Source organism: Bufo bufo, chromosome 6 (assembly GCF_905171765.1).
Source record: "Bufo bufo chromosome 6, aBufBuf1.1, whole genome shotgun sequence".
Classification (NCBI taxonomy): Eukaryota; Metazoa; Chordata; class Amphibia; order Anura; family Bufonidae; genus Bufo; species Bufo bufo.
The window spans coordinates 174,297,557-174,369,645 of NC_053394.1; the positions used below are offsets into that span (position 1 = coordinate 174,297,557).

At 45.7% G+C, this 72,089-nt stretch overlaps 2 protein-coding genes across 3 annotated transcripts; one reads left to right on the forward strand and one right to left on the reverse strand.

Annotated features, from left to right (window-relative positions):
* Window positions 1-5,559: 5,559 nt before the first annotated feature.
* On the reverse strand, window positions 5,560-26,431 carry LOC121006088. 2 transcript variants are annotated; one of them, XM_040439003.1, is made up of 8 exons: window positions 26,259-26,431; window positions 21,708-21,805; window positions 21,557-21,617; window positions 21,124-21,221; window positions 18,790-18,898; window positions 9,620-9,708; window positions 7,618-8,031; window positions 5,560-6,442 (listed from the first exon to the last, which is right to left on the reverse strand). In XM_040439003.1, exons 2-8 carry the CDS (start codon window positions 21,762-21,764, stop codon window positions 6,104-6,106), a joined length of 1,167 nt encoding a protein of 388 aa, XP_040294937.1. In that variant the 5' UTR covers window positions 21,765-21,805; window positions 26,259-26,431; the 3' UTR covers window positions 5,560-6,103. The 2 variants fall into 2 exon arrangements, with proteins under 2 accessions (XP_040294937.1, XP_040294936.1); XM_040439002.1 differs by having other exon boundaries at window positions 7,618-8,082.
* A 286-nt stretch (window positions 26,432-26,717) lies between these two features.
* On the forward strand, window positions 26,718-52,882 carry LOC121006083 (zinc finger protein OZF-like). The gene is made up of 7 exons (XM_040438987.1): window positions 26,718-26,851; window positions 42,358-42,499; window positions 42,987-43,136; window positions 43,224-43,347; window positions 43,432-43,526; window positions 45,388-45,490; window positions 50,460-52,882. Exons 2-7 carry the CDS (start codon window positions 42,428-42,430, stop codon window positions 51,344-51,346), a joined length of 1,431 nt encoding a protein of 476 aa, XP_040294921.1. The 5' UTR covers window positions 26,718-26,851; window positions 42,358-42,427; the 3' UTR covers window positions 51,347-52,882.
* Window positions 52,883-72,089: the final 19,207 nt, after the last annotated feature.

Here is a 72,089-nt window from a genome sequence, read left to right on the forward strand (position 1 = left end):
CTAAAGCTAGTGAATGACTGTATTACATGAGTGTTAGTAACCACATAGGCAACCACAGATAAACATCCTTCCAAACGCTCCAGAACAAACTGAATGAAACTTCCACAAATAAATGTTTTTGTGAAAACAACTTTTTAATTTTAATATATTTTTACAACAACCTAGCAATGTTATATAACACTTGTTCAAATGTTTCCTCTTAAAATATAGACAGAGATAGCCATTCTCCTCTGAAAATAATAAGGGTTAATAGCGACAACGTCCTCTAGTTAAAACTAACGATATGAAATGTACACGGGCTCATTCATCTGCTAGACACATGGAATGCTTACATATTGCATTAGTAACACAAACACAAAAATACTGTTTTTTTTCTTCATATTTTTGCATAGTACCTTATGACCCAAGTTTCCACTGGTTGCCATGCAAAATCGAGGTCTGTCACCAACTACCGATCAAGTAATGATGGGTGTGCACTTGTCAGGGTTGTAACTTAAGGATCTTCTCTCTAGTTATTCGCTGTCCAAATGATGGCTAATCTATAGTCAGCCGCTATGCTCTTCATGCTTTCTACAACTCAAAATGCTATTGTGAAACCTTTACAAACATATATATATATATACACAGTACAGACCAAAAGTTTGAACACACCTTCTCATTCAAAGAGTTTTCTTTATTTTCATGACTATGAAGGCATCAAAACTATAAATTAACACATGTGGAATTATATACATAACAAACAAGTGTGAAACAACTGAAAATATGTCATATTCTAGGTTCTTCAAAGTAGCCACCTTTTGCTTTGATTACTGCTTTGCACACTCTTGGCATTCTCTTGATGAGCTTCATGAGGTAGACCCCTGAAATGGTCTTCCAACAGTCTTGAAGGAGTTCCCAGAGATACTTAGCACTTGTTGGACCTTTTGCCTTCACTCTGCGGTCCAGCTCACCCCAAACCATCTCGATTGGGTTCAGGTCCGGTGACTGTGGAGGCCAGGTCATCTGGCGCAGCACCCCATCACTCTCCTTCATGGTCAAATAGCCCTTACTTTCAAAGTTTTCCCAATTTTTCGGCTGACTGACTGACCTTCATTTCTTAAAGTAATGATGGCCACTCGTTTTTCTTTACTTAGCTGCTTTTTTCTTGCCATAATACAAATTCTAACAGTCTATTCAGTAGGACTATCAGCTGTGTATCCACCTGACTTCTCCTCAACGCAACTGATGGTCCCAACCCCATTTATAAGGCAAGAAATCCCACTTACTAAACATGACAGGGCACACCTGTGAAGTGAAAACCATTTCAGGGGACTGCCTCTTGAAGCTCATCAAGAGAATGCCAAGAGTGTGCAAAGCAGTAATCAAAGCAAAAGGTGGCTACTTTGAAGAACCTAGAATATGACATATTTTCAGTTGTTTCACACTTGTTTGTTATGTATATAATTCCACATGTGTTAATTCATAGTTTTGATGCCTTCAGTGTGAATCTACAATTTTCATAGTCATGAAAATAAAGAAAAGTCTTTGAATGAGAAGGTGTGTCCAAACTTTTGGTCTGTACTGTATATATATATATATATATTATATAGTTACTGATATAAACTAGTGCAGTGGAGACATGGAGCTCCAAGTAAACATCAGCTGGACATGAATGGTTTTGTCTTTCGAGACATTATCTTAATCCTTCTGTAAAACATAAACCCAATGTTCTCATAGGTCCCTTATCTTACTTATCATTCATATAGTCCACCAAAGGTCATTTCATAAACCTACTATTGGTATTGGGTGCTTGCAAGATTATGCAAGAAATTAAATTGACTTTATTGACAAGTGAGGCTTCTTTTAGACTAGGACTTTTCAGTAAACGTGAGAGAAGCACCACTAGATTTAGTGTTATTTATGAATTACATGCTTCAGAGGGATTAGGAGCATAGACCTTATATAATACAAATTAGGGAAATGAAGATAAATATTACAAAAACTCTTGTGATTTCTCACCTTCTGACCATGAAAGTCTATGTGCCAACAAGAAAGGGTGGACAAATCTCAGAAGCTAGGTAGGTTATTTTATGATCTATGAAAGTTGACCTATAGAAGTTCATAAAGCTGAACTCCTAACAACTCAAATTGGCTAGTGAAATGGTCTAATCCAGTATTTTGTCCATCCGTAGCCAATCATGTTGGCTACAGTAGAAATGTTTTAAACTGATAATTTACTGAACGTTTTCAATGTTCAAAGTAAAATGATATTGTAATAATGAATTCTAGCTGAATATTAGACCCTATGAAAAGAGAACATTAAAGGATGACTCCAGTGATAAACTAAAGGTCGGCTCTAGCCAAATAGGCCAATTCAGTGCAGTGAAGCAGAGGCTATAGTATATTACAACACTCAGGATACATTAGGAGATGGCCAGGTGTCTATTTTGCTCTGTAGAATGTAGGTTACTAAGAAAAGGATTCATATCCCAAACCATACAACAGCCATCACAATGCCAGCCTTACCTGCTGTCTAATAAAGCATGCTATCATAAAAGGAACCTGTTCCGACACATGATATAATAAGTAACACTAAGAATTCTTCTATAGAAGAACAGAAACAATACTTGCGTGCAAATGTCTGTCACCTTTATGTCTTAATTCAATAGGCATTGTCTTGTGGGAAATGTACTGCTACTACTGTGGTATACACAAACTGTATGTCTCACAGTGTACCAAAGACACTGAACCAGAAGGGCTTGTGAGTTCTTTAAGTTTAAGAGCTAAAATGAAAGCTCCAGAGGTAGGACCTCCCGGGAATCAGTAAGTTCTGGTATGTCCTTGTGATGTTCCATAACTTGCTCTTGTTGGAAAACAAGATGGTGTCAAAAGAAGGAGCTCTGCTTTGTCTGGTCTGGTGGAGTACAATTTTAACATCTAACAAATGTTAAAAAAAAACAGCAGAACACAGTTTGGATTGTGGGTTAGAATGTTGACTGTAGTGTAATGAAATTATGGAGGAACTCACAAAAGGAAAATTACACTGCCAAGTACTATCTCTAAGGAAATCAATCTGAAATTCAGGAAACAGAAGATATAAATATATGAAATCAAAACTCCACCCAAAATGCTAATTTTACATTCATGAGATCTATCCATACTGCAGAACAGCTGAGCAGAGGGGGGCTGGGAGTCAGACCCCTGCTGATTTTATACTGATGACCTATCCTAGGGATAGGTCATCAGTGCAAAAGTCCTGGAGAATCCCTTTAAGGTATCAGCCACTATGTTTTCATGGATAAATTGTCATATACCTACCGGTTACTCCCATATGTAACGGGTAACATGATGTTTTCACTTTGAAAATCAGGAAATAAATAAATGTCTAGTTCATAATTTCATTATACATTCAGTTATCTGAAAAAGCATACACCTCATGTAAAAAAAAAATGTTTTTGTTTTAACATATGTAGACATAAAACAAATATACACAAACAAAATATAAAGATAAAGGTGGTTTTGTATCAATTTCCAAAGCAAAACAGAGTGGTTTTGCCACAAAATCATGGTCAAAGTTGCAACATCACAGGACTAGGTAAGCAGAGGATCTTGGAGGAACCTATGTTATTTAAAGGGGTTGTCCATCTTTTTTTAAATGATGGCCTATTCTGAGAATAGGCTATCACTAGATGATCGGTGTGGGTCTGGTACTTAAATCGATCAGCTGTTCTGTGTGGCTCCATCACCAGATGTCGGCAACGGAACAACACTGCACGGTCAACATTGTAGAGTTCGTCACTGTAGCACTGCAGTGATGAGAGTTGCCCATTACAATGTTGATGGTGCAGTGCAATTCTGGAGCCGACTTGTGGCGATGGAGCCACACAGAACATCTGATTGGTGGGGGTACCGTACCCCGCAAATCAGTTAGTAATGACCTATCCTGAGGATAGACTATCACTTCAAAAAATGACTGGACAACCCCATTCAAAGTGCAGTTCTCTGAGGCCTTTGGAAAGGTTAAAAATGTTGTCCATTGGCCAGAGGGGCAATAGAATAAAAGAAAAATAAGTACGGTATTACTTAAAGGGAACCTGTCTCCTGCACTATACTACATATAGATTGTGGATTGACTTTTCTTTTTTGGGATGTTAATGGAAAAAAAAAATTTCCACCACTGCTTTTTGCACTTTAAATTTACAATGTAATACCAAATATGTATAGTTTTACTTGATAATTTTTTCTTTTACTAAATTTGCACAAAATGTCTCATGCAAAAAAAGTTACGTTGCCTCATTCCAAGAGCCATAGCTTATTCATTTTCCCTTTGTTTTGTTTAGTGCCAATTTGAGGTACATAGTTTTCTTCCTTAAGGCTGGGTTCACACCTGAGCGTATTCGATAAGCGCTTTTTACAGGCGTTTTTAATGGGCGGAAACAAGCAAATGCCCATTTAGGCGTGTTCCCGCTGAAGTCTATGGGCGGGAACGCGTGACAATACGCCCCAAAAAAGCTCCTGTACTTCTTGGGGCGTAGGGCATTTTTACAGTGCGTTCGTACGCGCTGTAAAACGCTCAGGTGAGAACCATGCCCATAGGGAAACATTGGTTTTTGCCTGTTGAGCGTTTTACAGCGCGTAGTGGGCTGAGCCTGTGGCACAGTCTAATTAGACATACAATCATGTCAGGCTGCCACGGCAATGAATCGCCCCCCTGCGATTGTGTTCCCAGCGGGCTGATGGGGTCAGAGGGAGTCCCTTCCTCTGTCCAACTCCCTGGATATTGTAGATGCAACAATGTGCTTAGGACAGGCAAGGCAATGATAGAGTTATCTACAAGGCTTGTTTTGTAAAAAAAAACATAAGCATTTCACTAGAAGAACCTGATACCAACTAAAGCATGGTAGTAGACATATTATGGTTTAGATCTAGTTTACTGTTTCAGGACCTTGGAAAGTTACCGTCACAGAATCCACTATGACTTTTTTTTATCAGACGAGGGTTGAGAAGAAGACTGAATCTTTGCCAACAGTGAACTCTGCAACAGAACAACGGCCATAAGTATATGAATAAATCAAGTAAAGCAAGAAATAGCTGCCAAAAAAAGAAATGGAAGGTTCTTGAATGGTCAAGTCAAAGCCCAGATCTAAACAATGAAGATTCTGTGGGAGGGCAGTGCATGCCGGATACCCCTCAAAAATAAAAAAGCAGGAAAAAAATATGGGAGAGCAGGAAAAAAATGTTTTCCCTGTTGACGTCAGAGAGTTATAAGAAAACCTACTGGAGGTTGTTTCTGCCAAGGAGGGCAAAACCAGCTATCAGAGTCGCCGTATTTGTAAAATTGCTTTTGGCACTGAATTTGCTATTGCTTTTTATCATCTTTATATTTACATACTGTTTGGATGAATATCAACTATTTGTATGTTCACATATGTTAAAAAAAAATCTAATAGTTTAAGACCATGACTTGTATAACATCATGTTATTATTCAATAACAAGAGGAAGGGCTGTCACTACTTGCTTCCTGGAAAAGTAATGGTTCTCACCCTTAGTGACAAGGTGGTGAAAATCATAGCTTCTCACCAGAAATGATAAAATCTGCAATATATAAATCTCAAGGATATTTGCCTGGGCCATTGAACAGCAGCAGTCCATGTATGCATTGAGTGAGAAAGGCAGAAATTCGTCATCCTGTGGTCCGACTGTATGGGCCACTTCAGCTTCCTCTGCCCAGCACAAATGTTTTGGATGAATGACACAATCAGTACAGTTCAGTTACCATTTCAGGAGATCCCACCCCGGACTACAAACTATGTATATTCACATCTAGAGGATTTTCAAACTGGAGACTGAAGGCTGAGGGATAACAGATGGGACACACTGGAAGCTTTCATAATGGTGTAACACTACAAACATATGCAGAGTAAACATCCAATATATCGTGTCTACAGCCATCACACAATATTTTCGTAAGGCAAATAGAAAAAAATATTCAACTAGTAAGTGGAGTTACCCTTTAAATAGGATGAGGAGCATCAACTATTTGACATTTTAACCTGGTGCAGAGTCACAGCTTCTCCTGGCCATTTGGTGAGAATAGGTATGAGAGAACCTGGAGGAAGGCGGTCAGCTCATTGCATTTGATGAGTAGTAGTGAATGGGGTAATCAGCAATGTAGGATTCTTCACTTAGTTGGTTCAGCATGCCCTTGTATAAAACATCCATGATAAGGACCTCAGCGACAAGTCTCTGTTTTTCCTCCATCCTCCGCAATTTTGATGCAACTGTTATACCAAAGGCATCATACTCGTCATTGTTTTTTGAGAGAATAGCTGCAGCTTGAGACAGCAGCTCATTGCTCAGGTCGTCATCATTGTACATTTTTCCTTTCTTCCTTTTCCTTATAAATGGAACGTCCTCCTGTGGATCATAGTCTATGTCCTCGGATTGGCTGTTACTAGTAACCTGAAAGTTGAATGTTTAAACATCAAAATCCTTCTGCATCAATTTGATAACATTTCTATCCAGTTATATTGCGGGTTCCCTCCTTCCATAAAGTGATCATAATGCTAATTAGAAAAGATCAGGTCCCTACTTCCCATAAACACTCCAAGCTGTAAGTCTCTGATCCATCAACTATAACCTGAGCCTGTGACCCCCCCCCCCCCCCCATTTTTCCCTATTGTCTTCAAAGATCTGTCCTCAGCCACAAGGCAGATCACTCCTGAAATATTGCTTGCTGCTTGAGGACTTCTTCAACGATATAACCCCAGTCTGTGTCTTCCCACTTGTCTGAAGTCCCCTCCTCGCAGTTATTATGGTTGTAAAATAGCATTTGTCCATCAAGTTAAATAAGGGGGAAAGATAAAGTGGGTGAAAAGAAGGGATGGGGATTAAATATTAAAACTGAGGCACGAGCCAATATGCCATCTCCTGAATTAATCTGGGCTGTTAGGGACCAACACCTTGACAATAGTGGACCGGTCACTTGACCTCCAAGATTGTCCTACTGCTGCCATTGTTCTGATCATGATGAGGCATGATCAGTCCATTTCCAACCTAAATACACCCCTGATACGGAGATATGATGCTTTTAGTAGCTCAACTCTGATCTAATCATGGCAAGATGTGAAAGAACTGATGTGAATGTCACCCAACAGGTTACTTCAAACTGACCATGAACTGAACGTAATGTACCTGTTTTAGTAGAAAATGGTGGGTAGTCCATTAAGGCGAGCGTATCAACAGAAATGGCCATTTTGAAAAGGGGACTTTTTATCATATTCTATGAATTTTATGAAAACTGAACTAATGGTGGGAAATGACTAATAAAAAGAAAAGACGAGTGGAAGTTGAAAGGTAAAGGGAATGTGTCATCAGAAAATAACTTATGGTTCAAATGACCTTTTTATAGTAAACATATTTTTAAAGAATTTTGTGTGATGTTAGTTTTAATTTTCCATGTTTGTATAAAAATAAATAAAAAACAACAACAATAATAATAATAATAATAATAATAATAATAATAAAATCCTGCAATTTTCACACTGGCCACTTAGCTTAATAATAGGTGCCACTTCTTGGTCTCTACAGGTGACTTTTCAGCAATTCAATTGAATTCAATGCCTAAAATGAAATACCTGAGACACATTAGTCGAGTCCTCCAGAATCTCCATGGTCTCATCAACTGGCTCATCTTCTTGGCGGCATTCCTGGGACTCTCCCGAGTTGGATGATCCCTCTTTCGGAGCATCCTGACCAATTGTGAACTTAAGCAGGTCAAAATACCATAGCCGGGGCACATACACGTCATCGGCGGAGGTAGCTGTCTTTTTGGACACCTGTACTTTGTTGAATTCTTTCTTGAAGACTGTTCTCAAATTGGCAATCTTATGTTTAACAAACTGGATGTTGGCGCTTGGGCACACAGACCGGCAGAGGTTGACCATGCTCTCATAGGCCTTCAGTCTTTTCTGTTTGTTGGAATAGTCGGAGATCTTCATGTTCCACAGGCACGGAAAGGACCGATACATGTCTATGAATTCTTTCAGGAACTGTGGATTCATGAGATATTCGGAATAAATTTTCTTTTTTGAGAGATCCATCTATTAAAAAAACATTTATCACTTCTGACATCACAATTGGCAAAGGAAAAGTTAACTGTTAAAAGTTAACTCCATCAAAATTACTTGGCTTAGGCTGTGTTCACATCACGTTTTTGTCCCATGTTTAATGTATACATATGACGTATACCAGGGCTCGACAAATCCCAGGCGCCAGGTCGCCATGGCGACCAGGAATTTAGTCCTGGCGCTTGGGTATTTGTCAGCCCGTTTTCAAAGGTGCCCGGGCGATGGGTGCGGAGCTGCCGTTCTGTCCGGAGGCAGCACCGTGTGAAACAGCTCCGTCACAGCACACAATAGCAGAGACGCTGGCAGCAGGGAGGGGAGGGACTCGGGAGGAGTGTAATCTGATCCTAGAGTGGAAGCTGCTTCTGCCAGCCCCTCCCCTCCCCGCCCACCAACCAATCAGAGCTGAGGCGAGGCAAGGCAAGCACTAGCAGCTCTGAGTCACTGACACAAGTACAGGGAATCGAATGAGTCACAGGTTAGAATCTAAAGATCCGACTCAGTTAGTGACTCATTCGATTCTTTGAGTTAAAAGAACAGTTAGTCAGACTCTAGAACAGGTTACACTGAGGCTGTGGCTGATGCTTTCGCAGCAGTGATAAGATTAAGGGACAGGAGCAGAGATATGAGAGAAGTGACAGGACACAGTTTAGATTACAGTTTGAATTAACCCTTTAGGATCAAATTGGCTTCTCAAGGAGATCTATATGTTAAAGGCATCCCCCCTTCTGTCTCATTCAGTAGCTATAGAACTAAGGCTACTTTCACACTTGCGGCAGGATGGATCCGGCAGGCTGTTCACCCTGTCGGATCCGTCCTTCCGCTGTTTCGCCGGACCGCAGCTCTGTCCCCATTGACTATAATGGGGGCAGAGCTCTGGCGCAGCACGGCAGTGCATGGTGAAAGGCCGCCGGACTAAAAGTACTGCATGTCCAACTTTAGTCCGGCGGCCTCTCACCGCGAACTGCCGTGCTGCGCCGGAGCTCCGCCCCCGTCCCCATTATAGTCAATAGGGTCCGGGGACGGAGCGGCGGTATATGTAACATGGTATACAGCATTATTGGGGGGGCTCTATGGAGAAGTGGGGGGGGGGGGCACTATGGGGGCACCTACTAGGGGCTTTATGATGCGGCTCCGCCTGGCTCCTAACTTTTTTAGCTGGCTCCTAGATTCCAAGGAAATTTGTCAAGCCCTGACGTATACATTAAACAGATGCCATATGGTTCCATTGGAAAAAAAACACATCAGTTGTTTTGCTATACTCTGCAGGATGAAAAAGTGTAGTAAACTAAAAAAATGTGATGTGAACAGCCCCTTAGCCACATATCCATTTTCCATCCGATGCTGCACCTACATTTTGAAGCGTGAAATACATTTTGAGGTTAAAAATTTTTTTAAAAAAGTTTTAAAAAAATGTGTGCTTGTCACAGCTATTGCCTTGTCTATGGCCATGATCAAGGGATACCTCCATTCAAAACTTTCTTGGGAGCATTTAATATTTAAAACTATTTACCTTATGAGCACTTGCACGGCTGCTTTTAGCAGGAGACCACCATTTCTTGTATGGATTTCTAAGGGAACTTCTCCTCGTGTTCAGATGTACTGAAACAGATAAAATAAATATAAAAGAATGGAGTGTATAAAGTCTGGTCACTCAGCAATATATATATATATATAATATATACAGTAGATCCAGTTATAGTCTTTTTTTTTAAACTCGTTTTATTGAAAGAGAGTAACAAGGCATATTCGTGGTACAGTCATGTAGACAAAATACAAAGACATATTACAAGTCAGATCACGTTGAATGGTAGTGATACATACATAAACAATTCGATGGAAAGAAGACACAGCATTTCTATTGCGTATACATTAATAATACAATAAACTGGGTAGTGCAAAGTGGAGCGTAAGACTCGGAATGTGTTAGTCCTATCAAGGGCCTATAGAAACCGCAGACCTCTCCGAAGTCGTTAAATGTGACTCGCACCATGGACCACATACCTTCTAGAATTTATCAGGACATTTTCTATTGACATATAACACTTTCTCAAAAGGAATTACTTGGTTAACCAACCTCCTCCATGTCCCCAGAGTCGGTAAATCATCTGCCATCCATTTGAGAGCAATAACTTTGCGGGCTAAAAACAGAGATTCGCTTAAAAATATCTTATTATAGTGGGTCCAACTATCATTATCCAAGACCCCTAACAGACATACCTTGGGACAAAGTGGAGTAGGACCTATGCCCAGTGATGAGAGTACCCCCAGTACCGTTTGCCAGTATGACTTGATGTATACACACTCCCACATCATATGCCAGAAGTCTGCGTTATTATGTGAGCATCTCAAGCAGTTGGATTGGGGGATTCTCCCTATTCTGTGTAACCTAGTGGGGGTTAGGTAGCTGCGATGTAACATAAATAATTGGATTAATCTATTGTTGATCGAGGGAGATACCTTAGTTACTGCTTCTAATGCCTCTGTCCAATCTTCCGCTGAGAGATGCGGAATGTTCCCTCTCCATCTGGCCTCAGCTAATATGGGTTGTGCTGACATGTGATTCTCCAAAAGATGAGTGTATAGTACAGATACTATACCTCGGGGTCCTTGTGATTTAATGACTCCAATAAGGGGATAAGAAGAGATGGCCTTATTTCCGTCTCTAAATTGTTCCTGAAAGGCGTGTCTAATCTGTAGATATTTAAAGAATTGGGTACGTACTATTCCAAATCGTTCTTGGATTTGAGAGAAGGAGCGTAGGACACCCTCGCTATACAAATCCCGCAAAGTTACAACCCCGGACGCAGCCCATGTATGTGTTCCTTCTATCCCTTGCAAATGGGGGAATAAAGGGTTATCCCATAGAGGTATGGTATCGGCCCAATCCTGATATTGTCTCAGTTTAGCGTCCCTCCAAACCTGTTGTGCTAGCCTATGCACCGGTAGCATGTGTCTCGACAAGGATCCAACCCTCTCTAGTACAGGCCACAAGTTAGATAAGCCCAGGTGTTGTTGCAAATAATATTCCATGTTCTGCAGGGGCTCCCCATTAACCCAACCGGCTAAGAATCTTAGTTGTCCTGCCAAAAAATACAAATGGAAATTTGGTAGCGACGCCCCCCCCTGCGCTTTGGACCTCTGCAATGTATTCATAGCAAGTTTGTGTATGGCCCTACCCCAAATGAACTGAATCATTAAGGAGTGCAGGCGGTCCAAGAAATTCCGTGGTATTGGGGTGCAAGCATGTTCCAGTATATACAATCCTTTAGGTAATAGGACCATTTTGATTAGATTAATCCTGCCCATGACAGACAGAGGAAGGGTCTTCCATACCTTGAACTTCTCAGTGAATATGGCTTCTAGAGGGGCAACATTTCTGGAGTAGGAATCTCCTGGTACTCTGGTGATGACCATCCCCAAGTATTTAAAGTGGTCTACCACTCTAAGGTTATGATAGACTTCAGGCCAATCGGATCGCCATAACGGCATCAAGGCAGACTTAGCCCAATTAATGTGCAATCCAGAGAAATGGCTAAATTGTCCTATGATCGTGATCGCTTGTGGTAAGGAAGTATTCATATCACTCATGTACAATATGAGGTCATCTGCATACAGACCTACTCTGTCCTCCCTCCCCTCTACCCCAACTCCTCTAAATATCGAGTCATGGCGGATACGTAGAGCTAGATGCTCTATGGCAATTGCAAATAAAAGGGGAGAGAGAGGACAACCCTGCCTCGTACCCCTCTGCAAAGGGAAGTAGGAGGAGGCAGTACCGTTAATCGAGATACTAGCTTTCGGATTTTTGTATAGTACCAGAATCCATTGTAAGAATCTAGGGCCAAAGCCAAATTTCCCCAGCACTCTCAGCAGGTATGGCCACTCTAACGAATCGAAGGCTTTGGCCGTATCTAATGAGGCCATCGCCCACTGCCTTCCTTGACAGGTTCCAATTTGGGCTATAATTTGCGCCCTGCGGATGTTACTAGAGGTTGATCTTCCTGGTATGAACCCAGTTTGATCGCAATGGATTATGCTAGGCACTATTTTGTTTAACCTATTGGCCAAGATCTTCGTCAGAATTTTGTAATCCAGGTTTAATAAAGATATTGGCCGATAGGAGGCACATTCCAACGGATCCTTGTCAGGTTTAAGAATCACTACTATGGATGCTTCATATAGGGAGTCTGGGAGCCTACCTAGACGCCATGCTCCTTTGAACATCTCTCTCAATTGGGGCCCAAGAGCGTCAACATATTTGGAGTATACCTCCAGTGGCAACCCATCGGGGCCTGGAGACTTCCCGTTCGACAATCCGGCAATTGCATTTTGTATCTCTTCCAGAGTAATATCCTCCTCCATTAGGTTGCTGTCTTCCATTGAGAGTGATGGGCAAGATATTTCCCAGTTATAGTCTTTGCTCAGTTTCTCTTGAACCAGTGCTAAATGCATTAGCCTCTGGTAAATCGGTGGCATATGTAAATTTTACAGAGATTATGCTCTTCTTGGGGGCCTAGAGGGTGTTATATGTATTAAGATGATGTACTGTTCATTTCCTGGTTACCCAGTGATAACTAGATTTATGTACTTACCGTAAAATCAGTTTCTCTTCCGTTCATTGGGGGACACAGGCTTTGACCATGGGTATAGCTGTTGCCGCTAGGAGGCGGACACTAAGCACACAAAATGAAGGGAGAATAATTTCCTCATTTAGATGGAATACCAACACCACCTTCTGCAGGAAGGACTGCACAGGGCGAAGGACCACCTTATCCTGATGGGAGGATCAGGAAGGGTGACCGACATGACAGAGCTGCGAGTTCCGACACTCTATGGATAGAAGTAATTGCAACCAAAAAAGCCTTATAATACAGGAAGCGCAGCAACACCTGCTGCAAAGGCTTAAACGGAGAAGATTGGAGAGCGTTGAGCACTAGATTAAGATCTCAAGGATCCAATGGAGGACGGAAAGGGGGCGCAGTATGTGCCACCCCCTGCAGAACCGCCAAAAGCGAAGTTAAATTCTGCTGAAAAAGAATGGAGAGAGTCGACACTTGCCATTTGAGGGAGCTGAGAGCCTGCCCCAAGTCCATGCCCATCTGCAGGAAAGCCAAAAGTCGCGGCAAAGAAAAACGAACGGGAGACAGCTGTCGCCGCTCTCACCAACTAAAGTAGGACTTCCAGGTCTGGTGGTAGATTCTGGAAGACGACGGCCACATCCGAAAAACCCAGAGCCTTCAGTACGGCGGCTTCAGCAGCCATGCCGTTAAATGTAGCAACCCTAAATTTGGGTGTAAGATCGGCCCCTGTGACAGCAGGTCCTCATGGAGAGGAAGACGCCAAGGTTCGTCGGCGAGAAGGGCAACAAGGGACGTGTGCCACACCCTGGGCAGCCAATCTGGGGCCACGAGAATGATGGGCAGTCCCTCAGACCTCATCTTCCGGATAAGACGTGGAATGAGAGGAAGAGGCGGGAACAAGTAAGGAAACGCCCTGGCATCACCAGCACATCGCATGCCAGGGCCATGGGGTCCCTGGACCGCGCAACGAAGTCCTTGACCTTGTTGTTGAACTGTGAGGCCATGAGATCCACATCCGGCCGACCCCACCTCTCGCAGATGGCCCGAAAGACCTGCTGGTGAAGAGCCCACTCACCGAGATTGAGACGCTCCTGGCTGCGGAAGTCTGCGAACCAGTATTCGACACCGGGTATGTGAACTGCCGACAGTGCCGGAACATGTTTCTCCGCCCAGCTGAGAATCAGCGCCGTCTCCCCCCCAACCCTTAAAGGCTTGCATCCGTTGTTAGCACCTTCCAATGGAGAGGGAGGAACGAGCGACCTGACGTCAACATCGGAGAGACCATCCACCATCTGAAGGCCTGGCGCACTGGGACAAGGAGACGCATTGGCCGATCCAAGGAGGTTGGGGAGTGATCCCAGCTGGACAGAATGGCTTGCTGAAGCGTTCTGGTATGGAATTGAGCATAGGGAACTGCTTTGAAGGCAGAGACCATGTGCCCCAGAGCCCGCATGCAGCGCCGAATGGGAACCGGAGCTGGCCGCAACAAGGAAAGAATCTGAAGACGGAGAGCAGATAGTTTTTCCGTATGCAAGATCATCTTGACAAGTGTCCAGTACCATGCTCAGATAAGTCAACCGCTGTGATGGATAAAGATAAGACTTCTGCCTGTTCAGGATCCATCCGAAGAGCTCCAGGGTGTCTAGAACAATGTTCAAGCTGTCTGCCGTCCCCTGGAAGGACAGACCCTTCACCAGGATGTCGTCTAAGTAAGGGATCGCCACGATCCCCCTGATTTGGAGCAGGGCCATGACTGCCGCCAGAACCTTCGTAAAGACCCTGGGAGCCGTGGCCAGGCCGAACGGGAGGGCTACAAACTGGTAGTGAAATGGACCCACTGCGAACCGGAGAAACCTCTGATGACTCATGCATATGGGCACGTGAAGATAGGCGTCCTTGATGTCTATCAATGACAGGTACTCCCCCGGTTCCATGCAGGGTTGTTTCGGGTATCGCCGCATTTTCGATACACATTCGATACTTTTGTCCGGTATCGACCTCGATACCGGGATTTGACATTTTTTGATACTAGGATGCGCTACTGCGCAGTCTAGTATCACAGATCATGGAGCGCGCTGCTATCAGCAGCACAGGGGAGAAGGAGTCACTCTCTCCCTTCCCCTGTGCCGCCGCTGCCACCAATGAGGAGAGAGAGGGGAGGGCGCACTGCGCCACCAATGAAAGTAAACGTTTAATACAAATACAGGAGGCTGGGTGCAGAATCACATAGCCGTCGCCCAGCCTCTATGAAAGGAATCTGCGACTAGCGGCAGTTAACCCCGGCTATGTGATTCTGCTGCCTGCACCCAGTCTCCTGTATTAAACATTAATTAGGGTACTTTCACACTTGCAGCAGGACGGATCCGACATGCTGTTCACAATGTTGGATCTGTCCTGCCGCTATTTCGCCGTGCCACCGCTCCGTCCCCATTGACTATAATGGGGACGGGGCGGAGCTCCGGCGCAGCACGGCGAAAGCCGTCGGACTAAAAAGTCCTGCATGTCTGACTTTTTAGTCCGGCGGCTTTCGCCGCGCACCGCCGGAGCTCTGCCCCCGTCCCCATTATAGTCAATAGGGACGGAGCGGCGGTCCGGCAGCACGGCAAAATAGCGGCAGGACGGATCCGACATGGTGAACAGCATGTCGGATCCATCCTGCCGCAAGTGTGAAAGTACCCTTATCATTGGTGGCGCAGTGCGCCCTCCCCCCACCTCCTCCCCAGTTTTAAAATCATTGGTGGCGCAGTGTGCCCCCCCTCAACCCCCCCAGTATTAAAATCATTGGTGGCAGTGGCCACAGGGTCCCCTCTCCCCTCATTGGTGGCAGTGGCAGCTTCTGATTGGAGCACCAGCTGTGTAATCCTGGGGCTCCGATCGGTTACCATGGCAGCCAGGATGCTACTAAAGCCCTGGCTGCCATGGTAAGCTCCCTGCTGCTGTGTGTACTATGCACGGGGCAGCAGGGGGAGTGTAAAGTCCTGTTCACCTTAATACAGCTCTATTAGGGTGAATAGGACAAGGGATCAAAAGATCTCAGGTTCTAGCCCCTAAGGGGTGGGGGGGGGGGAATAGTTATTAAATAAACAGTAAAAAAAAACAAAAAAAACACCCAAATATTAAGTATAGATCACCCCCTTTCCCCATTTTACATATAAAATATATAAAACTGGGAAAAAAAAACAAAAAACGCAATTCTGCCACAGTTGTATAGGCGTTCCCTAGTGCAATTCGTTGCAGATTTGCTATGTTCTTATGGAGCCCAGCCACCTGCAGGGCTCCATAGGAACTACAGCTTTAAAAGTCCTGGTTTCTTCAGAGACCAGGATTTTCATATACAACCAATGGCTTCCCCAATCGCCCCACAATTCCACAGCAATTCCACTACCTGAGGATGTAGCCTTTTGTGCCCTGGTCGGTTTGTAGTGACCCAGTGATAGATGTATTTTAAATCAGTCAATGAGTATTATATGCATTGCTCGGCTCCTGGTACCTAGTTGTGTAGACCCATTCCTCACTCTGTTAGGCCTCATGCACACGACCGTTGTGTGCATCCGTGGACGTTGTTCCGTTTTCCGTGATTTTCTGCGGACCCATTGACTTTCAATGGGTCAGTTGAAAACTCGGAAAATGCACCGTTGTTCATCCGCGGCCGTGATCCGTGTTTTCTGTCCGTCAAAAAAATATGACCTGTCCTATTTTTTTGACGGACAACGGTTCACGGACCCATTCAAGTCAATGTGGGTCCGTGAAAAAACACGGATGCACACAAGATTGGCATCCGCGTCCGTGATCCGTGGCCGTAGGCTACTTTCACACAGACGGATCGCAGATCCGTCTGCATAAAAGCTTTTTCAGAGCTGAGTTTTCACTTCGTGAAAATTCAGATCCGACAGTATATTCTAACACAGAGGCGTTCCCATAGTGATGGGGACGCTTCAAGTTAGAATATACTAAGAACTGTGTACATGACTGCCCCCTGCTGCCTGGCAGCACCCGATCTCTTACAGGGGGCTGTGATCCGCACAATTAACCCCTCAGGTGCCGCACCTGAGGGGTTAATTGTGCGTATCATAGTCCGCTGTAAGAGATCAGGTGCTGCCAGGCAGGAGGGGGCACAACCCCCTCCCTCCCCAGTTATAAATTCCCTGGTGGCCAGTGTGCCCCCCCTCCCTCCCCTGTATTACATTCATTGGTGGCCAGTGCGGCCCCCCCCCCTCCCTCCCCTGTATTACTGTACATTGATTGGTGGCCAGTGGGCCCCCCCTCCCTCCCCTGTATTACTGTACATTGATTGGTGGCCAGTGGGCCCCCCCTCCCTCCCCTGTATTACTGTACATTCATTGGTGGCCAGTGGGCCCCCCTCCCTCCCCAGTATTACTGTACATTCATTGGTGGCCAGTGCGGCCCCCCTCCCTCCCCCTCCTAATTAAAATCCCCCCCCCTATCATTGGTGGCAGCGGAGAGTTCCGATCGAAGTCCCAGTTTAATTGCTGGGGCTCCGATCGGTAACCATGGCAACCAGGACGCTACTGCAGTCCTGGTTGCCATGGTTACTTAGCAATTTTTAGAAGCATTATACTTACCTGCGATGTCTGTGACCGGCCGGGCGCTCCTCCTACTGGTAAGTAACAGGTCTGTGCTATAAGCAATGCGCCGCACAGACCTTTCACTTACCAGTAGGAGGAGCGCCCGGCCGGTCACAGACAGCGAAGGTAAGTATAATGCTTCTAAAGTTGCTAAGTAACCATGGCAACCAGGACTGCAGTAGCGTCCTGGTTGCCATGGTTACCGATCGGAGTCCAAGCGGATCTCTCCGCTGCCACCAATGATGGGGGGGATTTTAATTAGGAGGGGGAGGGGGGGCCCACTGGCCACCAATGAATGTACAGTAATACAGGGGAGGGAGGGGGGCCGCACTGGCCACCAATGAATGTAATACAGGGGAGGGGGGGCACACTGGCCACCAATGAATTTAAAACTGAGGAGGGAGGGGGGTGTGCCCCCCCCCCCCCTGCCTGGCAGCACCTAATCTCTTACAGGGGGCTATGACACGCACAATTAACCCCTCAGGTGAGGCACCTGAGGGGTTAATTGTGCGGATCACAGCCCCCTGTAAGAGATCGGGTGCTGCCAGGCAGCAGGGGGCAGTCATGTACACAGTTCGTAGTATATTCTAACTTGAAGCGTCCCGTCCCCATCACTATGGGAACGCCTCTGTGTTAGAATATACTGTCGGATATACTTTTTCATGATCTAACTCAAATCCGATGGTATATTCTAACATAGAGGCATTCCCATGGTGATGGGGACGCTTCAAGTTAAAATATACCATCGGATTGGAGAAAACTCCGATCCGATGGTATAATAGGGACTCCTGACTTTACATTGACAGTCAATGGGGGACGGATCCGTTTGCAATTGCACCATATTCTGTCAACGTCAAACGGATCCGTCCCCATTGACTTGCATTGTAAATCAGGACGGATCCGTTTGGCTCCGCACGGCCAGGCGGACACCAAAACGACTTTTTCTTTCATGTCCGTGGATCCTCCAAAAATCAAGGAAGACCCACGGAAGAAAAAACGGACACGGATCACGGACCTATGGACCCCGTTTTTGCGGACCGCAAAAAGAAACGGTTGTGTGCATGAGGCCTAATATGAACACTGATTTGTGACTCAGTGGCATATGCATTGCCCATTGCCCACTGTTCAGTGACTTGTGACCTAGTGGTGTATACAGTGATCACACATACAACCCAGTGGTATATACACTGTACACCGGTAAATGATTATCACACTGCACAGATCAGTTTCTGGAGAATGAGCAGTATATGTACTGACCACTAGAAAATCTGTGGTATATGTACTGATCTGTTTCTGGATCCTAATAACCCAGTCACACACACATAAACCACTGGGGAACTGAAGGAAAAAAACTGCTTATTTTCCACAGAAATAGAAGCCATAGTGATTGCCTACTTCCCAGTGACATATACAACATTCAACTCCTGGCTTTCCAAACATATAAAATAAAATATTGGCACCCTCATGTGATATACAGCACTGGAGTTTTGCCATATCTTAGTATTATTACTCACCAGGGCTGATGTCTGCCGGAATTTCTTCCTCCTTAATCCTCGCAGTCCTTTCATTTTGTTTTTGTATCTCTGGACCAATATCAACTATCACAATATTCAGATTTTCTTCCTAAGTAACACAAATGGAAAAAAATACATTTTATTCTTGCACATAGGAGGCAGTATACTAGCAGTTATATTCTTGTACATAGGGGGCAGCATTATAGTAGTTACAGTCTTGTACATAGAGGACAGTATTATAGTAGTTACAGTCTTGTACATAGAGGACAGTATTATAGTAGTTACAGTCTTGCACATAGAGGACAGTATTATAGTAGTTACAGTCTTGAACATAGAGGACAGTATTATAGTAGTTACAGTCTTGTACATAGAGGACAGTATTATAGTAGTTATATTCTTGTACATAGAGGACAGTATAATAGTAGTTATAGTCTTGTACATAGAGGACAGTATTATAGTAGTTATATTCTTGTACATAGAGGACAGTATTATAGTAGTTACAGTCTTGTACATAGAGGACAGTATTATAGTAATTACAGTCTTGTAAATAGAGGACAGTATTATAGTAGTTACAGTCTTGTACATAGAGGCCAGTATTATAGTAGTTATAGTCCTGTACATAGAGGACAATATTATATTAGTTATATACTTGTACATAAAGGAAGGTATTAGAGTAGTTACAGTCTTGTACATAGAGGCCAGTATTATAGTAGTTATAGTCTTGTACATAGAGGACAATATTATATTAGTTATAGTCTTGTACATAGAGGACAGTATTATAGTAGTTATATTCTTGTACATAGAGGACAGTATTATAGTAGTTATATTCTTGTACATAGAAGGAAGTAGTATATTCTTGTACATAGGGACACTATTATAGCAGTTATATTATTGAACACGTATTCTATGATTTTGTTTTTCCCCTGACCATAGTTTAGTGGAAAAACTACAGAGACATGCACTACTTTGGTCTATTTTGTGGACCAAACTCACCCATACAAGTGTATGGGTCTGTAAAAGCCATGGACATAACACGGATGCCATCCATGTTATGTCTTTAATGGTCAATTGCATAGACAAATGTTTAAAAGTTTGTAATAAAAAAAGGGTTGCCACTTTTGCACCACAATGTATCAACCACAGTGAAAAACTGTGACTAAAACTTTGACCTTAAACTAAGGATGCAACACAATCTGAGCATTTAGATTCATAAAATAGCCCTTTTAGTAGTTAAAGAGGACCTTTCACCAGAATAAAGTATCTAAACTGACTATATAGACGTGTAGAGCGGCGCCCAGGGATCTCCCTGCACTTACTGTTATCCCCGGGCGCCGCTCCGTTCTCCCGGTATAGCCTCCGGTATCTTCATAGTTAGGCTCCACCCAGGGGAACCTGCCGGCGTCTCTTTCTCCTATGCTGTAGCGCTGGCCAATCGTGCGCTCAGCTCATAGCCTGGCTATGAGCTGAGCGCTGCGATTGGCCAGCGCTACAGCATAGGAGAAGGAGACCGCGGCAGGTTCCCCTGGGTGGAGCCTAACTATGAAGATACCGGAGGCTATAACCGGAGAACGGAGCGGTGCCCGGGGATAACAGTAAGTGCAGGGCGATCCCTGGGCGCCGCTCTAAACGTCTGTATATTCAGTTTACATACTTTATTCTGGTGAAAGGTCTTCTTTAAAGTGTTGTACATGGAATGAGTTTTATAGCAGATACAGTATTGCGCATATGGGTCAGTATTCTAGTACTTACGGTATATTCTTGCACATAGGGGGCAATATTACAGTAGTTATATTGTACAGCATTAAAACAGTGCTGAGGAAATAAAGGGATTCACTTTATGTTATTTCAGCAGCATGAGCAGGAAAAGTCCCATGAAATGGAAAGAGGTCAAGAGAAAAGTTGTAAGGGCAGTTGTCATGCCCACTTCACGTGACAAGTCATACAGAGTACATTACTCAGCTGGGTGACAATGATCAACTTCTAGGGTAAAAAAAATATATAGACCTGGGCTCCATCTTGAGGCTTGATGCAAGAGACATGATTGGAATTGTTACTTAAAGGGATTATCTCACCTCCCTTATTCAGGGGTGCTGCTGATCTGCAACCCTGAACTTCCTGACTGATATGAAGGGGAGCAGTTTTGTACCTATGAAACTGGCTGACCTGTTACATGTGCGCTTGGCAGCTGAGGACATCTGTGTAAGTCCCACGTTAATATGTGCCCGCATTGCTGAGAACAATGACGTTTTAATATCTGCAACCCCTTTAACATAAATACAATAAAGAAGGAATTTTACTTGATCTTCAGTCCTATTCTCTGTCACTTATTTATACCTTAATAGGTTTGTCAGCTGGAAAAGCTTCCTCTGTGCGGTTCTGTGAATAGCGAGGAGTCGGACATGTTTCTGGTGAATTTCTGTTACTGGAGCAATCTGTAGAAAACACACATCATGACTTGACACACTGTTTATGCGAATATCCAGCTTTTGCTCAGGGTGGAGGTGCTCACTCCACTGACAGGCTCACTTACATATTCCCTGCCATTCAAGAGATCGATGAAAACACCCATTAATGCATGCCTGCCATCTCAAGCTGCAGGCAATGGCTGCCATGACCCATGAGATATTGCCAGGCCTCTTCCACCAACAAGTAAGTGAGGGAAGAATAAAACCCTGGAAACCCAGGAAAAGTTACAATGAAGGGTGTGTGGTTAAGTTAGTAATGCCCCCTGCTGGACACTATAGAGATCGGTCATGTAAAAACTCACCTGTGCTAATATCTGTAGGTTCTTCCTCCTCCTTGATCTTCACAAGCCTATGAAATTCACCCTATATATTTAATGCAACAATATTTGTAATTATCCGCAACTTTTAATAAGAAATACGTGTAGAGGTAATAGCTGCACTCGGTTCATTTACCTGTGTTTTCTGAAAAGTGAAATTCGCCTTCTGCTTCTTACATTTCTTATCGTCCATTGCCAGTCAGTACAGTAGTGGCATAAGGTAAAATGATAGGGCTAAAAATATAAGAAAAAAAAAGTTCAATTCATCACATTGGCATTACACTGACACATCGGGAATAAAATGTAAGTCATGGGTTCCTGGGCCGAATTAAGTATTTTCATCCGATTGATTACGCCGAGTATATAGCTTAAAGGGGTATTCCAGAAACATTAAAGGCTATGTACACCTTTAGGGGCAATTTGTTTTTTATTATTGCATTGTACTCAGTATGAGGTAAAAATCATATTCTATTTGAATGAGTTAGAGCTACTTACGCTCCGAAGCTCCCTCTTGCATTGCGCAGGGCAGAGGCTGTTTGTTTACATTTGGACACTGCTAGGCGGAGGCATCTGCCTAGCAGGGATCCGGGTGACATCACCGGCTCTGATGGGCTGAGCTAAAGAATGTCCATTAGCGCCGGTGACGTCACTGGGCTCACTTCTAGGTGGAAGCCTCTGCCTATATTACCCATGGAGAGCCTGGTACGGCACTGGATCTCAAGAAAATTCCCTTGCCCTGCGTTAGGGAGCATCGAGTGTGGAAAGCCCTGATGCTCCACTCATTAATGGTGAATGAGTGCAGATTAGGTTGTGTCCGGATTGAGCTCTGAACCTGGACAACCCCTTTAAATAAGTGTTTATGACCTCTTTGTAATTTAGAGATAAGGGTTATTAGATGACCTTCATAAAGTGAAAGTACCATTCACACAGCTAGAAAAACAGTTAACCCTTTGTGACAGAACAGCTCAATATTTTTAATAAAGACCAATTGAAAAAAAGATTTTTAGCCTATAATGAGTAAAATGCAATTATAAAAAAATTGCCCCCGAAGGTGTACATATCCTTTAAGTTATCCCCTATCCACATTGTCCATCCTCAGTGTAAATGAATGGAGGCCGCTGATGGACGGGATCCTCCATCACTGACCATGTTCCCAGCACAGCGCCAGCACACAGGTCAGTGGACCTGCATACAAACATGAATTATTCATCAGTGTCGATAGTTTATTAAAGGGGTTTTCCGAGATTTTTTTCCTGATTTATCTGATCGGTGGGGTTCCGATCAGCTGTTTGAGAAGGTACTGGTGTTCCTGTGAGCACCTCGATCTTCTCTCTGCTTTTCTTAGGCCAGTGACGACACGTTCATTGATCATGTGGCCTAGGAGCAGCTCAGCCCCATAGAAGTGAATGAAGCTGAGCACAATACCAAGCACAGCCGCTATGCAATGTATGATGATGTGCTTGGTGACCTGCGAGAAGGCAGCTGATGAGTGTCAGACCCCCACCAATCAGATACTGATGACCAATCCAGATGATAGGTCATCAGTAAAAAAAAATCTTGAAAAACCCTTTAATGATTATTACTAGTTGCATGTATGTGATGTTGGCAGCACATGTGCAGCCAGTAATATAAACTGGCCAACCCCTTCAATTCATTAGTAATTAACCCCTCCTTGAGGAAGCAGGGTTTTGTTTTGTTTTTTAGTTTTACCTCATTGTTTTAGGACAGTCCTAACTTTTTTTCATAACTATATGAGGTCCTTTCCCCACTTTAGGATACATAATCCGCTGTTTGCTGTACGGTACACGCAACAAGTTTATTCATCACTATTCTGCAGGCTGTTACATTTCAGACGAGCGAGTTTTCTGCGGGAAATATGTGGGAGCGTGGTTTTCCGTCCTGGACTCTGCTCTTGTAATGGGACCTCACAGCCACTCAGACAGCCTGGAAACTCACCCTGCAGGGGTCCAGAGGCTTTTCAAATACAGTGCCAGAGGATGAAATAATAATTAATAATTGTGATCATTGTATTCCACGTGATGTCGGCATCGTAGGGGGTCTAAACATCCCATCCCTGACAACCAGCATTCCCACATAACCAGTATCTCACATTAAAATGATCAGCCGGATATAATATACATTATTAAGACATGTTGGGTCCCGAATACCCATTAGTGTGGATGGGAAGCCATGTTTTAATAATATTTCATGTCTACCAGCTGAGTAAGAGAGGTGGAGCATGCACAGGTAGTGAGGGCCATCCCAAAAGGCTGGGACACAATAGGAGGGAGACTCCTCTCAGCTCCACCCTCTGCCGAATGGGGATAAAAATTTACTATTGGGAACATTTCTTTGACACAATTTGGGGATCCGATCAACATTGGGTTGTGCTCCACTTTCCTCCTGTCCCCGGAAACCAGAAGGAACTCTGACCACACAATTCGTTGAGTAAGTTATCCTTGTGCACGTTTATGTATGTCTTATATCTTTTAACTTTTTGTAACTAAGTACTGTACTTTTTTAGTACATTAAAGCACATCTTTAATGGTTTTGCCTTGTGCCCTGAACGAGCCCAGTAACCTAAATTTTTTTAAGTGTATGAGTGCGGTTTGCGGTACCGTGTATTTTCTATATGTGTGGCCTGTGCTACTGTGAGCCTGCTTGCGAGTGGGGCGCTGTGGGGTTTTCTATGAGCCCTTAATTAATTGGTGTACTGATTTACATGTTATAGATGGTGGCAGCGTGTTGGGGTGCATGAGAGACTGTGTCAGGGTGTGATTGAGGCTCAATCTGAGGCCTGTGTGTAGGGGCGCCAGAGATTGAGTGCGTGAAATAGATCGACCCTTGGCAGTCGCACCCGGGTCAAATGACAGGGCGGTTTCTGTACGTGACATAAGGAAATCCTGAAAACATGACTGGTAGGTGGGTCCTGAGGACCGGAGTTGAGAAATCCTGTTTAATTAAGGCATATGGAAGTCATATTTGGGGAAGGGAGGGGTGTCTGTTTTGGTCTATGAGCCAGAGTGACTTCAGGTTGGGTGGACTGTCCATGTATTGAATGTTGATCAGACACACAAATTTCTGTGGCCACTACAACTGACCATCAGGGTTTTCGGAAGAAGTACAAATACAGCTTGAACCCCTCATTCTCTCTTTGATTCTGTACATTCACATGACCAAGTAAAAAAATGAAAAAAGTGGTTAAGCATGGCAAAACAGACGTTTTTTTTAACAGATGCTGTTCTGAAAAACGCATCCTCCTTGCATTGTATGGGGCTGTCTGCTGAAATAGGCTGTGTGAATGTGCCGGAATATGTGGGAGAACTCCAGAAACTAGCCATAGTTTCTCCACTTCAAACCCTCTACTTTCAGAGTATCCCTCAGAAAGTTATCACTCCTGAACTTGCTTGTTGAGAGGGGTGAATACTCTACATATATGTTGTGTAAGCCAGTGAGACATTTCATTGGAACTCATAGAAGATGATCTCAGATTTGTTCTTGACCAGAACAAGTACCACAGCCTAAAAAATTAATGGTTTCTGTTTTTTAAAATGTCTCTAAACTAGTATAATTCTTCGAGCCACCAGTCTCCTTGGTCTGTGACTATAACGGACCAAAAATTGGCGCAATGCCCATATCAAGAGTGATGGTAAACGATTCCTATTCTGATTGGTCCCTGTCTATGTTACTTGGTGCACCCCAAAGTACAGTGCTGGACTTCCTATTATGTAAAGGGGTTGTCCACCTTTTTAGATACTGTTGAACCAACCTTCTGATAGGCCATAAATATCAGATCTGCAGGGTGCTGACACCCTTATCCCCACTAATCAGCTGTCGGCACTGGAAACATAACATTGGATGGAGCGCCCATTGGCAGATGAGCTGCGGTATGGCCACTACACAGGGGACAAAGCCTTCTGCTTCACCCTCAGTCCACTGATATGTTTCCAGGCTCCTGCCACAAACACCTGATCGGTGAGGGTGCCGGACCCCTACCAGCATCATACTGATTAACTATTTGGAGGTTAGGGCAACAATATCTAAAAGGTGGAAAAAACCCTAAACACATTTATCATATAGAAGATGGGGTTAATCATACTTCTTCTATTTTGTGCAGATGACAGCAAGCTATGTATTCGAATGCAGTCTACGAAAGATGGATCTGACATTGTGCATGGAGGTACTGCTGCACCCCAGATGGGAAGTTGCCAAGGCCCAGATATCATACATGCATGATACCTACCGGGTGTCTTCCAACACCTAACGTCAGATGACCCGTTTAAAGGTTTAGTTCCATCAAGACAACGTGTGTGCATATGTACATCATACATGGCCCGATGAGCCACAGCGGAGAGTCTCTCGTGTTAACATGGTTGTCTGTGATAGGGAAAGCCTCTTTAATGGAAAGATGAGGAATAAAATAATATCTATGACTTTGGAGGAGAGTTGAATAAAATGTTGATTTCTCCATATAACCTGGATGTAATAGAACACCATCACCTCCTCTCTGTATAATGTGATTTAACATGAATTACTACAGGGAAATTCTCTGTTGTCCACATCATGTGGACATTTAATGGCGTGATTTCAATTCTCTCCAGCACACTGTGAAAATAACCGGGATGACAGGAATGGCCGCCAAGTAATGTGTCCTGCAGTGAATTTCACATATAATATGTGTACTTACACAGAGAAGCTTCGCTGCTCTTGTTGATTAAATCACCGGAACTGGAAATATCGACATTGTGACGAGCCACCACTTTCACTTCCGGGTTTTGCGTTCCACCCGCTGCCTGAATTCTGCGTTCCAGTGAGCTCCCGCTAGGGATATGTAAATCAAGCTTCCGGTCTTGCGTTCTGTCGCTTACTCAGAAGTGAGTGTAGTTGTCACTTAGTGGTTTGAACAACATTTCCCTTTATGTTCTGCGTCTGCGATCATTAGCACTGCCATAGTTCTCCCGTGTAATGCTCTGTAGAGCATTTCGGCATTGGAGGTGAGGTAACATTTCTATCTACCGCCGTGGTGGCAGACATCTTCCCATACAGAACGCTGTGCTGCATCGGTCTCCGATAAAATGGCCGCAGCCATAAATTGCAGACATTTTGATGAATAAGCTATTTTTATATTCACAAGACGGTTCTCTATTGAGACTGGCATAGCACGACCATATTTCCCACTATTCTCCTCTTTCCCTCCGTCACGTGTTAGTGACATCATCAGAAAGCCGACACTGAGGGGGGTACAAAGAGAGAGCTGAAGGCTTGGAGCTGAGAAGGAAGGTGAGGAGCTGCACTGGGCTTGGTTTAATAATGCTCATATTGCATTGTCCTTAGAGTTTCTGGGGTATGAATAGTTACTAAATGTATTAATGTGACACACACAACATGACCTCTCTATGGAGGATGCTTAGAGGATGTTCACCCCTGCAGGACCAGATTAAGAGTAGTCCATTTATTGGGGGTCCACAACTAACTTCTCCACCACTCACGGGGGACATTTAGTAAGACTCGCACACTGCCTCAGAGAATGCCAGAAAGAATTTTCAGTGCAGCATGTATATTATATTATAGATATAATACCATCTACATACAGTACATACCTACCCACCAGCACTGACTAAATTACACTCATCCATTACTTATAGCCCTATATATGCATAATCATAGGCGTGGACAGCCCATTCACTTAGACTGTGCATTATGAGAACGGGGAAGAGATGTACGGTGTGCACGGCAAAGCTCACTGGGGCACATTTACTAAGGGACTTGCGACTACCGTATTTTATGTCCCCATATAAGTTCAGTACATAAATACAGACCCAGAACCACGATCACTACATACAGTAAGTACAAGGGAACTAAGTATAATGCATAAATACAGACCCAGTTTACAACATACAGTAAGTACAACAGAGATAAGCACAGTACATAAATACAGGAACTGAACCAAGATCACTACATACAGTAAGTACAACAGAGCTAAGCACAGTGCATAAATAGAGACCCAGAACCACGATCACTACATACAGTAAGTACAAGGGAACTAAGTATAATGCATAAATACAGACCCAGTTCACAACATACAGTAAGTACAACAGAGATAAGCACAGTACATAAATACAGGACCTGAACCAAGATCACTACATATAGTAAGTACAACAGAGCTAAGCACAGTGCATAAATAGAGACCCAGAACCACGATCACTACATACAGTAAGCACAACACCGAACTAAGCACAGTACATAAATACAGACCCAGAATCAAGATCACTACATACAGTAAGCACAACACCGAACTAAGCACAGTACATAACTACAGACCCAGAATCAAGATCACTACATACAGTAAGTACAAGGGAACTAAGTATAGTGCATAAATACAGACCCAGAACCACGATCACTACATACAGTAAGTACAACACCGAACTAAGCACAGTACATAAATACAGACCCAGAATCAAGATCACTACATACAGTAAGCACAACACCGAACTAAGCACAGTACATAAATACAGACCCAGAATCAAGATCACTACATACAGTAAGCACAACACCGAACTAAGCACAGTACATAAATACAGACCCAGAATCAAGATCACTACATACAGTAAGTACAAGGGAACTAAGTATAGTGCACAAATACAGACCCAGAACCACGATCACTACATACAGTAAGTACAAGGGAACTAAGCACAGTACATAAATACAGACCCAGAATCAAGATCACTACATACAGTAAGTACAAGGGAACTAAGTATAGTGCATAAATACAGACCCAGAACCACGATCACTACATACAGTAAGTACAACACCGAACTAAGCACAGTACATAAATACAGACCCAGAATCAAGATCACTACATACAGTAAGCACAACACCGAACTAAGCACAGTACATAAATACAGACCCAGAATCAAGATCACTACATACAGTAAGCACAACACCGAACTAAGCACAGTACATAAATACAGACCCAGAATCAAGATCACTACATACAGTAAGTACAAGGGAACTAAGTATAGTGCACAAATACAGACCCAGAACCACGATCACTACATACAGTAAGTACAAGGGAACTAAGCACAGTACATAAATACACACCCAGAATCAAGATCACTACATACAGTAAGCACAACACCGAACTAAGCACAGTACATAAATACAGACCCAGAATCAAGATCACTACATACAGTAAGTACAAGGGAACTAAGTATAGTGCATAAATACAGACCCAGTTCACTACATACAGTAAGTACAAGGGAACTAAGTATAGTGCATAAATACAGGACCTGAACCAAGATCACTACATACAGTAAGTACAACACCGAACTAAGCACAGTACATAAATACAGACCCAGAATCAAGATCACTACATACAGTAAGTACAACACCGAACTAAGCACAGTACATAACTACAGACCCAGAATCAAGATCACTACATACAGTAAGCACAACACCGAACTAAGCACAGTACATAAATACAGACCCAGAATCAAGATCACTACATACAGTAAGTACAAGGGAACTAAGCACAGTGCATAAATACAGGACCTGAACCAAGATCACTACATACAGTAAGTACAACACCGAACTAAGCACAGTACATAAATACAGACCCAGAATCAAGATCACTACATACAGTAAGTACAAGGGAACTAAGCACAGTACATAAATACAGACCGAGAACCACGATCACTACATACAGTAAGTACAACACCGAACTAAGCACAGTACATAACTACAGACCCAGAATCAAGATCACTACATACAGTAAGCACAACACCGAACTAAGCACAGTACATAAATACAGACCCAGAATCAAGATCACTACATACAGTAAGTACAAGGGAACTAAGTATAGTGCATAAATACAGACCCAGAACCACGATCACTACATACAGTAAGTACAACACCGAACTAAGCACAGTACATAAATACAGACCCAGAATCAAGATCACTACATACAGTAAGCACAACACCGAACTAAGCACAGTACATAAATACAGACCCAGAATCAAGATCACTACATACAGTAAGTACAAGGGAACTAAGTATAGTGCATAAATACAGACCCAGAACCACGATCACTACATACAGTAAGTACAACACCGAACTAAGCACAGTACATAAATACAGACCCAGAATCAAGATCACTACATACAGTAAGCACAACACCGAACTAAGCACAGTACATAAATACAGACCCAGAATCAAGATCACTACATACAGTAAGTACAAGGGAACTAAGTATAGTGCATAAATACAGACCCAGAACCACGATCACTACATACAGTAAGTACAACACCGAACTAAGCACAGTACATAAATACAGACCCAGAATCAAGATCACTACATACAGTAAGCACAACACCGAACTAAGCACAGTACATAAATACAGACCCAGAATCAAGATCACTACATACAGTAAGTACAAGGGAACTAAGTATAGTGCATAAATACAGACCCAGAACCACGATCACTACATACAGTAAGTACAACACCGAACTAAGCACAGTACATAAATACAGACCCAGAATCAAGATCACTACATACAGTAAGCACAACACCGAACTAAGCACAGTACATAAATACAGACCCAGAATCAAGATCACTACATACAGTAAGTACAAGGGAACTAAGTATAGTGCACAAATACAGACCCAGAACCACGATCACTACATACAGTAAGTACAACACCAAACTAAGCACAGTACATAAATACAGACCCAGAATCAAGATCACTACATACAGTAAGTACAAGGGAACTAAGCACAGTACATAAATACAGACCCAGAACCACGATCACTACATACAGTAAGTACAACACCAAACTAAGCACAGTACATAAATACAGACCCAGAATCAAGATCACTACATACAGTAAGCACAACACCGAACTAAGCACAGTACATAAATACAGACCCAGAATCAAGATCACTACATACAGTAAGCACAACACCGAACTAAGCACAGTACATAAATACAGACCCAGAATCAAGATCACTACATACAGTAAGTACAAGGGAACTAAGTATAGTGCACAAATACAGACCCAGAACCACGATCACTACATACAGTAAGTACAACACCAAACTAAGCACAGTACATAAATACAGACCCAGAATCAAGATCACTACATACAGTAAGTACAAGGGAACTAAGCACAGTACATAAATACAGACCCAGAACCACGATCACTACATACAGTAAGTACAACACCAAACTAAGCACAGTACATAAATACAGACCCAGAATCAAGATCACTACATACAGTAAGCACAACACCGAACTAAGCACAGTACATAAATACAGACCCAGAACCAAGATCACTACATACAGTAAGTACAACACCGAACTAAGCACAGTACATAAATACACACCCAGAATCAAGATCACTACATACAGTAAGCACAACACCGAACTAAGCACAGTACATAACTACAGACCCAGAATCAAGATCACTACATACAGTAAGTACAAGGGAACTAAGTATAGTGCATAAATACAGACCCACGATCACTACATACAGTAAGTACAACACTAGAACTAAGTTCAGTACATAAATACAGACCCAGAACCACGATCACTACATACAGTAAGTACAAGGGAACTAAGCACAGTACATAAATACAGACCCAGAATCAAGCTCATTCACGTCAATGGAAGAGGAAGCTGTAATCGCCTTGCTCTGCCGCTACAAAGTAGACAGCGTGCAGATGATGAGGGAGAGGGGACATATAACATGTACATAAAATGTAACCTTTATTCAGTATATGATAAGATTGGAATTAAAGCCTAAAAACACATACAAGTCAGGTAGCTACTGGGATAGATGAGCGAGTTATACCTGGTCAGGGGTCGCTGCTGCATAAGGCTGTGATAGAAGATTAAAGGGTTGTCTCACTTCAGTAAGTGGCATTTATCATGTAGAGGAAGTTAATACAAGGCTCTTATTAATATCCATATTGCTTCCTTTGCTGGCTGGATTCATTTTTCTATTACATTATACACTGCTCGTTTCCATAGTTACAGACCACCCTGAAATCCATCAGTGGTGGTCGTGCTTGCGCAATATAGGAAAAAGCATCAGCCTACGTGCACTCCCAGCCATTAGAGAGGCTGATGCTTTTTCCTATATTGTGCAAGCACGACCACCACTGATGGATTGCAGGTGGTCTGTAACCATGGAAACGAGCAGTGTATAATGTGATAGAAAAATGAATCCAGGCAGCAAAGGAAGCAATATGGATAATAACAATACGTTAGTAAGTGGCTTTTATTACCTTTATCTACATGATAAATGCAACTTACTGAAGTGAGACAACCCTTTAATAATAACCATCTCCACCCTGCATGGTAGTGCTCTGCATTCGTCTATGCCACCCCAGTGAGGATTGCAGCTGAGGGTATCATCAGTGTTCTCAATAGTTGAATATTATATAGCGGTGAATAGACTGTGAACATGTATCGTTTCCTCCGAGATTACCCTTTATATGAGACCATCACGGACCCTGCTGAGGGGGCCTCCCACTGTGCTGATCATTAGTAAGGGGTCATTCAGACGACTGTATGAATGGGTCCACATCCGTTCAGCAATTTCAACAGGGCCGAAAAAGATGCGGACAGAACACCATGTGCTCTCCGCATCCGTAGTTCTGTTACGCAGCACCGCAAGAAAGATAGAACAAGTCCAATTCTTGTCTGCAATCGCGGACAAGAATAGTCATTTCTATCATAGTGCCGGCCATGTGCAGTCTGCAAAATGCAGAACATACATGGCTGGTATCAGCCGTCTGAATGAGCCCTTAGACTGAAAAGTCACTCTATTGTCGCTAGCTCTAATTAGCATAGCAGCATTACACATAATTGTTTGGGCATTATTAGATGTGTGTAGCCCCCGTTTTTGATCGATTGCCATTTTCAGGTTTATATCAGACGTGCCTATTGTGGGTCCAGCGGAGCGATTGGCTAGGAGACGTGCTTTTGGACTCCATAGTAACACAACTTCGGCTCGCTCTAACCAGTGCGAGACTGTGTGACTTATCTCAAATATATTCTTCTCCCTCCTTGGTTAAGGGGTGGAACCTGCCACTAATGGAGGAGGAGACGATAGAAAGACTGCCTTGAACCACACAAGAAAACAACTGCCATTTTCCTCAGTAATGCTCCTGGGAGCCCCCCGATTAGCCAGTTACTCTGGTGATCTATCCTTAAAGGGGCAGGCTCATACATGGCAGATTTCAGCCTCAGTTCCGTCCTCAGTCCAAACTGTAGTCAACTATGAAATGAGTGCTGACCCTATTTCATGTAACAGTCACTTTGTGGAAGAACAGAAATCTTCTTTTAAAGGCTTTAGCTATATATATCATTTAAAGGGGTTATCCAGCCCCTATAATGACCCCGGGCCCCTCAGGTTATACTTCCCTGCTTCCCGACACCACAATGCTAGGGAGAATCGTGCCTGTCACAACCTGTGGGTGCGGGGTAAGTATAACCTATCTGAGGGGCCTGGGCATTAGGGGGGTCATTACAGGGGTTGGATAACCCCTTTTAGTATAGAAATACTATATGCAGGCAGGGTGGAGTATAAGACAGGATGGTGTCTGTCACCACTCCTGACATGTCTGTTTTAGTAACTACTTGCATCCCCCATGTAATAACAATTCTGGAGCATCTATTCTTACGACTAGGATGTTACCATTCCTGTGTTATTCCTGCTAGAAGTTTACAAATGAACTGCCAGCAGTGTGCAGTAAAGGTACTGCTGGGTGTTACCAGTTTCTCTTTAAAACAAGACCAGGGTTGAAGTGCAAGCAGCCACACGCTGGAGATAGAACCTTTAGAAAACGGGTCGGTAGTGAAGTCACTGTAACCTGGTTTGTTCTGTCTCTGACTGTATGGCTGCTTAGGTTCTCATATTTGTAGCTGCTGTGAAAGAAACCAATTAACTCCACCGTCGTGTCTGCTTATATAATTTCTATGACTAAATGATATATTTACGCCTAAAAAAATATATCTGTGTTTGCATAAAGAGGCATCCTCTTAATAAATTAGGCGGATCTCATCCTGCACACAATAACTCTCCTCCATTAACTTTAAAGGGGTTTCCATAGACTTTAGAACTAATGATCTATTCTCTCACGTGACCTAGGGGCAGCTCATCCCCATAGTAGTGAATGGGGCTGAGCTCAATACCAAGCACAGCCGCTACACAGTGTATGGTGCTGTGCTTGGTAAGCTGAGAGAAGGCCGGGTTTCATCGTTTGCTAACGTTATATTTTAAAGAGGTTCTCCAGCTTTCAGACCCCCCCAACGGACCTGGCATGCTTACCTGCTCCACGCCGCTGGGTTCTGGCTCCTTCTGTCTCCTTCTGTCACCCACTGTCATTGACGTGATGTGTCTCAATGCGTCGCGTGATGTATGGGGGACTACGATAGTCACTGCCTTGACCAGTCCTTGACTGCAGTGGCATATGTGACCCCTGTAAAAAAGGAAGTTTGAGTGGGACTGGAGTATGTCAATGGCAGCAGGGGACTGAAGCAGCCAGAACCCAGTGATGGGGAGCAGGTAAGCAGGCTTTTCTGCGCAGGTCAGGCAGAAAAGGCTCCCAAAGCTGGAGAACCCCGTAACTGCCATTTAATTTATTTATTTATTGCTCATGTGTAGGGACAGTGACAGGGAACATTTTTGTAATATACTTTATTGAGCGAAAACAGTTTTTCTCGCCCATTTTCCTTGGGGGACACAGAAGACCTTGGGTATAGCTCAGCTCCCTAGGAGGCGTGACACTAAGTGAAGACTGTTAAGCCCCTCCTCCACAGCTATACCCTCAGCCTGGAGAGAGAGAGACTGCCAGTTTTTGCTTAGTGTCCAAGGAGGCAAGACACTTCCTGCTCTGCAGGGCTGCTTTGTCCTTGTTGTTTCATTTTAGATTTTTACTTTTTTCTTTTTCTTCCAGACATCAGGGACAACAGAGACGCAATAGACCTCTCTGTTTCTCCCGGGGTTGAGCTGCGCCAGTGCCGGTCACCCGCACTGCTGCCTCCCCCACAGAAGGCAAGGTGGACCAGGGCAGCCTAGCTCCCCTGCATCCCGCCAGCGCAAGGGTCGCCCGCATGCCAAGTCCCTGTTCCAGCGTCCTGCCACTACGGTGCCAGTAGCTGAAGGGGCGACCTTGCTTAAACGGACCGAGGGTGAAGACGGCTGATGGTGAGAGAGTGGCTTCTCCAAAATTACGTTGTCCCCCCCCCGGTCTCCTGCGTGCCTGACCCCATACTGGTGCCTCTGGACCCTTCTGTCCCTGCTGGGCCTAGGCTGGCCCCTGGGGTGCCGCAGGGCGGCAATCTGCTCCCTGCTCCCTCTCCTCCCCTCCTGGCCTCCATAGGACATGCAGCTAGCTGTCTCTCCACCGCTGGCTGCAGAATTGGTGCAGCCGCATTGCCTCCCTTCTCCTGTCATATAGTCACCTTAGCTAACACTGCACGGGCACCCGGTCTCAGGGTCCCTTCCCCTTACCGGTGTGCTGCTCAGGGCTAGGGGCCAGCTCCTGACGGCCGAGGCGTAAGGCCTCGTCTCCGGCCCGTGGGGTGGGCACCCGCGGCCGGCATGGACTTGACACGATGCTCCAACAGGCCCCGGCCGACCGTCGGTGCATTCCGGTCGGCCGGGCGCCGCAAATTTTGACCCAGGCTCGCGGCCTGCTGGGCCGCAACTCCGGCGCCCCTTCCCGGTCCCCTGACTCTTCCGGCCCGCGGTGTGGGCACCCGCAGCCGGCATGGGGCATTCCGGTCTGCCGGGCGCCGCAAATTTTGGCCCAGGCTTCGCGGCCCTGCTGGGCCGCAATTCCGGCGCTCCTTCCCGGCCCCCTGACTTTTCCGGCCCGCGGGGTGGACACCCGCGGCCGGAATGTACACGCGCCGCTCCGGCTCAGGTCCCAGACGGCATCTCAGATACAGTGCGGCCCCGGTCGGCCGGGGGCGCCGCAAAAATTTAGGCCCCGTCTTCGCGGCCTACTAGGCCGCAAAATTCCAGCCTCGGTTGGAGGGGGCGGAATTTTCTACAGGCGCAAATTCTTCCCGCCTGGAGGTTCCCCCGCCCCCATTGGATCGCAGCGCCGCCCCCCAGGCCGGACCCCTGTTAACCCTTTGGGTACGGGCCGGGTGCCATCTAGAGGAGACCCTCTCAGTTCTGGGCTTCCTCATGGGCCTGTATGGCTGGCCCCTTTCCTGCCTCTAAAAGAGGCTGTGCCCCTGTATGGTGGCCCCCCTTCCTGCCTCAGAGAGGCTGTGTTATAAAATATATATATATATATATATATATATATACACTGCTCAAAAAAATAAAGGGAACACAAAAATAACACATCCTAGATCTGAATTAATTAAATATTCTTCTGAAATACTTTGTTCTTTACATAGTTGAATGTGCTGACAACAAAATCACACAAAAATTAAAAAATGGAAATCAAATTTTTAACCCATGGAGGTCTGGATTTGGAGTCACACTCAAAATTAAAGTGGAAAAACACACTACAGGCTGATCCAACTTTGATGTAATGTCCTTAAAACAAGTCAAAATGAGGCTCAGTAGTGTGTGTGTGGCCTCCACGTGCCTGTATGACCTCCCTACAACGCCTGTGCATGCTCCTGATGAGGTGGCGGACGGTCTCCTGAGGGATCTCCTCCCAGACCTGGACTAAAGCATCTGCCAACTCCTGGACAGTCTGTGGTGAAACGTGACGTTGGTGGATAGAGCGAGACATGATGTCCCAGATGTGCTCAATTGGATTCAGGTCTGGGGAACGGGCGGGCCAGTCCATAGCATCAATACCTTCGTCTTGCAGGAACTGCTGACACACTCCAGCCACATGAGGTCTAGCATTGTCTTGCATTAGGAGGAACCCAGGGCCAACCGCACCAGCATATGGTCTCACAAGGGGTCTGAGGATCTCATCTCGGTACCTAATGGCAGTCAGGCTACCTCTGGCGAGCACATGGAGGGCTGTGCGGCCCTCCAAAGAAATGCCACCCCACACTATTACTGACCCAATGCCAAACCGGTCATGCTGGAGGATGTTGCAGGCAGCAGAACGTTCTCCACGGCGTCTCCAGACTCTGTCACGTCTGTCACATGTGCTCAATGTGAACCTGCTTTCATCTGTGAAGAGCACAGGGCGCCAGTGGCGAATTTGCCAATCTTGGTGTTCTCTGGCAAATGCCAAACGTCCTGCACGGTGTTGGGCTGTAAGCACAACCCCCACCTGTGGACGTCGAGCCCTCATATCACCCTCATGGAGTCTGTTTCTGACCGTTTGAGCAGACACATGCACATTTGTGGCCTGCTGGAGGTCATTTTGCAGGCCTCTGGCAGTGCTCCTCCTGTTCCTCCTTGCACAAAGGCGGAGGTAGCGGTCCTGCTGCTGGGTTGTTGCCCTCCTACGGCCTCCTCCACGTCTCCTGATGTACTGGCCTGTCTCCTGGTAGCGCCTCCATGCTCTGGACACTACGCTGACAGACACAGCAAACCTTCTTGCCACAGCTCGCATTGATGTGCCATCCTGGATAAGCTGCACTACCTGAGCCACTTGTGTGGGTTGTAGACTCCGTCTCATGCTACCACTAGAGTGAAAGCACCGCCAGCATTCAAAAGTGACCAAAACATCAGCCAGGAAGCATAGGAACTGAGAAGTGGTCTGTTGTCACCACCTGCAGAACCACTCCTTTATTAGGGGTGTCTTGCTAATTGCCTATAATTTCCACCTGTTGTCTATCCCATTTGCACAACAGCATGTGAAATTGATTGTCACTCAGTGTTGCTTCCTAAGTGGACAGTTTGATTTCACAGAAGTGTGATTGACTTGGAGTTTCATTGTGTTGTTTAAGTGTTCCCTTTATTTTTTTGAGCAGTGTATATAACGGATTTCTTGTGGGCTGCAGCCTGATCTCAGTAGTGCTGGCCGTACGCATGCCCCCCTTCCATAGGCGGCATGTCACGCTCCCCGGCTGCGGTGCTGGCCAGGTGCGTGTTCCCCTTTCTAGGCGGTTTTCTTGCCCTCTCCCAGGATAGGGCGCTGGCCGAGTACATGCCGCCCTTTCTATAGGCAGATTTCGTCACCCTCTCCAGTTATGGTGCTGGCCATGTGCATGACCCCCCTTCCTAGGCGGAATACTGCACTCTCCCTGGCTGCGGGCTGGCCTTGTGCATGACCCCCTTCTATAGATGGAATACTGCACTCTCACTGGATACGGTGCTGGCCATGTGCACGACCCCCTTCCATAGGCGGAACGCTGCACTCTCACTGGATTCGCTGCCGGCCATATGCATGACCCCCTTCCATAGGCGGAACGCTGCACTCTCACTGGATTCGCTGCCGGCCATATGCACAACCCCCTTCCATAGGCGGACTGCTGCACTCTCTCTGGATTCGCTGCTGGCCATATGCATGACCTCCTTCCATAGGCGGAATGCTGCACTCTCACTGGATTCGCTGCCGGCCATATGCATGACCCCCTTCCATAGGCGGAACACTGCACTCTCACTGGATTCGCTGCCGGCCATATGCATGACCCCCTTTCATAGGCGGACTGCTGCACTCTCTCTGGATTCGCTGCTGGCCATATGCATGACCTCCTTCCATAGGCGGAATGCTGCACTCTCACTTGATTCACTGCCGGCCAGGTGCACGACCCCCTTCCATATGCGGTATGCTGCACTCTCACTGGATTCGCTGCCGGCCTTGGGCATGCCTCCTTCCCTCAGACGGCATACATACACTCTGACTGGGGTTGTTCTCTCGCCGGTAAGTTGCTGGCCATGTGCATGACCCCCTTCCAGGGGGGTGCTTGCACTCTCACTGGATTCGCTGCCGGCCATGGGCATGCCTCCTTTCCTCAGGCGGCATACATACACTCTCACCGACTGTGGCTGTTCTCTCGCCATTACGTTGCTGGCCATGTGCATGACCCCCATCCATGGCGGGGTGCTTGCACTCTTACTGGATGCGATGCTGGCCATGTGCATGACCCCCCTTTCTGGGCGGCATACTGCACTCTCACCGGATAAGTTGCTGGCCATGAGCATGGCCCTCTAACATGGGTGGAATGCTTGTACTCCCATTGGATACGGTGCTGGCCTTGTGCATGACCACCCCTCATTCCATGGGCAGAATTTTGCACGCTCACGAGACTCACGGCTGTCCTTGTATATGCTGTACTGGACTTGTACATGTCCCCCTTCATTGGCGGAGTAGTTGCACTCTCACGAAATTCGATGTTGGGTGGATTATTGCACAATCACATAACGTTAGGATAACCCTGTGCATGTCCCCCTTTTCACTAGGTGGACCTCCTGCGTTCCTGCTGCATGGCCCCCTTCTGGGCGGAATATGGTATGTCCTACTTCTCTGAAGTCGGTACTGGCCTTGGGCATCACCCCCTTTTGGGGCGGGCCTTTGCACTGTTGCCGACTGCAATGTTTGCCAGGTACATTTCCCCCCTTTCTGGGCGGACTGTGTGCGTTCCATCGCATGCCGTACTAGTCTTGTGCATAACTCCCTTTCAGGCTGCACTTTGCACTTCCGTAGATACTGTGGGACTCTGTGGCTGGCCCCCTTCGCTGAGTGACTATTTTGCAGTGAGCGGACGTTCTTGTGCGTTGTTTAGGCCGTGTATGCCTTCTCCTCCCGTAGGTGGGTTGGCCTTCTCACTGCTTACGGGGCTGCTCGTACGTATGCCTCCCTTCCTCCTGCGACATACTTTCTCTTGGGATACGATGCTTGCCGCAAGCCTTGCACTCTTCTCTGAAGAGATCATTCTGTCCACATGACCCGGACGGTCTCTACTTGCTCTCTACTGCACCGAGCTAGGTGGTACTCATTCTCGGGTTTGGATTGTATATTGCGGTACCGTTGTGACGGTATCCACCACGTTCGTTGGCCCTTCCACTTGGGGAGTGTTCGTGGTTCCTAGATGCGTACCCATTCGTCCTCCCGCGGCATTGCTTCCCTGCGCAAGCGGTCACATGGACGAGAGTGCTGTCTGCAGCGCCCCTCAAATTCTACGTTGGCTCTGGCGGGACTACGGTTCCCTCGCCTACTACCATTTCCTCCTCTTCGGATGCAGTGTGGTATGAGTCCTTCCTATTGACGCCCTCTGCGCTTCCGTTTTGCTCTGCTACCAGGTTCGGCCGCTCTTCTCGGGAAGGTCACCCAACTTCTCTTGGGTGCTCGATTGTCCAGGTCCAGGGGACCTCCACTTTGGGTTCTTCAGGGTATTCGCCTTCTGTGAGACGGTGAGCCGGGCGTCTCACAGAGTAGCGGGTGTTCTGCTTTTGGGCTGTCCTACTATGACATCCCTGTTGCCCACTCCTCCTTTCGGTTGGAGGGTGTTTAGCCGGCCTCTGTCTCGACTGCCTTTTCTAGCCGGCTCTGTTTTGGCTCCCGCTCGGGGCATATCTCTCCGATGTGGCTTCTGCCCCGGCCAGGCTTCAGGGGCTGTTCCTTCACTGCCCTCCCCTCTGGGGAGAGCATGGTTGTTCACTTGGATGGTTCCGGTGTTCCTTGTGGCCTCGTACTGTCTCCCTCGTTCACACTGGTTGTACTAGCTGTGTGCCTATTTACCGGTTTCTGTCCTCCCGCTGGGTGCAGATTGCGTTTTCCATTCTAGGCAATGGTCCTGCTGTGGGCTTACCTTCTCGGTAACTTGGGAGGACTACCCTTCCCTCAAGATTGTCCTTAGATCTCCCACACCGGGACTGTAGAACACTTCCTGTGGTGGCAACATCGACATGGACTTTAGCCTGTCTTGTCCTGGCATCTGTCGGATGCTGGGCGGACCCTTTCGGTTCCTCCCGTCTGTCCTTCTGCTCCCCCACTCCGGGTGGATACGGGACGACGTTGCTCGGGGGCAGACGGGACCAGTTTTGCTGACTCTTCTGCCCGTGTTACTGGTCTGCGCCTGATCACATTGGGTTTTTCTCCCGCTTGACCAGGCGATTCCAGCGGGCACGCTAGTGTTCGCTCCCGGCCGTGCTTCGTCCAGGATCTATTGTCGGACTTAGAGTTCTTACCTGGGGTTCTGTGGGAAGCTGGAACATTCCCCACCTCTGCCTTTCTCTCCCCATGGTTCTGTCTTTCTCCAGTCCGGCCTGGGACTCTGTTCCTTGAAGTGTCAAGTGTCGGCGCTGTCCATCCTCTTCCAGCGTTCCCTGGCCCCTCTTGGGCCTGTCAAGACCTTCTTCCACGGAGTGGCTCTTTGGTTCCTCTGTACCGTCCCCCGGTACCGCCCTGGGAACTACATACTGAGCTCTCGGCGCTCCAAGCATTCCCTTGGAGCCGTTACAGAAGTTCTCTCTACTCCTTCTGTCCTGTACGGTTGAGTTTTCTGTAGCCATCGTGTCTCTCAGACGGGTGTCTGAATGGCGGCCCTTCTTGTTCCGAGCCTTCTGTCCTTCCCCAGAACAGGGCTGTTCTCCATCCCGTCCCTTCCTTCCTTCTGAGGTGGTATCTGCCTTTCATCTCAACGAGCCTATCGTCCCCCCCTTCCCACCCCCGGGAACGGGCACTTCACCGATTGGACGTTGTTTGGGTCTTGCAGTTTTACTTGGAGATCTCCGACTCTTGTCGCCGCTCGGTCTCTTGTGGTTCCAGGAGGTCCGCGCATAGGTTTGACGGCCTCCAGGGTGGCTTTCCTCCGCTTCATCAGAATGGCTATTGCTGAGGTTACCGCACAAAGGGCAGGGTTCCGCCTTTGGTGTCACCATTCCTTTCACCAGTGCGGTCGGTGCCTCCTGGGCCAGAGGCTTTGGGCTTCGGCCGTGCAATTGTGCAAGGTGGCCATCGGTCTTCCTTGCACGCCTTACCAAGTTCTACAGGGTGCATACTCTGGCTTTGGCGGATGCTGACTTGGGCCGCCTGGGTTTGCAGGCGGCGGTTCCTTGATGCCTTCGGGTGCTTCGCCTTGGAGCTGTGGTCTCCCCCCTCTTGGACTGCTCTCGAACGTCCCAAGGTCTCCTGTGTCCCCCAAGGAAAATCGGCGAGAAAATGAGATTTTTGTATAACTTACCAGTAAAATCTCTTTCTCGCTCTTCCTTGGGGGACACAGCACCCACCCATTCATTGTTTTTTCTACACGGTTTCCGGACTTGGTTTACCCTGTTGGGTAGTTGGCTTGTTGGTTCCACTTGTTGGACTTTGCCTTTTCTCACTACTTGGACATGCAACTGACAGTCTCTCTCTCTCCAGGCTGAGGGTATAGCTGCTGGAGGAGGGGCTTAACAGTTTTCACTTAGTGTCACGCCTCCTAGGCAGCTGAGCTATACCCAAGGTCTCTTGTGTCCCCCAAGGAAGAGCGAGAAAGAGATTTTACTGGTAAGTTATACAAAAATCTCGTTTTTTTTTTTGAAAACTGGGGCTGAAATGAGCGTTGCTAAGGGCCATCCGTCTTTTATCAGCATAAGAGAGACGGGCTGTGCGGGAGCGGAACGGAGTGCACCAGAATGCATTCCGTTCCGTTTTGTTCCCATGATGCCCCTGCCTGCAGCACTTTTGAGTGCGTCATGGGATACGGAGCAAGACTGCATGAAATACAATGTAAGTCAATGGTGCCGGATCAGTTTTCTCAGACGCAAAATAAAATGGATTCGGCATGGTCATTTTAGAAATAATACAACCGGATCCGTTCAGAACGAATGCAGCCGGTTGCATTATCCTAACGGATGGATATGACGGATCCAGCAAAAACGCAGATGTGAAAGTAGCCTAATAAAAGGATGTTTCTTATTTTCTTAGGTGTATGGAAAGGGGTCGTAAGGGGCCTATAATAGAGCTCATGTATAAGTGACGTTACTTCATAAGGAGCATGGACCAGAGTCATATGACTGAGAAGATATTGCACCTCACCTTGGAGATTATCTACCTGCTGACTGGAGAGGTAAGATATTCTGGGTTTTATGTCACATCTTAAAGGGGTTATCCCGTGAATATTGTAAAAAATGAAAATCAGACATCACATCATACATCAAAATCACATTCTAAATCTAACAAAGCTAGAACCAGTCCTGTACCTCGCATTGATCCAGAGATCTCCTCGTTCATTGCTCTGCTATATTTATATCAAACTGACAGCTCAAGGGTCGTGTTCATGTTCTCCCTAGCACAGCTCAAGAGGCTGTTGAAGGATAAAACTGAGCATGTGCGGCCAGCTCGGTGAGCAGGACAAAGAAATGAGAACAAACAGCATGCTATGTAGATATATTTTACTGAATAACTCATTGGCTGTACAATTTTTTTTTTATTACATGCAGATCCATGTGTTGGTTTCAAAAATGTAGAATATTTTTTGTGGCACAACCCCTTTAAGTGTAGATTTATAATGAATTAACAAGCAATGACTATTGAGGCTACAAATCTGTGTATAGGATTATGGACCTATTACGAAACCCAAAGAGTTCAGAGAAAAAATTCAGGGCCTCATCTTGGAACCTCCTCTTTCACGAAAACATGGGAGAAACAATGAGCAGAAGATCCTGGACCTCACCAACAAGATCATTGAACTGCTGACTGGAGAGGTGAGCACTGCTGGGAATCCTGGGAAATTATAAAGCAACACAAAGGATGATGTGTCTGGATAATGACTGTATCATTGTATGTATCAGGTTCCTATAAGATGTCAGGATGTCACTGTTTATTTCTCCATGGAGGAGTGGGAGTATTTAGAAGGACACAAGGATCTGTACAAGAATGTCATGATGGAGACTCATGAGCCCCTCATATCACAAGGTATGAGATGTCACTATATGCACAGGACTAGTGATAACTCCATTGTGAACAATGTGTTTCATCTCTTTATGGGTGTTCTTCCAGATGGGTCCAGTAACCGGAATACACCAGGCAGATGTCCCAGTCCTATTTATCTACAGGATTTTGTGGAAGAAGACAGTGTGTCCCAGAGCTACCCGGTAATACAATAATGACATTTCATGAGTGGTAAAGGTCAAGAAACTTTCCTGCGTATAGAAAAGCTTGGACATTTGACCAAGAGATTTATCAAAGTATTTTAATAGTTAAGATGTCATGTGTTGCTATAATAAGAATATGCATAAGTGGGGGCTATATGAAGTGTATAATTTAGAAGTGCACTTTAATTATCCTGGAGGCCTGCAATGAACTAGACATCCTGCAGAAATTTATTCCAAAGAAGGTCGGCACTGCTCAGGAGATTTGGCGGTGCACGTGTCTGCGGGCAGGAATCCCAGTAGATAATTCACAAATAAAGACCGGCACCTGCAGAAATTGTGACATTGTAGGGGTTGTCCAAGTTATATAAAAAAATAATAATTAAGCACTGTAAATCTGATGTTAGCAATATATACATAAGCAAAGCAAAAAATGATATTTTCTCATTTCCCTAGTTCTGTTCTGGCCTTTTGTTGACATGCAGTTGCAGAGCTGTGGGGGCGTGTAACAACAATCTCTGAAGTTTTCCTCATGAATATTTCTGTCAACAAAGACTGCCTTTCCCCTCCCTCTGATATGCAAAAGAAGTGAATAAAAGTGTTGCCCTGCCCGCAGTCTGACTGTTAGGATACTCATGTTGTATGTGTGGGACTACAAGTCCCAGGTGTACACTACAATGGCATTGCTGATGCACAAAGGGTCTTCCCTCCTACCTGTTCTTGTGCAATGCTCTGAAGACACTTCCTCACAGCCAGCAGAAGAATACAGAGGAGAGAACTCCTACGGGCTATGTCAGCTCTGTGTTTGCAGGGTGAGGAGAAAGGGAAGATCCTTTGCACAGCATATGTCTTCTCAGTGCCTGGAGAAGAGGAAACCCTGCAGCTGCTCAGTACCTGAGGCAGAGCTTCCAGCCCTGAGTCTGTGGGAGGGGAGACGCTCAGCCATCAGATTGGGCAGTGCAGGTAGCGTGGCTTGTTGCTCCAACTAGCACAGCCTTCACAGTGACGTTCCATGCACAGCAAAAAATGGCCACGGGGAGAGAAAGGCGCTCATAGGGTGAGTATGTCAAATAAACTGTCCTCCAAACACAGGTGGGTTAATTGTGCTCACCTGTTCAGGTTGCACCAATATTGGGCGCAACCACAATGAAGGCCAACTGGAGAAGTAACTGGTAACTGGTTGGTCCTGCCGATTCAGTCCGAAATCTCCTTAGGCGGGGGCCAGACCACCAACCGGGTGAACAGTACTATTGTTCCATGCACAGAACGTCATCCGAGCAGGGAGAGAAGATGACATCACAGGTCATGTGACCCTAACTAGGAGAACAGGGCCAATGGAGATAAAGGAAGGGAATTGAAAACCCCTTACATTTGCTTAGTTATAAACATACAAAGAACAGAAAAATAACTTGGACCTCTTTAAAGGTTCTAGATGCTTTACCATAGGGCAGTAATGGCGAACCTTTTAGAGACCTAGTGCCCAAACTGCAACCCAAAACCCACTTATTAATCGCAAAGTGCCAACACAGCAATTTAACCTGAATACTACTGTCCATCTTCCATGTACTTTATCATGTAGCTATAATAGCCTGCCTACATTCAGTGCGCTGCCTGTGCTGTTCATAGTGCACCCTTCACTGACGAATGGCAGGAAAAGTCTAAGGTATATTGGTACACCATAGAGTTTTTCCAGGGTGCGGGTGCCCACAGAGAGGGCTCTAAATGTGCCACCTCTGGCACCCGTGCCATAGGTTTGCCACCACTGCCATAGGGTTTAGGTGCCATAGTTTACCAGTCTTTTCTGGGGGGAAAAAAACATAATGAATGTAAAATTGATATCTTCTTTTTCCTCTTCCATAATCAGGAGGAGGATTTGAATATTATAGTTGTTGACGTTGTACCAAAAACTGAACAAGAAGAGAAGATAAAGATTAAAGAGGAAGATACTCATGATTATATTGGCTCTGGTGAGTATTATTCAGTGCAGGTAAGGCCGAGTTCACACGAACGTGTGTGACCCGTGCTGCGGCCCGCAAATTGCGGGCCGCAATGCACGATCGCCGGTCGTAGGTCAGCCGCATCAGATCGCAGACCCATTCACTTTAATGTGTCCGCGATCCGCCCGTTCCACAAAAAGATAGGACATGTTTTATCTTTTTGCGGAACGGAAGTACGGGACGCAACCCCACGGAAGCACTACATAGTGTTTCCGAGGGGTCCCGTTCCGTGCGGCCGTTCCGCAATTCCGGATTTGCGGACACATTGAAGTGAATGGGTCCGCATCCGTGATGCGGAATGCACACGGAACTGTGGCCGTGTATTGCGGCCCGCAATACGGCCACGGATCACACACGTTCGTGTGAACTAGGCCTAAGGCTACTTTCACACTGGCGTTTCTGGGTCCGCTTGTGAAATCCGTTTCAGGGCTCTCACAAGCGGCCCAAAACGGATCAGTTCAGCCCCAATGCATTCTGAATGGATAAGGATCCGTTCAGAATGCATCAGTTTGGCTGCGTTTGGTCTCTGTTCCGCTTTTTAGACGGTCACTAAAACGCAACTTGCAGTGTTTTGGTGACCGTCTGACTATGCGGAGCCAAACGGATCCGTCCTGACTTACAATGTAAGTCAATGGGGACGGATCCGTTTTTCACTGACACAATATGGTGCATTTGAAAACCCATCCGTCCCCCATTGACTTTCAATGTAAGTCAAGAAGGATACTTTTTATTTTATTTTTTTATAATACTAATGGATCCGTTATTAACGGATACAAGCGTTTGCATTATTCGTGCGGATCCGTCTGTGCAGCTACAAGACGGATCCGCACAAAACGTGAGTGTGAAAGTAGCCTAAACTGTGGATTGTCACACATTGTGTAACAATCACATGCTGACACTTAGGGTCTTGGAACAATACCACACGGATATGTAGTGGTTAAGTAACAATGACAATTTGACGGCAATGCTTCTGTACTGAGAACAGAATAATATTGCTTTAGCAGACCTGACTCTGAGCTGATATTGTAGCTCCCATAGTCTTTTCCATAACTGTATTTTTTTACTTCATTCTTTTTCACTTGAAATTTGTAGAACACTTAGCAATTCTGCATTTAAATAGTGTCTGGAGAGCAGGAATTCTGGATCAGCAGATGAGGGATTAACCCATGGCGTAAGTCCAATCTTTAAAGATGGTGCCCACTCATAAGCGCTGTGGGTCCCAAAAATGCCAGAGGCCTGGGGGTAATGTTGGGGGCTTACAGGCAGATTACTAGTATATTCCAATGTGGGCTTGTAGGTGGCAGCACTTCATTGGAGTATACTGAATTCTGTATTGCATAGATATGTATTACAGGATACAAGATGCATGTTATAGTCACCTAGGGTGACTTAAAAAATGAAGAAAAAAAAAAAATATACAAATTCAAAACTTCCCCCTTCCTCTTCATGGGTTTTGCCACGTCCGAAAATGCCCATACTATTAAAAAAGTAAAAACCTTTATCCCATACAGTGAACGGCATAATGGGGGGAAAAAATCTAAATCACCCATGCACCATTTTTTTGTGACTTCACCTACCAAAAAGTGATCAAAAAAATTTGCCCTCACACAGCTCCATAAACATAACTATAAAAAAGTTAATGGGTGTCAGAATATGGTGATGAAAAGAAGAAAAAAAAAATTTTCTAAAGTTTTTTTAATTTATATTAAAACACAAGAAAAACTATGTAAATGTGGTATCGTCGTAATCGTACTGACCTGGGGAATGATAGTAAAGTGTCAGTTTCTCCACATAGGTAACGCTGTAATTGACGGAATTGCATCTGTTTTCAGATTTCAACCCATTTGGATTTTTTTTCTCTCTCATCCATATCATTGGGGGACACAGTCTTGACCTTGGGTATAGCTATTGCCACTAGGAGGCGACAGCTCCTGCAGACACTAATCAGTTTTAGCTTAGTGTCCGTAGGAAGCAGACCTCCCTGCTCTGCAGGTCTGCTGAATTTTTTTCTTTTCATTCTTTACCTTTTTCTTTCCTTTAGCTGGGCTGAGGGCAGTCTCCAAGCTGCCTGCGTTCCCACCCAGGAGACGGGAATATAGGGGGTCACCAAGCACGCTCCACGTTACTGGTCTCCAGAAGGCAAGCAGGACCAGCTTTCGGATCACCAGGTCCGGTCTCCGCCAAAGTCGTCTCTGTTACCAGTGTAGCTGCCCTCACCAAGGGGTAACACACTGAAGCTGGTGACCCGGCTGGAGCCAGGGGGGGCAGAAAACGCCAGGTGGGTGAGTATTCTCTCAGTCCTCAAGGCCTCTATTCCTGCTCAGGTTTTTTTTCATGTGAATATTCCCCATGGAGGCCTACTTACCTCCACCTGAGGCCTCCGTTTCGGCAGGTGTCCCTTCCCCAGTGTTATTAGGTTGTTTCCGAAGTAAAATGCCCTAGTAATCTGGTGATTAACCTGCATGTGCATTTGGAAGCTAAGCAGGATGTGTTGTTGAGGAGAGTCCAATCTGGTGTAGTAATTGCTCTAGCCCCACCAGCTGCCAATAAGCTCCGCCCCTGCCTTTTGCTTAACCCCTTCTTTGCCTCAGTGCTACTGTGCTAAGGAAAGCGCTTCTGGGCTCTCGGCTGAGGCTTGCAGTGCTGGTTATTAGGTTGTTACCGTCTCCTGCAGTCCTGCTCCATATGCTAATTACTATCGGAGCAATGGGGAGGAGACAGCAGCTTCTCTAGTGGGCGTTCCTTCTCCCCTGGCTGTAGCGCTGTCCAATCGCAGCGCAGGGAGAAGGAACGCCCACTACAGAAGCTGCTGTCTCCTCCCCATTGTTCCGATAGTAATTAGCATATGGAGCAGGACTGCAGGAGACAGTAATGGGGCACAGTCGCACAGCGGGCGAACGAAGAGGCGCCCAGGAATAATAGTAAGTGCTGGGACATCCCTGGGCGCCGCTCTGTGTAGCCTGCTGCTTAAAGTCCGGACCCATGAAAAGTACCATCATTGTTGGCGCAGTGCGCCCTCCCCTCCTCCGCCCCTCTCCCCCCATTGGTGGCAGCGGCAGCAGCAGCACAGGGGGGGGGGGGAGAGACTGCTTCCTTCTCCCCTGTGCTGCTGAGGGAACATGAGCGCGCTGAGAGCAGCGCGCTCATGTTCTGTGATACTAGACTGCGCAGAAGCGCAGGCCAGTATCGAAATAATGGAAATTCCGTTATCGTATCGATACCGGGACAAAAGTATCGATAGGGTATCGAAATTTCAATACCCGCAACAACCCTAGTGGAACCTTCTCACTAGTTGTAGCTGTGATTGTGCCTACATTTCCTTATCACAGGTGGCACTGTGCTTATGTTCTGCCATCACCGGCTGCGATAGATCCTCCAGGCCTTATATGTATGGTGTTCCGGAGGCGCTGGCTGACAGGGACTCTTATTCCCTATAGTGCGGTCATCTGCCCATACCATGACAGGTTTCAGCTGGTGCGTTTGCTCACCACTCGTGGGTATTAGTACGGCTTTCGGTGCATGGTATAACCTGACGATTTTCTAGGGTGCTGGCTTCGAGCATTTACAGGTAGTGCATTGCCTCTACCTTCTACTACGGTGACCACATCAGCGTTGCCTCCGTGTGGTTTTGGGTATGCATTTATTCAGTTTGCATATGTGTATTGTTTGCCTGGCTCCCCTCCCCGGGTATAGCAGTCGTACTGTCCTTATTGTCACCCTAGATGCTGGTACCTTTCTGAGCCGCATCAGCCTTTTTTACTTCTCCTCTCTCGCAGGGCGAGTAGTTGCCATCCTTAGAGTGTCGGATCTAGCGGCTCTTGCCTGTCGGTCGCCCTTCATCAGCGGGCATCTGGTTTGGATTCGCATCTATCTGTTTCAGAAGTCCTCTTTCCGATGGACGGATTTATTATTCGTCATTCCGGAGGGACCGAGACGAGGGCTGGCTGTCTCCAAAATTTCCATTTCCTGATGGATTCGTTTGGCTATTGTGGAAGCATACTGCATCAGTGGCCGGGCTCCACCCTTCCAGGTTACTGCTCATTTTGCTCGGGCAATGGTTGGGCAGTACATCACGTGGTTTCGGCCCTTCAGGGGTGCAGGGCAGCTGCCTGGTCGTCTGGGCACACTTGTACAAGTTTTACAGAGTGCACACCTTTGCATCTTCTTACACTTCTGCTCTGGAACGTCCCAAGGTCAAGACTGTGTCCCCCAATGATTTGTGTGAGAAAACTAGATTTTTGTACCTACCGTAAAATCAGTTTTTCTTCCGTTCATTGGGGGACACAGCTCCCACCCTGTATGTACATTACTGGTTCGCCTAGATGGGTCCTTCTGGTTCTTCAGGATGACCCATCTCCGGTTTTCTTCTTTTCTATTATTGGCTGTTGGCTTCTCCTAGCTGCTCTTTTGCTTTTGTACAAACTGATTAGTTCAGTGTCTGCAGGAGGGGTATAGCTGAGAGGAGGAGCTAATACTTTTTTGGGGTTAGTTTCGCCTCCTAGTGACAATAGCTATACCCAAGGTCAAGACTGTGTCCCCCAATAAACGGAGGAGAAACAGATTTTACGGTAAGTAAAAAAAATCTAGTTTTTCAGCTTCCCATTACGTTGCATGCAATACAAAATTGTGCTATTAAAAAGTACAACTTGTCCCACAAAAAAATGAGCCCTCATACATCTATGTGAACAGAAAAATAGTTATGTCTCCAGGAAGGCAGGGAGTGAGTGAAAAATGAAACCGCAAAAATGGAAAATTGCAGGTTCCTGAAGGGGTTAATTGAGTCTTACTAATACCAGAGTTCCATAAAGCTTCAGCTCACTGGTCCAATGGCTCTTTACAGTAGATACTCAGAAATTTAGATTAATGCTGTGATCTTTTGGTTTCAGCTCCTTTTATGAAATTCTGACAAGTGTGATTTGTTTTTGTTTTTTCCCCCTAGACATTGAAGCTATATACAGCAGTCCAGCCCAGAGCTTACAAGAAAGATACCAGGGTGTGAGCCAGGTTGACAATTCTGAATTGTCCAGTGGTCAATCTGATCCAGATACACAGAACCTTAAACAATATATTTGCCCAGACTGTGGAAAATATTTTTCTCGCCTTTCACATTTCACCATCCATCGGCGAATTCACACAGGAGAGAAGCCCTACGTCTGCTCAGAATGTGGAAAGAGCTTTTCTTGTAATTCCTATCTGGTCAAGCACCAGCGGAGTCACACAGGGGAGAAACCGTTTGCTTGCTCAGAGTGTGGAAAGTGTTTTAATCAGAGTTCTAACCTGTTCAAGCACCAGAAAACTCACACTGGCGATAAACCATTCATGTGCTCCCTGTGTGGGAAATGCTTCACCCAAAAATCTCATCTTGCCATCCACCAGATCATCCACACCGGGGAGAAAAGATTCAACTGTCCAGAGTGCAGAAAATGCTTCAGCAATAATGCCAGGCTAGTTGCTCATATACGGGTTCACACAGGAGAAAAACCTTTTGGTTGTCCTTTGTGCGATAAACGCTTCACACAGAAGTCCCATCTGGTCAAACACCAAGTGGTCCACACTGGAGAGAAACCATTTGGGTGTTCAGAATGCGGAAAGTGTTTTATTAGTAACTCGCATCTTGTGATACACCAAAGAATCCACACAGGAGAGAAGCCATTTTCCTGTACAGAATGTGAAAAGAAGTTTACCCAAAAATCTGACCTGGTACGCCATGCAAAAATCCACGTAGGAGATAAACCGTATTCCTGTACAACATGTGGGAAGCAGTTCCTTTGTAAGGCTTATCTAGTCCAGCATCACAAAGTGCACAGAGGGGAGAAGGGAACGTGAGCTACATAAAAAGTGATAATCAGTTAAAAAATCTAATTATATTTAATTACAATTTTTTTTTTTTGTATGGTAAGAAGAAAAGCAATATAAAGTGAAGTAATTTTACTCTATGGGTCATATTATTATCAACTTATATCTGTATGGAAATGGGGTTAGAAAATGACAGTACCGTATTTTTTTTTTATTCAGATAGTTTTTATTATTGCTTTTCGATTTTTTAATATCATTATGTTATGCTTTTAGACAATAAGTAGATTCATTGTAAGATACATACAGTAATTGTAGTATGGAACACATAGATACATAGTCAAGTTATATATCCAGTTATAGAATCTTACAATATATAAGCACATAAAGCGGCCAATAAAACCTCCCAACAGCAAGTAACCCCCCCCCCCCCCCCCCTCCTCCCATCACTACCAGAGCAGGACAAAGTGATAATAATCCCAATAAGATTCCTCCTATAAGAATTAGAGATGTGTACTGTAGATAGCACAAGGCCCTCCACTAATAATAGGATTTTATTTTTATCTCATTCCCCCCCGGGGTGTCGGCACCACAAACCTCAATTGTATACAGTACCGTATTTTAAATTCAATATGTGGAGGACTTCTGGTTGATACATGAATGTAAAGAGAAGCTTTTTTTTTTTTTTTTCTCTATTTAAAATCCACAACTTTTTCTCTCCTTTCTGACTATATTACAGTGGGTCTGTCCCCTGGAAATATTGTCCAGCTATACATTTTCTCCTGATGCAGTTGAAATAAGAGAAATATGGTAACGACATGGTATGCAATCAATGGCTGACCATGTAATGCCTGGATCACTGGAGCAGTAGATTCTCTTTCTTATCTTCTCTGGCTTTAAAACGGTGGTGCCGAGTGCCCCTCTATGATGCACTGATGCCATGTCATATTAATGTTCTTACAGACATCAGGATCAGAGTAAAGGGATTACTGATATGATAATGATGTATGTATGACTCTTTTCCATTTAATTTTGCAAAGGCTTAGTTTTTGAGAGAGTGGATTGTTCTGGCTGCCAGTGGTAGTGTCTGTGTATAAAATATATACACACACTCACTACAGCAGGGCTCCTCAACCTCAGCTGGAACATGGTGATGGCTAGTTGTAGTCAATGAAAAAATATAAAAAAAAAGTACCACAATTTACCCTAAAATTTGTCTTGCAGACAAAATGTTTGAACAAGCACAAACGGTTCAGTTATGATGGTAAACCCGAAATAAGTGCAGTGGTCTGTGTAGTATATTTACGTTTCCGAGATTGACCAGCACTTAGTGACATAGTTTGTAAGAATCAAGTCCATACAATTCAGTCTATTCTAAAGCCAAAGCATCCTGATGAAGATCTCTGTAGAAGGTTTAAATTCTGTAAACCTCTGGAGTGTGCTGCCTGGTGACCTAGAGTACAATGATCCCTTAGGATACAATGGTCTTTTCTGACCCATCCTAAATTGAAACTAGACTCCACATACAATGTCTCAGACTCGGATCCAACCAATCAAGGCCACTTCAGTGGTAAAATAGCTGTATTAGTTATATGTAAGGACTTTTTTATCTGTCTTAGGGCTCATGCACACGACCATATGTGTCATGTGCCCATATTGTGGCCCGCAAATAGGCCATTGAATGGGTCTGCAATATGCAAGATATGGCATGGAGCGGAGGCACGGATAGGAAGCCCACAGAAGCGCTACAAACTGCTTCCATGGGATTTAGATCCGTGCCTCCACACTGCAAATACAATAGAACATGTTCTATTTTTTTGCAGTGCGGAATGTATATTGTGGATCACAGACCCATTCAAATGAATTTGTGGTCCGCAGCACGGGGCACACACGCTTGTGTGTATGAGCCCTTAGTTATCTGCTTATTTTTCTTAAAACCTCATTTTCTCCTATCTTGGATGAGATTTTGGGGCTTGAGAACTGATTGCTCAGGTTATGATGTAGGATGTGACAAACGCACATCTATGGCTCAATATACCTATCTGTATGCACGACTGTACTCTGATACCCCCACAACCATCGTCTGCATGTCAGTGAGCGAGGCATATCTTAGACTTCTGAAGTCTGAACTCAGGATTTCACAGGCATTCAGTGCACAGGGAAAAATATTTTTAACCAATTTTTGGGGGGGTCAGAGATGTGTTTCTGGTGCTGGATATAGCAGAAGGTTTCATTTGATGACCTACTATGTTTACTTAAAGGGGTTATCCAAGCCTATAAAACCCAGATCACAACATTGGTGTTGGGCGGGTGCAGCCAATAGCTGGCCGCTTTGACCTGCCCCCTTGAGTCATGTGTGACATCACCCGGGACGCACGGGCCAGTGGCGTGGCCTGCCATTGGCTGCACCCCATTCCCCTGTCGCCGGGGAGATGCAGCGACGGCCATGGAGGGATCCGGAAGGACACTAATGTCGGGGCCCAGGTAAGTATTCTGTGTATGAGGGGCCCCGGCATTGTGGGAGGGTTTACAGGTTTTCGATAACCCCTTTTAAGTGGTTCTCCTGAAATTATTAAAAATGGCTACCAGCAACCTAACCTCAAATGTGAATAAGACGGTTGCATCCAGCTGCAGAGCTGCATGGGGGAGACCTCTCTTCTAGCACTGCGCTCCGGCGCTTGCCTTCAGAAGCTCTGCTGTACAATAGGTGGTAATGATGTGATCTTGCATACAATATGCAGTCTTGGCTGAGCAGCCTGAGAGGAACGGGGAATAGGAATGCATCATTACCATCTATTGTACAGCAGCGGGAGGTGCCGCCATGGCTGAGCAGCCTGAGAGGAACGGGGAATAGGAATGCATCATTACCATCTATTGTACAGCAGCGGGAGGTGCTGCCATGGCTGAGCAGCCTGAGAGGAACGGGGAATAGGAATGCATCATTACCATCTATTGTACAGCAGCGGGAGGTGCCGCCATGGCTGAGCAGCCTGAGAGGAACGGGGAATAGGAATGCATCATTACCATCTATTGTACAGCAGCGGGAGGTGCTGCCATGGCTGAGCAGCCTGAGAGGAACGGGGAATAGGAATGCATCATTACCATCTATTGTACAGCAGCGGGAGGTGCTGCCATGGCTGAGCAGCCTGAGAGGAACGCACCACTGTATTTCAGGTGTCAGAGCACAGTGTATTAGAACAAGGCCCCGGCCCTCCCTCTCCGTCCAGCTTAACAGAACCTGATGTAATCACATTCTAGGATGGGTTTCTAGTGGAAATTTAAAATTATTCTTGGAGAACCCCTTTATTAGTACATATTGTTTTTTATTTTACCTAACATATAATCTTATTAAATCTTTCTGTTGTGTGTTAAAAATCCATATTTTTAGGTCTTATTACTGTAATTCTGAAATCGTGAGGAGTAAAAAAAAAAGATGTGATTGATCATAAAATGCAGTGCATTTCAAAGGAAATGAACCTCCTAAAATGTGTGTAGATTATCTGGATTACAGATGAATCTCTCACTGGAGTAACATCTCTAGACATATTTAAAGTTGCACCAAACAACTTACGACGTTAAATAAATTTGGTGCAAATAATGACTGTGTGGACTCAAGCAAAACTGACATCAATAATTCCCTACATGATAAATCCCTCCCAGCAATTTTTTAGGTCAGGATACTTACCGTATATTTGTGGTCGTGATTTTCAGTTTGAAAATTGATTTATGTATGCATAATCTGGCAACACTGTTCCTAATCCTCATATTAGTGTGTCTCTAGGGTCTGACACTCTCCGCACTGATTGGACATACCCCATTGATGTGGGAAAAGTAACAGTCAGGTGTCGGTTTATAGATTTCCAGAAGGGATAACAGAGGAACAAATCAACACTGAGTTCTAAGAAAAGATGTTCTGCTTTTTAGCATGGGAAATACCAGTCTGATGCTTTTAACATAATTATCATTTATAATGACAAATCGAATGACTTTTGGAACTGTATTTTGTAGTAGGCTGGTTACAATGGTTTTCCAGACGTTTAATATTGTTATCCTATAGTCGGGATAGGTCATCAATATCTGATCAGTGGGGGTTTCGCACCTGGCACCACTGCTTATCAGCTGTTTGAAGAGGCTGCAGCGTCCTCACAGTTTACCAAGCACAGCATGGTACATTGGATAACGGCTGTACTTGGTATTGCAGCCCAGACCCGTTTACTTGAATGGGACTGAGCTGCATTTAAAGGTGTTTTCCGGGATGTTAATATTGATGAGCGGTAAGCAGTTGTAATTACAAGCCGTTCCATTCACTTCTATGGGACAGCTCTGTAGTATACACTTGAATAGAATGGAGCCGTCCCATAGAAGTGAATAGGCCGACTTGTAATTACACCTGCTCATCTTTTTACTACAAAATCACAGTGAGATAAAGTTGTCACCGTGATTTTGTAGTAAAAAGGTCACAGAGAGGCACGGAGCATTATCAATCATGTTAATGCTCCGTGTCTCTGCTGTCCAGTGCGGGGCTTGGCTGTTTTTCACGCAGCGGATTACACGCACGGCATCAGCTCGTGTGAAACAGCCCTAAGTGTTTAGTTACTTTTTTTTCTTTTTTTTTTCATATAGCCATGTTTGAAATGTATAGTTTATACAGTTTTAACCAATTGATATTATTTATGTTTACTATAACTTGCATAATAAACTATTATATTTTTCAATACTTATGACTTACATATTTGTATTACAGCATCAGTATCAATCTCAAATGCATGTAAATTGTTCAAAGGGGTCGTCACGATCCCTACTCTTGGGTCACTGGGATGAATTATACTAATGAGCTCATCAAGTTACCACAGAAATTCCCACTAGGGGTGGGCAATATGCGATATAAATTTGTGCCACGATATGGATTTTGTGCATATCGCCTATATCGCCGGACCGCGATATGACCGGTAGTGAATGATCGCGCTCTCGGCGCGCACCATGTTCTCCTGAGTCGGCATAGTGGAGAAGGAGGGAGTCCCTCCCTCCCCACTGTGTGCGGCTGCCGCTGGCCACTAATAAGAACAGAGGAGGAGGGGAGGGACTGTGGCCACTGCGCCACCAATGAATGCCTGAATACCAACGTAGCGTTCATGTGCCGGCCATATCCCGGCCCCTATCACTGCACGCTGCAATCCGCCGCAATTAACTCCTCAGTTGAGGGGTTAATTGCGCGGATCACAGCGTCCTGTCAGAGGTCGGGTGCCCGGGAATGTTCTTCAGTCTCTGCATTGGTGGCAGTGGGCAGTTCCGATCGGAGTCCCAGCAGTGTAATGCTGGGGCTCCGATCGGTTACCATGGCAGCCAGGAGTAACGCTACTGAAGTCCTGGCTGCCATGGTATGTTAGTGAGCAGCATTATACTCACGTGCGCCGTGGCCGCCGGTCGCTCCTTCTGTCTGTGCGGCGCATTGCTAATGCTTATAGCATTAGCAATGCGCCGCACAGACCTATGAGAAGGAGCGCCCGGCGGCCACGGCGCACGTGAGTATAATGCTGCTCACTAACATAGCATGGCAGCCAGGACTTCAGTAGCGTCCTGGCTGCCATGGTAACACTGCTGGGACTCCGATCGGAACCGCCCACTGCCACCAATGATGGGGGAGGGGGACCCTGTGGCCACTGCCACCAATGATTAATACTGGGAGGGAGGGGGGGGGGTTTGAGTTACCAGAGGGGGCTGATAAGAGGGAGAGGCTGGGGGGCACATGAGAGGCTGGGGGGCGGATCAGAGGTTAGGGGGCACATGAGAGGCTGGCTGCCATGGTCAGCTCCCTGTTGTTGTGTGCACAAAGCACAGGGCAGCAGGGAGAGTGTAAAGTCCTATTCACCCTAATAGAGCTCTATTAGAGTGAATATGACAAGGGTTCTAGCCCTAAAGGAGGCTAATAGTTATTAAATAAAAAGTAAAAAAAAAAAGTTTAAACCCCCCCCCCCAAATATAGAAAACAATATATCGCATATCGCACATGCTTAAAATTATATCGCAATATAGATTTTAGGCCATATCGCCCACCCCTAATTCCCACCCACCTATTCCAGCTGACAGAATTATGCTAACTTACTCCCCTAGATTCTAACACCCCAATATTTTCTATCACAATAGCTGCCACCACCTATACTATAAGGCAATAGGGGCCTATACTCAGATATTCTCTCAACCCAAATTTAACACCGTAACACGAGTTATCTATATGGGACCTAAAATCCTCTGAAACACTACTGGTAACGTTATTCTCTCCGAAAGGGCAAGTTCTATAAGACCACAAGGAAGGGACTTATCAATTTTTACATTTAATACACAATAGTGCAGTGCAATACAAAAAGAAAGTGTCAGATAAAAGATAAAAATATACATACAATAACAATGCCGTAAAACAGATACAATAAAAGGGATAAAATACAGAACATTGGCTTACTGAGATGCAGCAGTTATATTCCGGCTGTGGGCACAGCTGAAGATATGGGCAGTCACTCCAAACGATGTGGATCCCCAAAATGGCTGACCATTACCTGTTCCCAAACACCCATTTTTATCCACCCTCTGCCGAGGGGTGGGCTGTGAGGGAACCTCCTTCCTTTCGATCCGGCCTTCTGGGACGTCTGATATTATTCAGGTTTTTGCCCCACCTTCTCACAAGGCTGACCGATGTCGCAATATGAATCACAGTGATTCCTCGCCGTATGACAGGGACTGCGGGTACAGGTAAGATCCCATAATCTGAGTCGCCTCGTCCCGGTCATTCAGACACCAAATATGATCGAGTTATGATTGCCAGAAGGCCAGATCCTGAATACCGAAAAACGCCTCATGTTCAGTATGGCGTGTATAGACTTTCCGTGAAGCCCATGCCAGGCTGAAGACAATTATTAGGGCTCTGAGGATGTGGGTGTTATGAGGTCGGAGTTATGGCTTCTGATATTATTTCATTAATCTACTGAATGGGTTAGACCACCCACTGGTCTAGCAGCCAACATGTCTGGGGTTGCTCCGCATTTTTAATATCTCCCTTCCAGGTCTTCATTAGTGTGCCCAAATGGCTTGTAATTAGCAGGCCAGTCTTAAACAGAGCTTCCTCTGAGAAGGTGGAGTGTCTCACCTAGTTTTTAGACGGGCTGGCACCTGGAGGTACAATATAGCCACTGCTATACAATCAGCTATTGATAATACGTTTAGGAAAATATGAAATCTATATATCTATCTATCTATTACCTCAGATTTCATTACAGGGGTTATCCCACAAAAATTATTACCCAAATAACAGATGGCGGCGTGGGGGTGGCTTTGACTGCTTTGGCCCCCGAATGGTCCTGAGAAGTAGGGGTCTGCAAGTGTTCTCTCTGAATGGAGTGGTAGTGCGCATGTCTATTCACCACTCCCTTAATTTTTATGGCACTAATGGAACCGTGTCTACATCAACCCCATAGAAGTGAATTAAGAGATGGTCCAATATGTGCACTATCTCTCCATTCTCTGAGGCATTTGAGGGGTTAGAGGGACAGGTCTCCTCTGATTTGAGCACCTGTTGTGAAATCATGGGGCTCCGATCATTTGCTATGGCAGCCTGGAGATTTGAGAAGGCTCCCAGGCCTGCCATACATACTAAGATGCCTATTAAGCTTTGCCTGAAGCACAGCTTGATAGGCAGCCAGTAAAAATCCTATAGACTGCAATAATCAGAAGATTATATATTCAAGCCTGCTACAGAGATTACAAGTTAACAACAACAACAACAAAAAATGTTTTAAATGTAAAACAATATAAAAAAAATTCACCTCTTTTCCCAGGCTTACAAATAAATAATAAAGTACAAAAAAAACATTATTGGTGTGTCTTAAAATGTTTGTTTGTGTGAGGTCCATGCATTACTCTCGGAAGGCAGAGAGGAAAAGACAAAAACACTAAAATGTAAATTGGTTTACAAAATAACCAGAAAAAGTACTTTTAAAATGCCTGTAATATGTGCACAAATATCATATTCAGACATGTTTTGGACGTATGCCCTCATGATGGATGTACATTGTGGAAAATAAGTATTTGGTACTCTGACTGTTTTGCACGTTTTCCCACCTACAAAGAATGGAGAGGTCTGTAATTTTCACCCACTACTCCATACAGATCTTTCAGGTTTCGGGGCTGTCGCTGGGCCACATTGAGTTTTAGCTCCCTCCCTCCGGGTTCCGGTCTGGAGACTGGCTAGTAGAGATGTCCCGAACTATTCGCCGGCGAACATAGCTTGTACGCGTTCGCCGCGGTGGGCAAACATATGCGATGTTCAGTCCGCCCCCTATTCGTCATCATTGTGTAAACTTTGACCTTGTACCTCACAGTCAGCAGACACATTCCAGCCAATCGGCATCATACCCTCCCTCCCGGACCCTCCCACCTCCTGGACAGCATCCATTTTAGATTCATTTGGAAGCTGCATTCTTAGTGAGAGGAGGGACAGTGTAGCTGCTGCTGATTTAATAGGGAAATCGATAGCTAGGCCAGTGTATTCAGTGTCCACTACAGTCCTGAAAGACTCATCTGATCTCTGCTGTAAGGACAGCACCCCAAAAAGCCCTTTTTAGGGCTAGAACATCAGTCTGCTTTTTTTTTTTCCTGTGTAATCTAATTGCAGTTTCCTGCCAGCGTGTGTGTCAGGCTCACAGTGTATACTGTGCCCACTTGCCCAGTGCCACCACTCATATCTGGTGTCACAGTAGCTTGCATTTAAAAAAAAACTAAACTTTTTTGACTGTAATATAATAGCAGTCAGTTGCCTGCACGTACGTGTGTTTCATGCCCTGCAAGTGCACAGTGTCACCAGTGCAACTCATATCTGGTGTCACAGTAGATTACATTTAAAGAAAAACAACAATTTTGACTGTGAATAAATAGCAGTCAGTTCCCTGCACGTGTTTGTGTGTTTAAGGCCCTGCTGCAAGTGCATAGTGTCACCAGCGCAACTCATATCTGGTGTCACAGTAGCTTGCACGCATTGTACAACTAAACTAATCTAAAAAAAATGGCAGGCAGAGGCAGGCCACCCCGTAGGGGCCGTCGAGGTCGTGGTGCTGTGATTCCCTTTGGCCCTAGAATAATGCCCAGTGTTCAGAGGCCACGTACCCTGAACTCGAAAAGTTCTGAGGACATAGTTGACTGGCTAACACAGGACACCCAATCTTCTACAGCTTCTGCTCGGAACCTTGACGCACCATCCTCCTCCAGCTCAGCTTCGGGCACCTCTCAAGTTACCACTCACCCGCCTGCCGCCACCATCAACACTAGCACCACAGGCGCTTCACTTGATCTGTCAGAGGAGTTATTTACACATCAGTTGGAAGAAATGAGTGATGCGCAACCATTATTGCCAGAGGATGTAGATAACAGGGATATGTCTCAGTCAGGCAGCATTACACACATGGACGTACGGTGTGATGATGATGATGTTGTACCCGCTGCTGCTTCCTTTGCTGAGTTGTCAGATACAAGTGAAGCGGTTGATGATGACGATGTGTCCGTGGATGTCATGTGGGTGCCCGCTCGAAGAGAAGAAGAACAGGGGGAAAGTTCAGATGGGGAGACAGAGAGGAGGAAGAGACGAGTTGGAAGCAGGGGGAGGTCGTCGCAAGGAGCTAGTGGCACAGTCAGACAGCATGCATCGGCACCCGGGGTCAGCCAGACAGCACGCCAATCAACGCATGCTGTTGCCACCACCAGAATGCCGTCATTGCAGAGCTCAGCAGTGTGGCATTTTTTTTGTGTGTCTGCCTCTGACAACAGCGATGCCATTTGCAACCTGTGCCAAAAGAAACTGAGTCGTGGGAAGTCCAACACCCACCTAGGTAAAACTGCTTTGCGAAGGCACATGATCGCACATCACAAATGCCTATGGGATCAACACATGAGTACAAGCAGCACACAAACTCAAAGCCGCCATCCTCCTCCTGGTCCAGCATCTTTAGCCACGTCAACCACTGCTGTCCTTGCCCCCTCTCAACCATCCGCCACTCCGTCTCTTGCCTTGAGCAGTTCCTGCTCATCTGCCCACAGTCAGGTGTCTGTCAAGGACATGTTTGAGTGTAAGAAGCCAATGTCACAAAGTCAACCCTTGCCCGGTGTCTGACAGCTGGCTTGTCGGAACTCTTAGCCCGCCAGCTTTTACCATACAAGCTGGTGGAGTCTGAGGCCTTTAAAAAATTTGTAGCTATTGGGACACCGCAGTGGAAGGTACCTGGCCGAAATTTCTTTGCACAAAAGGCAATCCCCAACCTGTACTCGATTGTGCAAAAGGAAGTAATGGCATGTCTGGCACACAGTGTTGGGGCAAGGGTCCATCTGACCACTGATACCTGGTCTGCAAAGCACGGTCAGGGCAGGTATATCACCTACACTGCGCATTGGGTAAACCTGCTGACGGCTGCCAAGCATGGAATGCGTGGCTCTGCAGAGGAGTTGGTGACACCGCCACGACTTGCAGGCAGGCCTGCTGCCACCTCCTCTACTCCTCCTACTCCATCCTCTTCCATAACCTCCTTGGCTGAGTCCTCTTCTGCTGCTGCGTCTTGCTCCACATCAACGGCACCCCGCCAGCTCCCCAGGGTCTATTCCACATCCCGGATACGACAGTGTCACACTGTCTTGGGGTTGACTTGCCTGAAAGCAGAGAGTCACACTGGACCAGCAGTCCTGTCCGCCCTGAACGCACAGGTGGATCAGTGGCTGACTCCGCACCAACTGGAGATTGGCAAAGTGGTGTGTGACAACGGAAGCAATTTGTTGGCGGCATTGAATTTGGGCAAGTTGACACATGTGCCGTGCATGGCACATGTGTGTAATCTGATCGTACAACGCTTTGTGCATAAGTACCCAGGCTTACAGGACGTCCTCAAGCAGGCCAGGAAGGTGTGTGGCCCTTTCAGGCATTCCTACACGGCTATGGCGCACTTTTCAGATATCCAGCGGCGAAACAACATGCCAGTGAGGCGCTTGCTTTGCGACAGCACAACACGTTGGAATTCAACTCTCCTAATGTTCGACCGCCTGCTCCAACAAGAAAAAGCTGTCAACGAGTATTTGTATGACCGGGGTGCTAGGACAGCCTCTGCGGAGCTGGGAATTTTTTTGCCACGTTACTGGACGCTCATGCGCAATGCCTGTAGACTCATGCGTCCTTTTGAGGAGGTGACAAACCTAGTCAGTCGCACCGAAGGCACCATCAGCGACATCATCCCATTTGTTTTCTTCCCGGAGCGTGCCCTGCGAAGAGTGCTGGATCAGGCCGTAGATGAGCGTGAAGAGGAAGAGTTGTGGTCACCATCACCACCAGAAACAGCCTTATCAGCATCGCTTGCTGGACCTGCGGCAATGCTGGAAGAGGAGTGTGAGGAAGAGGAGTCAGAGGAGGAATGTGGCTTTGAGGAGGAGGAGGAGGAAGACCAACCACAGCAGGCATCCCAGGGTGCTCGTTGTCACCTATCTGGTACCCGTGGTGTTGTACGTGACTGGGGGGAAGAACATACCTTCAGTGAGATCACTGAGGATGAGGAACGGGACATGAGTAGCTCGGCATCCAACCTTGTGCAAATAGGGTCTTTCATGCTGTCGTGCCTGTTGAGGGACCCTCATATATAAAAAGGCTGAAAGAGAACGACCTGTACTGGGTGGCCACGCTACTAGACCCCTGGTATAAGCAGAAAGTGCTGTTACCGAATTCCCACAAGTCGGAAAGGATGCAGCAGTTCCAAAATAAATTAAAAAGTATGCTTTACACAGCGTATAAGGGTGATGTCACAGCACAACGGGAATCTAACAAGAGGTGAAAGTAATCCTCCTCCTACCACGACCACGCCGGCATGGACAGGACGCTTTACAGACGTGTTGTTGATGGAGGACATGCAGAGCTTTTTAAGTCCTATGCATTGCCACAGCCCTTCGGGGTCCACCCTCAGAGAACGACTCGACCGACAGGTAGCAGACTACCTCGCCTTAAATGCAGATATCGACACTCTGAGGAACGATGAAACCCTTGACTACTGGGTGTGCAGGCTTGACCTGTGGCCTGAGCTATCCCAATTTGCGATAGAACTTCTGGCCTGCCCCGCTTCAAGTGTCCTGTCAGAAAGGACCTTCAGTGCAGCAGGAGGTATTGTCACTGAGAAGAGAAGTCGCCTAGGTCAAAAAAGTCTAGATTACCTCACCTTTATTAAGATGAATGAGGCATGGATCCCGAAGGGACTGACAGTGGGCGATACATTCGACTAAAAAAGGCCTGATGAGATGAGCTGCCTTGGGCTAAAAATGGTCCACACGCTGCTGTATTTTATCTCTGAATGCCGGATGACTTGCGTGACTTATCCGCCACCAACTAGGGTTCAAGCCGCAATGTTTTAGGGCACTTTCTGCCTGGGAAACATCCATTTTTCTGGCCGCTGCTACAGCAGCGGCTGCAACAATGCCTATTTTTCGGGGCATGTGTACATGCCTAATTTTTCTGGCCTCTGGTGCTGCACTGTGGCTGCAAATACAAAACAAAAAAAAGGCACATACATGTGTCAATTCCCCTTCGTGATCGTTACCTTGTTGTGGTGAAGGGGCTTGCGTATCACAATGAAGAGACCACCTCTATGAGTGTGTTGGCAATGGCAATGTTGGCACACCCCAGATGATAAGGTCGTTGCTTCATTGTGAACAGACCAAAAGCGATCGGCTGGATAATTTTGCATAGAAAAAACATAAATTTTCTTTGTGATCATCTAAGGTGATCATTAAAGCCTACTAGGCCAACAATGGGCCCACACTGCAGAATCATTGTTTTCTGGGTCACTTAACTGTCACTAAACTACCTCAGCACACCAAGATTGACGCATAGAGGAATACAATTTATGTCATGAGTGTGTCAACTATTGACAACGCTTTGCGGTTGTCTAAAATCTATTCCATACACGTCCCCTGATAGGGGACGTAACAGAGATTAAACTGATAGGAGTGGTGTGTTAAGTAGTACTATTCCTATCAGTTTAATCCCTGTTACGTCCTCTATCAGGGGACGTGTATGGAATAGATTTTAGGAACCGGGAGATGGAAAAAGATGCTTGGTTGGTCCTCCTAGTTCCAATTTGGGGCCCTGCGCGTGCGCCGTGCAATGTACTGTGCCACCAGATAGGAGTGGTGTGTTAAGTAGTACTATTCCTATCTGGTGGCACAGTACATTGCACGGCGCACGCGCAGGGCCCCAAATTGGAACTAGGAGGACCAACCAAGCATCTTTTTCCATCTCCCGGTTCCTAAAATCTATTCCATACACGTCCCCTGATAGGGGACGTAACAGGGATTAAACTGATAGGAATAGTACTACTTAACACACCTTATAATAACGCAGAGAGAGGCAATGCAGAGAGAGGAGTCTGAAGAAGAGGAGTCAGAGGAGGAAGGTGGCTTTGAGGAGGTGGAAGACCAACCACAGCAGGCGTCCCAGGGGGCTTGTTGTCACCTTTCGGGGACCCTTGGTGTTGTACGTGGCTGGGTGGAGGAAGAGACCTTCAATGACCTCAGTGAGGACAAGGAACGGGACATGGCTAGCTTGGTATCCAACCTTGTGCAAATGGGGAGTTTGCGGTTGTGCAAATGGACTGTTTGCGGCGCGTTAAACAGGGAGTTTGGTCTGTCACTGTGAAGCGTGCATAACCCTTACACTACCTGATCGATACAACATCATACCTGATGTTTTAAAGCACGTTATTCCAAACAATTTATGAATGTTAGGTGATTTATGCCCTTTATGGATTAAAACCCGACTCAACTACGTAATTTTCCATGGGAGTTTTGCCATGGATCCCCCTCCGGCATGCCACAGTCCAGGTGTTAGTCCCCTTGAAACAACTTTTCCATCACTATTGTGGCCAGAAAGAGTCCCTGTGGGTTTTAAAATTCACCTGCCTTTTGAAGTCTATGGTGGTTCGCCCGTTCGCGAACATTTACGAAAATTCGCGTTCGCCGTTCGCGAATGTAAAATTTTATGTTCACGACATCTCTACTGGCTAGGCCACTCCAGAACCTTGAAATGCTTCTTTTCCCCGGCCCCTCCACAATGGCACTTACAGGCAGGGCTGTCTTTAACAAGGGGCAGCTGCCCCGGGCCCAGTTGCTCCTGAGGGGCCCAAGGAAGCTCCCCCTTGAGCCCTGCTGGCCACTGCCCCGGGTGTCAGGCTGTCAGCTACACAGGTGGGTGCTGCCATGCCATGCCTGCCGGCACTCCAGGCAGCGAACTGTGATTCTAAGGACCTTAGATGACATCATCACCATGTGACTAGTAACCTAGCAATATTACTGGTCACATGGCTATGAGGTCATCAAGGGTTCTGTCTACCAGAAGTGTTGCTGCAGGAGAAATTTGCCTTAACAGTGGAGCTTTTTTTGTGAAGATTACATCAGGAAAAGGTGACAGGGGCTGTTATACTGTAAGCTACTGTATACTGTGGGGTGCTGTATATTGTGGTGTGCTATACTGCTCTACTGTATACTATGGGGTGCTGAACTGTGGGGTGCTATACTGCTCTACTGTATACTATGGGATGCTGTATACTGTGGGGTGCTATACTGCTCTACTGTATACTGTGGGGTGCTATACTGCTCTACTGTATACTATGGGGTGCTGTATACTGTGGGGTGCTATACTGCTCTACTGTATACTGTGGGGTGATATACTGCTCTACTGTATATTGTGGGGGGCTGTATACTGTGGGGTGCTTTATACTGTGGGGTGCTATACTGCTCTACTGTATACTGTGGGGTGCTGTATACCGTTGGGTTTCTGTATACTGTGGGGTGCTGTATACCATTGGGTTGCTGTATACTGTGGGGTGCTATACTGCTTTAATGTATATGTGGGGTGCTGTATATTGTGGGGTGCTATTCTGCTCTACTGTATATTGTGGGGTGCTGTATACTGTGAGGTGCTGTATTCTGTATAGTTTGGGGTGCTGTATACTGCATAATGTGGGGTGCTGTATACTGCATAATGTGGGGTGCTGTATACTATAGGGTGCTATACTGCTTACTGTGGGGTACTGTATACTATAGGGTGCTATACTGCATACTGTGGGGTGCTGTATGCTATAGGGTGCTATACTGCATACTGTGGGGTGCTGTATGCTATAGGGTGCTATACTGCTTACTGTGGGGTACTGTATACTATAGGGTGCTATACTGTATACTGTGGGGTGCTGTATGCTATAGGGTGCTATACTGCATACTGTGGGGTGCTGTATACTATAGGGTGCTATACTGCATACTGTGGGGTGCTGTATACTATAGGGTGCTATACTGCATACAGTGGGGTGCTGTATACTATAGGGTGCTATACTGCATACTGTGGGTGCTGTATACTATAGGGTGCTATACTGCTTGCATACTGTGGGGTGCTGTATACTATAGGGTGCTATATAGCATATTGTGGGGTGCTGTATACTATAGGGTGCTATACTGCATACTGTGGGGTGCTGTATACTATAGGGTCCTATACTGCATACTGTGGGGTACTGTATACTATAGGGTGCTATACTGGATAATGTGGGTGCTGTATACTATAGGGTGCTATACTGCATACTGTGGGGTGCTGTGGTGCACTGTAACACTAGGGTGAACCGAGCACCGGTCTCCTTCCTGAACTGCAGAGCGGTGCCCACTTCCAGCCTGAGCCCAGCTGCCCAGAGCACTGATCCTGAGCCTGCTGGAGTCTTCAGAACTGGAAGTATTTACAGTCATTCACTGTACTTCTTTTTTTTTTTTTGTGATTGCATGCTAGGGTATGGGAAGGCGGGATCCAGGGGGCCCAAGTAAATTTTTGCCCAGGGTACAATCAATATTAAAGACGGTCCTGCTCACAGGAGGGTGTCCCCGCCTCCCCAGGACAGGAAACAACATCGAAGCTCAAGATTAAAAGGCCCCCTCCCTTAACCTGCTTCAGTTGTTGTTTCCTGTCCTCGTGATCGCGTGGAAGCAGCTCCTGCTGGGGTCAGGAGTTCTGTTTTCATGTGCACTGCCTGTTGTGTTCTGACCCATTCGGAGGGCCAGTGCAGAGGACGTGAGCTGGGGAGGTCTTTGGCCTCTGCTTCACTTCCTTTGGCGTAAGTCCTTCAGTGAAGGCAGCCCCAGGCATCCGCTCCCCAGCTTCAATGTCTGTCAGAACAAAGGGAAGGTTGGGGGGTGGGGGGTTAGGTATGTGAGACAGTGACAGGTCTCACACAGGGTAGAGGCAAGGAAGGGGTAGATAGTGCGGTCCACACCCCTATTCCACCACAGGTGAGACCAGCTGGAAGTAATCAGGCTGGTATAAAGCACCTGCCAGGGTGTCAGCAAGGGGGGAGTGTGTTGCCTGTGGACAGAGGCCTGGAGGCTCTGTGTGGTCCAAGCCAGGAGGGCTGAGAGACCACTATTCCCCAAGAGACACTGGACTGGAGACAGTGGGTGTACTGTGCTCTGTACAGCCAGGAGGCTGTGGGACATTGGCTGAGAAAGCCGCATGTGTTCACAGGGTGTGAACAGGGACTTAGGTGCGTCAGGAATATTATGTTTAGTTAGAGCCTGGACGGGCGAGTGTTTATTATTTTTGTCATTTTGCTTGTGCTGGTGTATCACAATAAATGAACTGTTTGGACCTGAAACCTGGTGTCCTGGAGCTGTACCTGTGAGGATGATCCCCTAAAAGAAAGCTACCCCTCACAGAGCATATGCTTCTGTTTTTTGAGATCCCAGATGCCATGGTCACATTTGACCACGGCATCTGAGGGGTTAAATGTGTGCGATCAACGTTATCGTCAATTGCAAACATTAGCCCCAGGTGTCTGCTGTTCTGCCATATTTAAATAGCTGACCGCCGATGTATATTTATATTAGACATTTGGGAAGAGGTAAAAAACTTAGGGATTCATGTATCTACCTACCCACAGAACTGTGTTGAGCTTAAAGGGGTTCTGCAGTTTTTTTATACTGATGATCTATCCTCTGGATAGATCATCAGCATCTGATTGGTGAGGGTCCGACACCCGGGAACCCTGCCGATCAGCTGTTTGAGAAGGCAGCGGCGCTGGCAGTAGTGCTGCAGCCTTCTCGCTGTTTACCGCAGGCCCAGTGACGTCACGACTATTGTCAATGGCTTGGGCGGGGATAAGCTGTGTTCACTTGAATGCAAAACCCCTTTATTACGATGCTCTTATCGGTGATCAGTAGGTCCAATCTTGTGAAAATAGTGTTGATGCCTCAAATCTTTTATGCTTTGAATAATTCACCTGTATAGATCCCAACTAGATACTTTTATAGAATACAGAGTCTTTTCAGATCATTAATAAGGAAGAAGTTATATGCTACAATACACCTAGAGAGTAGAGACCCTGCAGCTTAATAAAGATAATGGTGGGTTTGCTATTCCTAATCCATGTTACTTTTCTTATCATTGCAAATCCAGCAGTTAAAAGGGTAGGGACAAGGAGATGATGGATGTATTATGGAATTGTTGACTAGATATATAGTCAGGGGCAGGATGCCTTTAGATCTTCTAGAAATTGTGTTCGCAGACGTGACCACCGGATGTCACTCCCACTTTACATTTTATGCTTAGTGTCTTTGGAAAGATTAAAATATTACAAGGCCAGACAGAATGTAATTAGTTTACACCTATATGGAATAACGCTCAGCTGTTGGAGATTACCAAACTGTCTGGTTCTGGACTTTAGAAAACTCTTGGTATATGTACTGATGCCAGGGTGATTCTATCAAAAGCTTTGACACCCTTCGAAATGAGTTTCATCTTCCCTCATATGTATTTTTGCAATACCTCCAGCTCCGACATGCTACTCCTAAACAGAAAGAATTGGGGAGTCTAGTGATACATTCTTATTTGATTTTACATAGTCTTGTCTCCTCTAGTAGGAATGGCTTTATCTCCCTGGTGTGCTTCAGGTTGTTGAGCTCCTACCATGAGAAATTTCCCCTACACATTACGGATAAATAGGAGAGGGATGTTGGGATTAATTCCCAAGTTGTCTGTATTGGCGTCTCATAGACTGTCACAGATCTACCCTATCCATAGGGTCTATAGAACTCAGTTTTTTTCTGAACAAAATTGGTGTAAGACCAGATGACAACTGTCCAAAATGTGGACGCAGTTATGCTCACTTATTGCACATAATGTGGGATTGTTACCGGGAAGGAGATTCTAGAGTTGATTAAATGGGTATACCATATTTCTATCTTGGCAAGCTCCAGACTTTGTATATGAGTAATTCAAGAGAGTCTTCCATCTAGCCCGGATTTGATCCTTAGAGTTCAACGACTGTTATACCAAGTCAGGAAATTGATATACCAAAAGATGGATACAGCCATCTCATTAATATATTCCAAAATATAAGAGGGTCATTAGCACCATTATTAGGTTGGAGCGGGGGGTTTACTTGAAGAGGAATAAGATTAATATCTTTAGTAAAAATCTGAGGTCCTTGGCTTCAGAATCCAGGACTTCCCGTTCTCAGCACCTGGTCTACTGTTTCTTCATCTGCTATCTCTCCTTGATCCATTACAATCTGGTTTCTGCGCTCTACACTCTATAGAAACTGCCCTCACCAAAGTGACAAATGACCTCCTGATAAATAAATGATAAATGCCACAGTGACTACTCTCTACTAATTCTTCTTGATCTCTCTGCAGTATTTAACATTGTAGACCATCAACTCCTACTCAGCATGTTCCAATCTATTGGCCTTAAGGATGACATTCTCTCTTGGTTTCTTGGCCCCCACTGATGTCATGGGTGTATTTTTTTTCACCTCCTGTTCGTCCGTTGTGGCCCCCTGATGATTTGGTGAGCTGTATTATAATGAGCATTAAACTCACAATGGGGAGGAGACGCAGTCTTCTGCTGCGGGCGTCTCCTTCTCCCTTGCCGTGAGCGGTCCGCTCTAATTGGATCGCGCTCACAGCCAGGGAGAAGGAGACGCCCACAGCAGAAGACTGCGTCTCCTCCCCGTTGTAAGTTTAATGCTCATTATAATACAGCACGCCAAATCATCAGGGGGCCACAGCGGACGAACGGGGGAGGGAAGGTTTGAAAAAAAAATACACCCATGGCATCAGTGGGTGCCGCCCTACAAGGTAATACCATAATTAGCCATGTCAAAACTGATGAAAGGTCCTTTTTAAAATTACTTCAATTAATGCTAAAGGCTTGAATAGTCCATTTAAGAGATCTCAATTGTGGAGAGAGGCAATTAAATATAAATCTGACATATTATGTGTCTTAGAGACACATCTGGTGGGGGCGATCTCCACAGACTTAAGCACAAATGTTTCCCTGTTATAGTTTCAGCAACTGCGGATACAAATAAGAGAGGAGTGTCTATAGCAATAAAGGACACAATAGCATTTAAGCTAATAGATTCCTTCATAGATATAGGGGGTAGGTATGTGATACTAATTTGTGAACTAAATAATGTATTATTCACTCTGGTGGCGGTATATGCTCCTAATAAGAAACAGCTTTGATTTTTCAAGAGGCTCTTCACAAGGGTGGGGTCGGTCAGGAGGGGGTCCCTTATCTACATGGGTGACTTTAACTCACTTATGTGGCCTGAATTGGATTCCACAGTGATCCCCAAAAACTCGCATCCTTCTAAGTTATATCACCTTACTCAAATGGAGGGGTTATTAGATGTATGGCGGCTGAAACATTCTACTGAAAAGGATTATAACTTCTTCTCATATGATCATAAAACTTACTCTAGAATTGACCTCTGCCTGACAGATCAGAACACCTTTCAAAAGGTCTCCTCTTGCACAATAGGGCACATAGAATAGTCTGATCATGCTCCCATTCCTGTCATGATTGCTGAGAAGTATAATTCCCCTCCTACAATCCCCTGGAGGATCAATTCAATGGTAGGATTTCACATTCTTCCAAATGCCTACCCCAGTCACAGAGAACTCTTGATGAATTATTTTCTTTTAATGATAAAGAAGAAACGAGCATTGCCTCAGTTTGGTGTGCTCATAAAACCTTTATCCGGGGCATTACATTAGTATAGCATCAAGGGATAAAAAAAGAAAGGGAAGCCCAGTATGTGCAACTCACTGACTCTATTATTAAATTAACCCAAATGAACAAACAATCTTATGACTCGGGGGAAAGATTTACATTATAGGTTACACCTTTTACAACTGAACAAGTATGACTTAGCCTTAAAGGGATTCTGTCATGACATTTTAGGCCTATAACCTAAACATATGGCCAGGTACGTCCAAATAGCATGAATCCGAAACTGTACTTATTAAATGTGCCTGTGGCTCTATTAGCACATAAAACCTACCTAAGGTGCCCAAGGGGACGTCGCTTCCTACAGTGTGCCTGGCTGCAGCCATCTCCGTCTGGTGCCCAGCGCCGCCTCCCCACTAGAAATCGCCGCCCTCCCTGTCTATAGTGCCGCCTTCCTCACCTCAGCGCCGCCTCCGCAATCGTCCGGTCCCTCAGGTTATGCCTAGTGCGAACGAGCGGGACCTTAGGTAGGTGAATGACAGGTTATAAAAACCTGTTTTATGTGCTAATAGAGCCACAGGCACATTTAATAAGTACAGTTTCGGATTCATGCTATTTGGACGGACCTGGCCATATGTTTAGGTTATAGATTAAAATAAGTAACAGGAATAGCTCACTCCTATGCGGTTAGGACCAGGTGCTCTATGCCAGGAAACTGTATCACCCGTA

Excerpts from the sequence above, each read along its gene's own strand:
- LOC121006088 (XM_040439002.1), bottom strand. The coding sequence starts at position 21,764 with ATGGACGATAAGAAATGTAAGAAGCAGAAGGCGAATTTCACTTTTCAG. Across the intron at positions 9,709-18,789 it reads TCCGGCAGACATCAGCCCTG|TACATCTGAACACGAGGAGA; the intron begins GTGAGTAATAAT and ends TATCTGTTTCAG. Across the intron at positions 8,083-9,619 it reads GCCGTGCAAGTGCTCATAAG|ATGGATCTCTCAAAAAAGAA; the intron begins GTAAATAGTTTT and ends TTTTTTTAATAG.
- LOC121006083 (XM_040438987.1), top strand. The coding sequence starts at position 42,428 with ATGGACCAGAGTCATATGACTGAGAAGATATTGCACCTCACCTTGGAG. Across the intron at positions 43,137-43,223 it reads TTGAACTGCTGACTGGAGAG|GTTCCTATAAGATGTCAGGA; the intron begins GTGAGCACTGCT and ends TGTATGTATCAG. Across the intron at positions 45,491-50,459 it reads TCATGATTATATTGGCTCTG|ACATTGAAGCTATATACAGC; the intron begins GTGAGTATTATT and ends TTTTCCCCCTAG.